The 72089-nt window shown below is 34.4% G+C and overlaps 3 protein-coding genes across 3 annotated transcripts; 1 reads left to right on the forward strand and 2 right to left on the reverse strand.

The window, feature by feature from the left end:
* Nucleotides 1–25329: 25329 nt before the first annotated feature.
* LOC115986540 (nudix hydrolase 16, mitochondrial) lies at nt 25330–31260 on the reverse strand. Its single transcript, XM_031109669.1, has 4 exons — nt 30766–31260; nt 28277–28391; nt 26487–26570; nt 25330–25919 (listed from the first exon to the last, which is right to left on the reverse strand). Exons 1-4 carry the CDS (start codon nt 30834–30836, stop codon nt 25662–25664), a joined length of 528 nt encoding a protein of 175 aa, XP_030965529.1. The 5' UTR covers nt 30837–31260; the 3' UTR covers nt 25330–25661.
* A 6593-nt stretch (nt 31261–37853) lies between these two features.
* Nucleotides 37854–58428, reverse strand: LOC115987430 (E3 ubiquitin-protein ligase KEG). Its single transcript, XM_031110970.1, has 16 exons — nt 57399–58428; nt 54233–54595; nt 53910–54140; nt 53549–53671; nt 53115–53451; nt 52860–53017; nt 50680–50837; nt 48706–48827; nt 48340–48474; nt 43849–43973; nt 43531–43635; nt 43201–43434; nt 40589–40922; nt 40290–40478; nt 39876–40181; nt 37854–39523 (listed from the first exon to the last, which is right to left on the reverse strand). Exons 1-16 carry the CDS (start codon nt 58148–58150, stop codon nt 38285–38287), a joined length of 4911 nt encoding a protein of 1636 aa, XP_030966830.1. The 5' UTR covers nt 58151–58428; the 3' UTR covers nt 37854–38284.
* A 7680-nt stretch (nt 58429–66108) lies between these two features.
* Nucleotides 66109–71057, forward strand: LOC115983254 (protein SCO1 homolog 1, mitochondrial). Its single transcript, XM_031105900.1, has 7 exons — nt 66109–66327; nt 66717–66890; nt 67011–67101; nt 68775–68987; nt 70078–70167; nt 70264–70396; nt 70597–71057. The coding sequence occupies exons 1-7, from the start codon at nt 66205–66207 to the stop codon at nt 70706–70708; spliced, it is 936 nt and encodes a 311-aa protein (XP_030961760.1). The 5' UTR covers nt 66109–66204; the 3' UTR covers nt 70709–71057.
* Nucleotides 71058–72089: the final 1032 nt, after the last annotated feature.

The raw sequence follows: 72089 nt of genomic DNA on the forward strand, positions 1-72089 counted from the left end.
CGAGGAAACATTAATGCATATTTCAAGATTTTCTTCTCACCTTGGTTCACTTTATATGTTGTCTGGATCTTCTTTTCCAACTTTAACCCGTAGGTTAAGGAACCCACGGGTTGGTTCGCTATACCTATCTTAAAACAATTAGTTGTAGTGGGCTTGCTTCCAAAGCCCAGGCCTCAACTCTTGTGCCTTTATGACTATTTTTGGCCCCACATAGTGCTCTCTCTCTCTCTCTCTCTCTCTCTCTCTCTCTCTCTCTCTCTCTCTCTCTCTCTATATATATATATATATATATATATTTTAATTTGACCATGCGGTTCAATCAGTGATTTAATAACCCGGCTAATAGACCGAATCAATGGCCTAATTTAATAACCATGCTCTGTAACTTGTGTTTAGAATGAACTAGATGATTAGAGCACTAGCATTGGGGGGTGTAAACACCCCCCTAGTTGCTATTTTACAACCTAAGCCACCCAAACCCCCTCCATCCGGGTTTGTAAACTTAAAAAAAAATTGTAACATATGAATAGTAAATTTGCAACCTATGAATAGTAAGGTTGCGAATATGCAACCTTACTATTCATAGGTTGCAAAAAAAATATTATTTTAATATGTGATTGTGTGTGAAGAGAAAGGTTGAGTGGGGGAAAAAGAGAGAGAATAATACTTTTTATTATTCTATTAGGTAGTTTATATTATTTTATTGGGTTGTATGTAAAAATAAAGACTAGGATATAGGGTGAATTGTAAAATAGGTTGGTAAAATAGATAAAATAGTGTTTGAAAATATAAAATAGGTTTTTTTGGCCTCGCTAGATGCTAGTGCTCTTACACAAGCAATACCCAGGTATGCTAGAGTCTCCTTCAAATTATATTTATAGAAAGTTCTATAGCCTCACATCTCCGTTGGCAGTTGCAACATTATCAGTTGTGATCACAATCAAGTCAAAGAGTCTAGTGAGAGAGTTTAACTATAGAAGTATACCAACTGACTAAATGGTAAATACAATGCTTTGGAACTTATGTATCTGTTCAATGCCATTAAGAGAGATCTGTTTTTTTTTTTTTTTTTTTCTAAAATTTATATGGAAAATTACATTCTATTACCCTAAATTATACCCATAATTATACTTTTCACCGTAAACTTTTTGAATACATATTTTGCACCCTAAACTATAACAAACTATGACATTTGACACACTTAGCATCCTAACGTTAAGTTTGAGGTTAACTACTTAACTTGGATAAAAAAGTAAAACATCTTGTAAAAAGACGCAATTACCCCCTCTTCTCAATTCCTTAAAAAAATTACACTTTATTATCCTAAACTATACTCTTTATTACACTTTGCAACTAATATATAACATAGTTAGTCAAATTAGATGTCAACTAAAATATTTATAAAAAAAAATTATTTCAAATTTGAAATAAAGTATCATTCTCTCAAATTCCAAATTTCAAAGAAATGAAGTATAATTACATAAAAACCAAAAAAGAAAAAAAAAAAAAAAAAAAAAAAAAAAAAAAAAAAAAATCCAATCCATTTGCATCAAGAAAACAAAACCTACCATTCACACCAAAAATAGAAAAATACAAATCCACTTACACCCAAAAAAAAAAATCTACCAATCAATATTCCCGCACTCTCAAATTCAAATTCTCCTGCACCCATCGAACCTATCAAATTACAAAATATAAGCATTTTTTTAACCTTTTATTCATTTGAATGTGGGCTCTTGAAGGCCCAGCTCCACCCCAATTATCATCTATGGGGGCCCAACTGAGAAATAAGACCCGTAAATACTTTACCCCTACACTAGTTTCTAAGCACACGTTCACACACATGTTCAGAGACTTTTCTATTTATGGGGTAAAATTTAATAATTTGCATCAATTATAATTTTAATATTTGGTACAAACGCATAACACTCATCACACCCTAGGCTTTTTTTGTGATTATAAAATATAGTAATCCCAAATTATAACTGATGCAAATTATTAAATTTTATCCAAAGAAATAGTAATTTTTTAACATGGGTTTCTAAAATAAAAAATAAAAATAAAAATAACTTTTTAATGTGGTTTAAAAAAAAAAAATTTTTTTTTTCGACCAATTAAAAAAATAAAGAAAGAGAAAAGTTTATACTTGAAGTTTGTTTTTGAATAAGTAAATTAGTGGGAGAATAATCATATTTTGTAGACAATGTTTTAGTGGGAGTTAAAAATATATTTTTACTTTGTTGTGTATGGATGGAGGATGCCCCTCCCCACCTTTATTCTGTCCTTTTCGCCGATTCTGGCTAATAATATTAGATGTCTTTTTTCTCCCAAAAAAAAAAACTTAAGAAAATAAAGGTATTTTGAACAAAAAAAAAATCCGGTCCAAACAAGAAAAACTCTTTAAATAATAATATAGATATGAGAAATTGATTTAGGGTTTCACAGCTATTGACAGTCCCTGGAAAAAGACAAATTCAGCACAAAGAGTCTAGAGGGTACGCCAAGATTGCCATCTGCATATTGCCGAAGAACAAGAAGTGTTCTCGGCTTCTAATTTTTCCGGGTATCCTTAGTTTTCTTCATCATATTTATATATAAGTTATAACCTTTATCTATATATATATATATATATATATATATAAGTATTGTATCTTATTATATATTTCTCTTAGTAATAGTTGTGGAGTATTTCTTATAATATATATATATATATATATAAGTATTGTGTCTTATTATATATTTCTCTTAGTAAGAGTTGTGGAGTATTTCTTATAAATAATTATGGGTTCGAATTCAATTCAGAAAGATGTGTGCTTTGTTCCTAAGTTATGCCCAGATGTGTTAGTTCAGATACTATGTAGATTGCCTGAGAAAGATCTAATTCGATAAAAATGTGTATCCAAAGATTGGTACTTTCTTATTTCGGAGACTTGTGTTCCAATTGTCTCTGTAAATACTTCTCTTTGTGGAATTTATTTCCATACCAACTCTTTCCGATGACATGTCTCGGGTTCGGAGTTACTCAAATTCCAATGCAAACCTTCGTTTTTATGCTGAATTGTCAAAATCTGGTGATAGACAAGTTTTAGAATATGTCTCCTTAGAATCCGGCGGGGATGATATTGGTGAAGTCGAGATTGATAAGCATGCTAAGAACCTCCTTGATAGCTGCAATGGCCTTCTTTTATTTAGGAAGCCCTCCACACGCCAGTACGATGTCTTCAATCCTACCACTAAAGAGTCTCTGACAATTCCCTACTCCTGTGATAAAAATTGCTGCAATGTTGCACTGGCTTTTGACCCTTGCAAATCCATTCATTTCAAAGTTATTTGCATTCCTTATTTTCATCTTGATTGATTGGACATGTTTTCTTCGGAAACTGAAAAGTGGGTTCGACACACTCTACATTTTGATCCCGTTCATGTTGATGGGTCCAACATAATTAAGGAGTCTGTTTACTTGGATGGCATGTTATACTCGGTGTTATTCTCAAAAAAGCTTTTTTGCATCGACCTCAATCTATTTATTGCCCATGCCATTGATCTACCAAAGATCAAAAGAGCAAGTTTATCATCAGGTATTGGGGTATCGATGGACATCTTTGTTTTGCTCAGTGTGAATACTCAGATTTCTTAATTTGTTGCTTGAAGACCACAACCAAGCTGATGGGTGGATTTTGAAATACAGCATTAGCTACGATGACTTGTGGGAGTGTCTGGTGGTGGATCAATTTCGATTACAAGATGAAGTTTTCTTGTTTCAACCCTATGCAATTCATCCAAAGTCTGATGTTATCTTTTGATGGAGCCATCTTCAATTTATATTATTCTTCCTACCCATCCCAAAAAAAAAGAAAAAGTGTATGGCTTTAGATATAATAGTATGGAGAAAAAAAAAAAAAAATATATATATATATATATATAGCCGACCCTAATTAATATGTCGGGGATTCATGGCCGATCCCAAAATTTTGGTACTAATGTTTTGTTTGTTGTATTACAAGTAAGAGATGTTTATGTTTTTTGTAATTTTAAATTGGCAGTTTAAGACCCTATAATTAATCGATCTTCTTTGTTTTATATTTTGAGTTTTGTAAGATCTTTTGTGTGTGTGTATATATATATATACATATATATTTCGTTCTAGTTATAGTAGTAATGTTACATACGCTGATAATGTGTCCTCACTCCTCAGGTAATCACATTTGTTCAAAGCTTTACCCTTTTATGAGATCTATTGAAACATCAGAGGATGTTTAAGCCATTTAACTTTTAGTTGGAATAATACTTCCTCCCTTAAAAGAGTGGAGGGTAAATAGGTTTTGGGATTTAGACCTACCTTGTGTAGCTATAAATGAATCAAGTTAATCATAAATAGCTCATGTTTAGTTAGTTCATGTAAGTTATTAGTAATGACCTAAATTAAAGCTTACGTTTGACTCAATTTTTAATAAGCCAAGATCAACATAGTAATGTGTTTATGTTTAAGCTTGCGACTATGGGACTCAATTTAAATATCTATAATATTGTATTTTTTATATAGATTTGATATTGGATTATATAAATTTATAATTTAGTTTATAAGACATCAAAATATTCTTTGTAGTTTATTAATAATATAAATAGTCAATTTCATTGTAAAAGTAATATATAAATTTTATTTTATTTTTTTTTATAACAAAAGGTATATAAAAATTTTAACAATACAAGGTTCTTCTAAAAAAAAAAAAAAAAAAACTATACAAGATTGGCAAGTTTAATTTTTACAAGTTCTAAATAAAAATCATTCAATGCAGCAAACTTAGATAATATAATTTGAATTATTTTAGTTATCATCCCTTGAGGAACAACTGATTGGTGGGGTAAATGGATTTGAGGGACACATTGGAAACTTGGAGGTCCCAAGTTTTGTCCACCATACTATTGGTTTACAGGATTTCCGATATGTCTAATAGGTAGAGAATGCAATAGTTTAGCTAAACATGAGGACGCCACTTCCCTATATGTACTTATTATTTAATAGCAAAGATGTGTGAATAGGTATAAAATTTTAGTTGTGATGTTTGCTATATATGAGAGAAGGATAAATTAATATGCTTGAGCTTGTTTGATAAGAAAATTAACCAATCTTGAAAATGAAATCTAGTTTATTGACAAACTTGAGCTCCGCTTGCGTTTGCAATAAAATTAAATAAACAATCCAAAATATTTAATACTTGAGTGAGCTTGTATACAACCCTAACCAAGTGTGCACTTAATTATCGAAGAAAAGATAATGATAGACTTGTTCTAGCTATGAACAAGTACAACTCTCTTCAGTGTATTGTTCTGTTAAGTTTTAACTTCCTTTCTCAGCTTTCATCTTTGACCTTTGTTTTCTTTTTCGTTTCTGAATTGAATAGTGCAATGACTTCCAAGGGCACTAAAGTTTCAGAGTTTGGAAATGCTGTTTGAAGAATTCGTAAAGCAATTTTAGGTTTTAATAGTCAATGGCTACTAGATAAATGATGGTTGTCTTAAATTCAAGGGGATGGACAAAAAAGAATACATGCAGCTGACCTTGTATGTTAAGGATCTACAGCTAGTCCAAACAAATTTTGGGAGTAAGGCTTGATTTTTGTTGTATATTTGGTATGTAATATAATTGTTTGAATTGACATTTATTTTCAACAAAAAAAGAAAGAGAATTCGCATTTATACAATCTTTTTGAGCTTTCAAGAGTTTTGAATGATCATCGTGTATTCTAACTCTACAGTCTAACTCTACTTAGTAGTTAGTATCATTATGTGCTGAATTCTTCTTAGTAGTTAGCATCATTATGTGCTGAATTTTGTCATTGGGTCATAATCCATCCTAAGAATTTTAATTTTGGGATGGTCTTCAGGCTTCTTTGCGATTATCTTGGAGAAAATGGGCATTTGCCCCTTTCGCCAAATTTTTTTAGCAAAATGTCCTATATCTGAAACTATTTAGGGAAATGCCCCTATTTTGAAACTTGATTTTGTAAAAATCGAGTTTCAATTTAAAACTCAATTTTTGAACAATCAAGTTATAGCGAACTGAAAATTTAAAAAAATAAAATAAAATTTCTTAAACTCGAGTTCCATGTGAAGTACTCGAGTTCATGGAACTCAAGTTCCTTGAAAAAATTCAAGTGGAACTCGAGTTTCATGACCTCGAGTACTTTACATGGAACTCAAGTTCCAAAAAAAAAAAAAAAAAAAAAAATTCTAAGTCCACGTTTGCTATAACTCGATGTTCCAAAAATCGAGTTTTACATTTGAAACTCGATTTTTAGAAAATCGAGTTTCAAAACAGGGGCATTTCCTTAATTAGTTTCAGACATGAGACATTTCCCTAATTAGTTTCAGACATAAGGCATTTTACTTAAAAATTTGTGAGAAAGGGGTAAAAGTTCATTTTGGCCCAATTATCTTTAGCAATAATGTAGATATAGTCATTATGGCTATTGTAAATTTCTTAATAGCTAAATATTGGGAATAAGTTTGTCTAACAATTATCTCTTCGAGATTTTATTGAAATGTGTGAACATGTATACACGAAATATGAAATTGTTGGAATACATCATATTTGACCAAGACTTAATTGTTTGAATGATCATGAATTTAGGGGCAACTTGATGTATTTTGGGGCCTAAGACGAAAATTGATTATCTTATTTTAGTTGCAAAATTACTACTAATTAATATGAACTACGTTAATTTTTTTTTTTTTTTATATAGAAATTTTATAGACAAAAAATTTGACAAAATTTTTCATACTTGTTGATGTGGTAGATTGATAGTGATAAGTTGGTAAGTAAAAGAATGGCATTAGTGGTAAACTTAAATGAAAACTAGTAAAAGTTTGCTAACAAAACTCTTATTATTATTCTTATTTTTTTTAGAAGTACAACATTCACAATATTTTTTACAACAAAACCTAGGTTTTAAATTGCTTTTTGTTTTCTATTTGAAAATATCACTATAATTATTTTTGCCATCAATAATAAGCTGTAACAACTTGTTACTTAGCATTAGCTATAAAAATATTGTAAAAAATATTGTGGACGTTGCATTTTTCTCTATTTTTTATTTGTTTTTCATCTGGTAAAAAAAATATATTATTTTATTTATTGATTATAAATAACCCTATTGTTTAAAATTTGGGGCTTTTTTTTACTTGGGGCCTTAGGCAACCGCATCTCCTGCTCCACCACTCAGCTGGCCTTGCATGAGTTATATAATTTTTTAAAATTTATACAAGTTAATATGGCTCTATATTTTTTTAAAAACATTATCTTATGGACTATGTACAATATTTATGACGTGTAATAATAATTAGGGAATCAATTTCAATTATATTGTATGTCATTAGATTTCCTTTCAATTGTTGTGAAAACAAATAAATTTAAGCAAGAATGTGATATTTCTCTATGCATGGAAAAACTGTGTAAAGGTATAATCCATGTATACATAAAAATAAGTGCATGCTATGTAGAGCATATATCACCATATATTTGATAGGAGATCACAAAAGCTAGAAGAGGGTTGGGGGAAAATCTCAATGGTGCCTTTTACCCTTTGGGCATACTAATAGGTTTATGTTCCTCATAATTTACCTGGCTATGGTAAATCATTACTTGTTGCAAATTTATTAACTATGTATAACATTAAACCTTAAATTTATTTAAACATAAACATGAAACATAAAATGTCATATCCAAGAGAAATGTTCAAACGTTTATATGATAGAGATGCAAATAATTTAAAGAGCTACCTTTCTTCCAATTGTTAAAAGAGTTTTTATAATGAACTTATGTTCTTCCAAACGTGAAATGAATTTTATAAATAGCTACTACTCTTCAGGCAGGATTGGATCAAATTTTGCAAATGGTTATATTTTTGCATAGAGACAATGTAGAAATCAAATTGCAAGTGACACCATATCCCTATCACATCATAGCAAAATAGGATAGGTATAAAACCATTAATGAATCAGTGATAAAAGTTTGAAAGCACTTCCATCTCATTATGGAACCTCAAAGTACATAGGTAGCAAGTGAATACAAAAAAGGAAACAAATTAATTGGGAATTCATTCAAGACTATGTGATACAATATGAATGGAATTCAAGAGTTGCCTCAAGTCATTGTATGATGTCAAAAGATTGCATTATATGAGATTGTAGATGGTTGTGCTTAGGGTAGTATTGCAAGTTAGGGAATGACCATTATGATTATAACTAAAGTCATTCACCTTTTTCCCGATTCAAGAAATGAATTGCAGCTAAATCTTCAATTAGAATTGCTTAGGGCCCGTTTGGTAAGAGTATTGTAGTTTTGGTTTTCAAAATAATATGAAAACTATGATTTAAAAAGTGTACTAAAATACATCTTTTGAGTTCTTATAATGCAAAAAAAAAAAAAAAAAAAAAAAGGGTTTGGTAGCTTATTTTTGTAACATTCTCTTAAAACTGAAAACACAAAATTAGTTGTTTAGTACGGTTTTTTTTTTTTTTCTTTAAAGAAAAAGTGTATATTACTCTCACTTAAATAGTATAAAATAATTAATTTTTTTGAAGAGAGAGAAACTTGTCAACTTGTCATGTCATGTAAAATAGCTTATTTTATTGAAGAGAGTATAAAGAGGGAGAGACAGAGGAGCATTGTCGGTAACAAACGGGCTCTTTCAATAACTTATTTTATTGAAAGTTATGTTATTCTGCAGATGCCAGTTTTTCTATTGTTTCTTTGCTTGACATACAAAATTGCTTTGCACTTTAAAAAGTCTGTTAGTGTGTTCTTTTTAATTTAGTGAAGAAATTGGATTGAGAGGCTCAAACAAAGGCCCATACAACAAATTCCTACTTTCTTGCATTGATGATGATACTTGCAATTTGTTGTTTGGTTGTGAAATTAGTTATAATTAGCATGAGTTGAGAGGCTACTTGATGGATGGAAATTAGAAAATGGTCAAGAAAGAACAATCCATTATGTAGTACAGTCCAGTCACTGCACACTCAGACGCGCCCTCATGCAGGCACACACGCACCCCTCCGCAACAATATACGCACCAACTGTGCACACCCTTACACCTACTTAAAAATATCTACAAATATCAAGCCTACAATTGTCACAATGCCTATTTAAAAATATCTACAAATATCCACCCATGCATACCTTTACAAATATCTGAAAATATCCACATTGTCACACTACAGTGCCTATCATTTAAATGTTTACTCATTTTCTTTATTGTGATTTATCTAATTTATTGCTATAATTTTTTAGGTGATATTCCTATGGATTACAATGATCATATTGATAATAGTGATGAAGATCATTCTTATGATGTGGAAAACGATGAATATGATGATGAGGAATTATATGATCTTGTTGTTGCTGGATGTCATGTTTTAGTGACATATTATATGAAATATATTGATAAACAACCTTGTAGAGATTCTGAACAAACTAGCTATATGTGGTTGATGGATTGTTTGACGGGTAATGAAACGAAATGTTTAGAATGAAGCCACATGTTTTCCTTCAATTGTGTAATGTTTTACAACATACATATGGGCTTCAGCACACAAGGCATATTAGGCTTGGAGAGTCAGTAGGTATATGCTTAATGATACTTGGACAAGGACTTTGCTATAGGATGGTTCAAGAAAGATTCCAACATTCTGGTAAGACTATACATAGACATTTTCATAGAGTTATGAAACACCTTAACATAATTTCAATGGATATCCTCAAGCCTTCTGACCCTACACTTAGTGTAGTTCCAAGACATATACAGAAGAATCCATTGTACATGCCACACTTTCAGGTATTCATTTCATATATTTTAATTTGTTTCTAAACTTTATTTCCTAAGTATCTAAACTTTATATTCTATTTTAGAACTGCATTGGTGCCATTGACGGTACACCTATCCAAGTTGTTGTTAGAGATAACAAGAAAGCTTCATATTATAATAGAAAGGGCGTGACATCTTTTAATGTGATGGTAGCAAGCGATTTTGATTTACTTTTCACATTTGTTATGGCTGGATGGGAGGGTGCAACACATGATATACATATTTCTTAGATGCTATCCGTCGACAATCTGTCAACTTTCCAAAACCACTACCAGGTATATAAAATTTTTATATGTTAAATATGTATGAAGGATATTATTTATGTACATCTTACATTTTTTTTCTTTTACTAGGAAAATATTATTTAGTTGATGTTTTATACCCCTTAAGGAAAGGATTTTTGCCACCTTATAAGGGATAGAGGTATCATCTTTCATATTTTCGATAAGTTGGTCGAGGCAATCACATAGAAGAGAGATTTAATTATGTTCACTCATCACTTAGAAGTGCAATTGAGCGAACTTTTGGAGTGTGGAAGAATAAATGGAAAATTTTGAAGCAAATGCCACCTTATGACATTAAGCACCAAAGAAACATTATAGTTGCTGCTTTTGCATAATTTTATTAGAAAACATGATAGGTAAGATGAGGGATTCAATTGGGATGAACATGGCTTGGACAGACCAAGAAGCAATAGTAGAGGAGAAGGTAGTAGCAGACAAGCAAACGTTGAAAATATACAAGATGAGGAGATGAAATTTGTTCGTGACAAGATAGCTCAATCCATTTGCGAGTTGTAAACAATATTTTTATTATTTCTGTTTTGGTGTTTTGGTTTTTAATTTTTCAGATAAGAACTCTTTTATTATTATAATGGATTGTCTAGTATTGATATTGTTGGCAATTAACATTTTAATATAATTATTTTCCTAATCAGTTTAATATCTTTTTCTTAATGAGTTATTTTTAATATTTTAAATTTGATAAACTTCTCTCCATGAATTTCAACAACGAAAAATCATTATTGTTGTTATTATTAATGTAATTGTTAAGCTTAATTACATATTTTCAATAATAAAAAAACATTGTTCACAGGAAAAATGACAATATAACCTTCAAAAAATAGTTAAGTCCTTTTTTTGGAATTTACACTCAAAACAACTATTTTTAAAACAGTTTGTCCAAACGCTTAATATGGCTTTAAAAATAGAAAATGCATATTTTCACATTTTTACCAAACACTTATCTATGGTTTTTAAAATGGAGTTTTCAAAATGCACATTTTAAAAAACGCTAGTTTTTTAAAACGCACCTTTTGAAACAGTTTATCCAAACAGGACCAAAGAGAAAGAAAGGGAGAGAGAGGGAGAGAGGAGCAGTCAACTTGTCGTGTCAAGTCAGTTTTGGTGGGACCCTTATTTTTCACAATATTTACCACAATGCCATCAAATACTACTACCTGAGTTCTAAAAACTACTTTGAAGAGTTCTCTAAATACATTCTTTAAATCACTTAAGTGAGGGGTGTTATCTAAATATCCTAACAAGAGTTTTCTTACCAAACACAAAACTTAAAAGTGGGGCCCGTAGTTTAAGCATTTAAATTACACAAAACAATCTTTAAGTTCGGTTACTATATGGGCTCTTAATATTTCAATGAGATTCACTAATCAAGAACACGCTGCATTACTACAATTTTTCATTAACATAACATTTTATCATTGGCTCCTTAAAAAGGAAGCAAAACCTTTTCTTAGAAGTTGAATAGGGTCAGCACTAATTGCCATTGAGCAAAAACAGAAGAAGAATGAGGTGGAATTAGGAAAGTGCTAACTGCATATGGCTGCTTGTAGTTGTGATCTCTTTAGGTGTTTAAGATCATTAAGTTCCACCATAAGTGATTTATCTGTACAGAAAAAATTAAAAATAAATAAGAATAAGAAATTAAAGTACTTATTGGAAGCCATTTGTCGAACACCTAGTAGATATATTTATTTGTTCGCACTGACATAGTTCTTATAGAAAACTGAATTTTGCACAATAAATGGAAAGAAGAAAAAACATTCATAAATAACACAGAAGCATTGAACAAATCTTGAATCCAACATGTTAGTGCTCATCTTTTCCTCAATTTTTTTTCTACAAACAAAACTGAGGCGTAGTGTTCTCCAATACAACTCAAATTTGTGAGTAATTCTAAATTATTTCAATTAGCCAAGGAAAGTAGGGAATGAAACAATATTGAACATAAAAATTATTTCCTTAACTCTAAGAAACCAAATAGAGATTTTTTTTTTTTTTTGGTTATAATAGAATTTACGACAAAAATTAACATTCCCTTAGAAATGGAAACCAGGAGATTGAAAAAAAAAATTTATGGGAGAATTTCATAAGCCAAAGGAAACGGATATATATATATATATATATATATATAATAAAATAAAATAAAAAACAAATTGTACAACATGCAAAGCTATCATTTATTGAGAGAAACTCTTCCATTTCAGAAATCAAGGAGCACCGAAATCTTTTAATCTTCTGCCGTTATCACTTCAACCGATCACTAAATTGAGACTGCAAATTGTTGTTTTGGAAGGAGGTGAATAGTTTATGTATGGATTCAAAGACAGCATGTATTAAGAGAGAGAAAGAAAATTTATGTGTAGATTTAAAGATAATGTGCATTATGAGAGAGAACTTCAAAGCCACTAGTGTTATTATCTACACAGTACCTGGGGTTTATTGAAGGAGTTATTATTTACTCCATTTTTTATTAGAGTTTGGTTGGGACTAATGTAAGTTATAAAAATGGGATTGGGCTTGCTATCAACTTTAGTCTTAGACAAAATCTTTTGTTTATTTTACATGTAAGCCCATTATTATTTGCAAAATCACTCTATTAAAATGTTATTTGGCAGAACCCCATATTCTCTTGCACGAGATTTCTACTTATATATATATATATATATAAATTATTTAAAAAAAATGTGAGGCAATTCTAAATTTGGTCCTTTCCAACTACCTTGGATTCAAATCAAAGGAATAAAACTTAAGATGCTTTTCTAGAAGAATCTAGACTTAATTAAACTATTAAAATAACTTTAATTTTCAAATAAAAAACTATTTTAAACTTTGAAAAAACTCATTGCTAGACCTTTAAACTACATAGCTCTCTCTCTCTCTCTCTCTCTCTCTCTCTCTCTCTCTCTCTCTCTCTCTCTCTCTCTCTCTCTCTCTCTCTCTCTCTCTCTCTCTCTCTCGGGCTATATTTTTTGTGTTGTTGTCCATTAGTGGACCCATTTTAGAGTATACTTCAAGCTTTGTGTACTAAGCTACTCTTTATCAAGCTTAGCTATTGTAGTCTTTGAATGCACAAACTTGTTGTTTGCTTTATGCTTGCATTGTACTTTTTACTTTGTGTTTGTATTATTATTATTATTATTATGAGATCTATATTTTTAATTAATTCAAATTTAAAATAGGTACATTCAACTTAAAAAAAAAAAGAATTCCCATTCTTAAATAAACTCACCAAAATGGACTGAAGTAGACCAAATGAACCAAGTGAGTCAAAAGGACCAAATTGGACCAAATAAACCAAAATGGATTGAATGGATCAAAATGGATTGAAATGCTATGGTTATTTGGCTTAACATGAATGTAACAACAATAAATGTTATACTTCAGTTTTTAGATATTATATAGATTATTATCATCATCATTTGTATTTTGAGTTTATATACCTCATTCTTGTTTTATGCATATGGGGCTCATGTCAATTATTGGCAATCGAATTGCTTTGGATCATCCTATTTTTGTAGATGGCAATTGTTTGTCATCTTATGAAATAGAGTGTATGAAAAAGGTGATTTTTTCTCCAATGCTAAATTGAGAGTTAGTCATGATAATGATCTACACTTAATAAGTAGCAATTTTTTTTTTTTTTAAGAAATTTGTAACTTTATTATGATGAAGATAAATTCGGTATATTATAAGTAACAACTTACTTAATCAGCAAATGATTTTTTTCTATCCAAGTTACAAAATTATCAGTATTGACAATATTCTTGGCATGCATTACCAAAATATGCACTGGCTTATTGCCTTGACGCCTCACATGGGATACTTGAGCTACTCTAAAATCCTAGAGTTGTTGAGATACCCCAGCTAAGATATTTGAGATTATCATAGGTGGTGTGCATAAACCCAAAAGAGCATCAGACACAATCTTGGAATCACTTTCAAGAATAACCTCCCTTATACCAACATCCCAAGCAAATGAAACCCCAACCTCCATGGCTTTGGCTTCGATTTCCAAAGGTCCTAGCAGCTGTTGAAATTGTTTGCTTAAAGCTGCTATCACCTTACTTACATGGTCTCGAATTACCACACCCACCCCAGCTTGGAAAGATTGACTAAAAACCACTCCATCCACATTCACCTTATAGCTACGTGCAATCAGAGTTGCCTAGGATTCCTGCATGGTGTCCTTTTTGGCTGGGAGATGGAATGATTCGCAATTTGAAATTCCTCTAGCAACACCTGAGCCTTCTGCACTACCTAAGTTGCAAATTGCCGTGGACTCCCATGTTTAGCTACATTTCTATTATGCCACGTACTCCATGCAATCATAGTGAGCATCTCCAAAATATCATTCCCCACTTGCTGGACAAACATAAGATACCACACCAGATCAAAAAATTCATTGTACCTAAGTCCTTGAGCTTCAAAACTAATGCCTAACTGGACCCAAACTTCACGAGCTGCCTCACACTCCCAAAAAAGATGCCCCCTATTTTCTTTACCCAATCCACATGCTTCACATATATCATCATTAATAACCTGCTGATGACACAAATTCACCTTTATGGGAGTGATATTTCGGCATACCCGCCATGCACAAGACTTTGTTTTACTTGGTAAATTTAAACCCCAGAGCCTCCTCCAAAAAGTTTTGTGATCCTCACCATTCAAAATTCCCTCCGTGCATGTCTTCATAGATTCAGCCTCCTCCAGTGAAGTTTCCCTTTAGAGTGAAGGCCCACACTAATCTACCTCATGGCCTGTGAACACTCAAAGAAATGCTCAGGATGGATTGAACATCGGCAGGGATGAAAAGTTGTCTCACAAGCTGATCACACCATCCCCTAGTCTCCGAGTCAATAAGTAAGCTAATCGATGATTGATCTGGTAATGTATTCGGCCTAGTAAGCATGCTAAAAGTAACCGGTCCATTTAGCCATTTATCTGCCTAAATATCAATTGATGCTCCATTACCCACTTGCCATTTACACCCTTTCCTAACAATATTTTGTGCCAACAAAATACTTCTCCACACACAAGATATACAAATCCCAATTCTGCCCCAAGAAAATCGCTATCTAGAAAGTATTTGGCTTTTAACACCCTATAAACCAAAGATGACGTATTGGTTTGAAGCCTCCATCCTTGTTTGGCTAAAAGTGCAAGATTATATGCTTTAAGGTCACCAAAGCCTAAGCCACCCTCCTACTTTGGGGTACAAACTTTATCCCAACTAAGCCAAGCCATCTAAGTTTTTTCACTTGTTTGTCCCCACCAAAATTTTTGAACCATACTAGTCATCTCATCGCATAGGGTATTTGGAAATTTAAAAACACTCATAGTATATGTAGGAATTGCTTGAGCTACTACTTTAATAAGAATCTCCTTTCCAGCCTGTGACAACATTTTTTCCTTCCACCCTGATAGTTTATTATCCAACCTCTCTTTTAGTTGCCGGAAGATGTTACACTTGGACTTACCTACTAAGGATGCTAAACCTAAGTAAGTCTCATGTTGATGGATCACCTCTGCTCCAAACTTGTGCTTGATATTGTCTTCAATATCCTGTGGTGTGTTACTACTGAAGAATAAGGTTGTATTCTCTCGGTTCAATTGTTGGCCTAATGCAATCTCATATGTTTCCAAAGTTTTCTCAAGACTAGAGCAATCCTTGCTTGTGGCCTAGCAAAAAATAAGGCTATCATAAGCAAATAATAAATGTGAAATTTTCGATCCCCTTGAACAAGCTGCTACTCCTTTCATTTAGCCATTTGCCATATCTTTCTTTAACATTGCAGAGACACCTTCTGCATAGATCAAAAATAAATAGGGCAAGAGAGGGTCTCCTTGGTGCAAAACCCGGGTAGGAGTAATGTACCCTCGAGGCCTTCCATTAATTTTGATAGAATAAGAGACAGAGCACACACACCTCATCATAATATCGACCCATTTAACATGAAAAACCCATCTCGAGTATAATTTTCTCTAAACAACCTCATTCCATCCAATCATAAGCCATACTTATATCAAGCTTGACGACCATCTCGCCCACCTTCCCCATTATTTTTGGTTAATATGATGCATTGTTTCAAAAGTAACCAACACATTATCAATAATAAGGTGCTCAGACATAAACACACTATGATTTTCACTAATGATATTTGGAAATAAAAGCTTTAATCTATTGGCTAGAACTTGGGATGCAATCTGAGAGATAACATTACTAAGACTAATGGGCCGAAACAAGGTGGTCTTTGTGGGATTTTTAATTTTCGAGATGAGCATTACGTGTGTTTCGTTAAATTTTGGAGGAATAATACCATGATTAAGAAAATAGAAAACAATGCTAGTAACACAATTACCAACTAAAGACCAATAATGTTGATAAAACAAAAGGGGCATACTATCGGGTCCAAGAGCCTTTTTGGGATACATCTGCTTCAACGCTTTGATGTAGTGGAGATGATTAAGTGTCATTAAGCAAAGACTTGGTGCTTGTTTAGGAACAACTTATTTAGCTGAAACTAATTACTGAAAGTATTATAAATAAAGCTAAAAAGTAGCTGAAATAGTATAGTGAGACCCATGAATAATACTAAAAAGTACAATAGGACCCATGAATAGTAGCAAAAATAAGTTGAATAGTAAAAAAAAATAGGTTTTTTAAGCCAATACCAAACACAGACTTATATTTCAATTTATATTGTTGGAGGTAGACCATCTTCACAAGGCCTATTGTTACCTTAACTCTTGAAATCTAACAAATTAACTCTTGAAAGCTAACACATAAACTACTAGAAAAAACTAGACTTAATTAAACTACTAAAACACCCTTAATTTTCAAATAAAAAAACTATTTTTAACTAAATAAAAAATGAATAACTCATTCCTAAACCTTTAAAACATTAAAACTACATAGCTTTTTCTTCAATTCAGAATTTACTAATAGACCCATAAAGTAATTCTTGTCTTGGTAAATTTACAAAGTAATTCTATAATAAATTAATCATTCATGGTTGCATCATCAAGATAGTGTTGCTTTGGTAATCTCTCTCTCTCTCTCTCTCTCTCTCTCTCTCTCTCTCTCTCTCTCTCTCCTTCAACTATACTTCAATCTCTCTAGCTATATGCTTTGTGTTATTGTCCATTAGTGCAACCTTTTATTTATTTATTTATATTTTATATATATAGAGTCTCAACCTATGATGTTCGTTTTTGATGATTGTGCTCTTTATCATCAAACCAAGACAACAATTGGTTTTTGGTTTAGGTGGGAATTGAATCTCATATTTCTTATTCAAGCATAAAAAAAAATTACTAATTAAGTTAACTAGAACTCACTTGGTAGACCCATTTTATAGTATTCTTTAACTTGATGTTATTTGTATACTAAGCTACTCCTTATCAAGCTTTGTGGTGCCTATTGTAGTCTTTGAATGCACAAACCTTGTTGTTAGCTTTAAACTTACATTTTACTTTGTACTTTGTGTTTGTTTTTATTATTATTATTATTATTACATTTTCAGATTTATATTAAAATAAATTCATATTTAGAACAAGTACTCTCAACCCAATCCTGTCTTTTCCCATTCTTAAATAAGTACACTAAAATGGACTGAAGTGAACTATATGGATCAAATGGACTGAATGGACCAAGTGGACATGGACCAAATGGATTGAATGGACCGAAGAGGACCAAAATGATACATGCTAATGAGGCTCAATAAGAATGTAGCAACAATAAATTTGTGCTTCAGTTTTTAGATATTATATATTATTATCATTACTTGTACTTTTTGTATTTTTGTATTATATAGATTATTATTATCATCATTTGTACTTAGAGTTTATATACCTTGTTCTTGTTTCATGCATATGTGGCTCATATAAGTTATTGGCAATCGAACTGCTTTGCATTATCCTATTTCTTTTTCTTTTTTTGAAACTGAATTTTCATTCAAACAAAAAACAGAACAGGAACAGAGCAGAAAGCATTATCCTATTTCTGTAGATGGCGATTGTCTACCATCTTATGAAATAGTGTATATTAGAGGAGTATGCATAAAAAAAGTGATTTTTTCTCCAATGCTAAACTGAGAGGTAGTCGAGATAATATGCTTAACAAGTAGCGATGCTGATGTTATGGAGATGATTAGGCGTCATTAAGGGAAGACCTATATTTCAATTTATATTGTCAGAGTTATACCATCTCCACAAGGACCATTGACGCATGAGGCAACTGAGAGAAACACTAATGAGGGCGGTCCTAACCATGATGATGAGAATGACTGGGATAAAGGGCATGATTCTAGTGATGGGGATGAGTTAGGTGGTGTGGGGTTTGGTGTTTGATGAAATAAATACCTATAGGAATGAGATTGTTAATACTGGATATTAAGTGTATAAGGACTGGTCATTAACTCATTATAACAGAACCAATCCTTTAGGGCAAGTCAAAGGCAAAGGAGGAGGAGAAATAGAAATATTACTATTATGCTTTTCGTTATGCAATGTAATGATATACATATGTCTGCAAGTGCACCTAACCATGTATTACCGTGATATTCACCCCCTTTTTTTTGTGCTTGTGTACGGTGCATGGTGAAATGCAAATTTTGAAGCTGCAAGTGCACCTAACCTCTAACAAGTAGTCCTACTCTCTATAACCATGAATTATATCCTGTAGACATGTTTATTTATGCTCTTGGTTTTGCAAAGTGGTGGAATCACCTGCCAGATCTATTCAAAACATACAAATTTCATTTTTCCATAAGTGTATCTTTGTATGAGGTTGGTGGGAGGATTTTAACGTTGCAACATTGAAAAATTTAAGACATTTCTCAAGTCTCATCTAATGGCTATTTTCCTGAGCTGAAGTTATCTCACATACATATGAGCATCATTAGTGTATAGAAACGGAAGATTCTACTGCTAAAAATGTAATATCCAAACATTTCAAACCACTCCAGACTTTGGAGAGTACACCTGTAGCAGATGAATAGAGAATCCATAAAGTGCATACAACAGTCATTGGCTAACCAAGTACTATGACTACACATAGTAAAACTCTCTCTGGCTGCCAAATCATATGTATAGGAATGAAAGATTCTGACGCTAAAAAGTAACATCCAAATGTTTGAAACCAATCCAGACATTAGAGAGTACAATTGTAGCATATGAAAATATAGTGCAACTAAAAACAGTCATCGGCTGAACAAGTATTATAACCTATTAAAAACAATATCTTTGGCTGCCAAATCCAGAATATCAGCACAAGAAACAACTCTAGGGCATAATTCTTCAAAGCTCTGACTTGATAATGTTGATTACACCAGATATGATCTTGAAAGCAGCACCATCATTGAACATTTACCTTGTATGATTTATCAGGCTAACAAACAATTTTTTCAGTCCTGGCCAGCAAGTAAAGATCATAATTCATGATGCAAAACATAAACATAGCAACTTCCTCAGAGACCAACTCAATTTTTTGATAATTCAGAAATTCTATTAGCAAAAAACAATTGATACTACCGGAGATGCTTATCCCAAATACAGAGCAGTAAGCAGACAACAGATATGCAACGCATGTTCCATACAGATATAATATAATAGATAAAGCAAATCACCAATAGAACAAGCCACACAAATTTGATAAAACTAATCTACTTACAGCACAAATGAAAAAGAAAAATTGCTGAACCAGCATCAGAGACTCAACCAGCAACTAACAACCAACCTAAGCTAGCAGCATGAAGCTACAGTACCAGTATCCCAGACAAAGCTTCCAGCAAACATAACATAACTACAGAACCAACTTCTAAGGATTCACTAAGACAACCATATAAGCTTGCTAACACAACTAAAGAAAAGTGAGTTACAATTGAACCTCAGAGGTCGTTAATGCTGTTTCCTCCCAAGAAAACTATGAAAAGCAAGAGCCATACAACCCAAAAAACTCAATACAACTGCCACAAAGAAAGCATGAAAAATTAAAAAGCAAATACGAAACACAACAGAAGTAGAGCCAACAGCGTGAGCAAGACAAATAAAAAAAGAGTACGATTTTACCATTCAAAAAGAGTAGGGCCTTTTGGGAAAGCGTGTTTCTCTCACATCCATATTCGTGTCAACCTAGAAGAAGATGAAAAATAAATAATTTTTAGTATTTTTCTTTTTTTCACCTAAAATTATCAAGTTTAATACCTCTACCCGTCGTAATTTTTCTTTAAGTTGCAGATTCTCTTCCTTAAGCTGTTGAACTTAAACATCATCTGCTTACACTAGAGTCAATATGTCTGCTGTAAATGGACTACTGCCCAAAGACACTGAAAACAGTATTCAGAGAGGGAATTAGTGAGAGATTGCTTGGAGATATTTTCGACAAATTGTTGAAGGATTGGACTATATTCATAGTCAAGGTTTAATCCATCAAGACATATGCTCTCAGAATCAATTTTTAGATTCTAAGAAGCAAATCAAGATTGGAGAGTTTGGACTAGGTATGGATTATTATTTGAATTTATTTTCTAAGAATAAATCTTAGGCAAATATTTATATATCACCAATTTTTTTATTTCATGGTTCTAACTTGTTTGTATTATGCAGCAAAATTCATGGAGGTCAAAGATGGAGAATTTGGGGTACATAGTTCAAATGATTACGGACACCACTTCTATAAAAGTCCAGAGGTGATGAAAAATTCTTGGATTACTCAAAAGTCGGATATCTACAGCCTGGGAGTTTTGCTGTTTGGACTATTTTATCCCAGTGAAACGGAAGCGAGAAGGATAGAAAAGCTGAATGAATTGCACAAAAGTCTTACCTTTCCAGATGATTGGAAATATCCTAATCTTTTGACATCAAGTGAGATAAGATCAGGATATTTCCAATCATCAGGAAAGGTAAGACTTTTGTGCAACTCATTCAGCTTTTCTATCCTTCTCGCTTCTGTTTTACTGGGATATAATAGTCCAAACAGCAAAACTCCAAGGCTGTAGATATCCGACACTCGAGTAATCCAGGAATTTTTCATCACTTCTGGACTTTTATAAAAGTGGTGTCCGTAATCATTTGAACTATGTACCCCAAATTCTCCATCTTTGACCTCCATGAATTTTGCTGCATAATACAAACTAGTTAGAACCATGAAATAAAAAAATTGGTGATATATAAATATTTGCCTAAGATTTATTCTTAAAAAATAAATTAAAATAACAATCCACACCTAATCTGAATCTCCAATCTTGATTTGCTTCTCAGAATCGAAAAATAGATTTTGAGAGCATATGTCTCGATGGATTAAACCTTGACTATGAATATAGTCCAATCCTTCGACAATTTGTCGAAAATATCTCAAAGCAATCTCCTCACTAATTCCCTCTCTGAATACTGTTTCTAGCGTCTTTGGACAGTATTCCATCAAAATATAAATGCAAGACCTGGAAGGATCTCTCTTCCCACTTGAGTCATCACTCGAACTATCAAATTCCCCAGCAAATTTCTCAAAATTGTAACTGTTATCACCTCGCCAAACCTGTACAAGCAAAGCATGTGTTAGTAATTTTTTATAAGTACTTAATCTCTATTAAAGTAGAACAACTATCCCATGTATCTCAACAGAGCCTAGAAAATGAGACCATTCAAACAATTACATTATAAAAACTGATTTCAGCTAAACAACAGAGACTTCCACACTGTCAAATGTACAATGATTCCGTTCCCTCCATAGGGTCCACAATTGGCAAAAAAGAGCTAGATTCCAAACAAAGGAAGAAGTTTACCAAACTAATTCCTCTAACCTGAAAGTAGTTCAAAAAAGCTATTTTCTCTTTAAATTTAAGCCACAGCCAGTACTCATCTTAAACATTTACCAAGCCTCAAAACACATGAAGCAAATATTATAAACCCCTAACATAGCCAAAACAAATTAACAAGACAAACCCCCCAATAAAGATATTTGCCACACATAACACTCTTCAGACAGAAACACCATGAGAAAACTAATTACACAATTTAGGGCATTAAAAACACCAAAATCAGTTAGGCAAATTTATTTTTATTTTTTGATAAGTAATAAAATCTTATTAGCAAAGTCATCAATTACACTGGGAGTATACTAGCTGAAAGTTAAATTATAGTTCTAAAATTACAAAGATCAATAAGCTCAGAGAAGTTTGAAATGAAAAAAATCCCCGAAGCTTTCATCCACTCTATCGAAGTCTTAAAAAATCAGTTAGGCACATTAGCAATCGTTTTGGTTGTAATGCTAAGGGCCTGTTTGGATAAATTGTTTTTAAAACGTGCATTTTGAAAACACAATTTTAAAAACCACAATTAAACGTTTGTTAAAACTTGTAAAAATTGCAGTTTGAAAACTATAAATTTTTTGTTGTGGGAGCAAATCACCAAAAAGTACTTAATTTTGATGGTAAGGATATACTATTATTTTAAATGTAGTCCATGCTAAGCATGTTAACACAGTTATCCAGTACCGTCACTTCCCCTGTGCGACTGTGCCCCACTACAAAGCTCTTTATTATTATTTTTTTTATATTATCGCCATTACAGAGTTGATGACAACTAAATAGAGTAATAGTATCATATATGTTGCTAATCTAATATCAACCACAAAAGAGGGAAGTAAAAATTCTAAAAAGTGAAGAGACCAAATAAAGGGAGAGAGAAAGAGCAGTGGGTCTCTTCTCAACCAAATAATTTGCAGAGTTCACCATTGGACTCATTCTCGCAGCTTCTAGTGTGTGTCGCATGATATTCATTCCAGCAAAACAACTTGTGCCAAGAAGTTGCAAGCGCTGGAGAGTCAGATCAGACACAGGTGAGAATTTTACGGGTTGATAAATTTGTTATTAAGCAAATATTTGAGGGTATTTAAGGTACTGAGACCCCTAAAACATTTGTGCTGCTTTTGAGTGATGAGATTGAGTATTTGGATTCAGCGTTTTTCGCTGAATCCAGCGGTGCATTTTCTGAAATTTTTTTTTTCTTTTAGCCGCATTCTTTGACTAAATCAACTGTAAACAGTGCATTTGTACATTATTTATGGACCCACAAATTTCATTTTTTAGTAATTTTTTTATTAAAAATAAATCTCACGATACTATTCACACATTTAAAAATTATTTTGTTACAGTGTTTTCAGTTTCAGCAAAAATAAGCTCAATCCAAACGGACCCTGAAACTAGCGTTTTCATAAAAAGCTAGTTAGAGGCACGGTTCTTAAACGTGATTTCTTGGCGTCTTGGAAATCATATTTTGCTGAAAACGTGGAACCAAACGCATATTGTTTTGCGTTTTCTTCCAAAAACGCGCGTTTGTTCCGCACAAACGCCTATCCAAACGGACTCTAAATCAGAACTTTTAAACAAATGAGTAATCCAATAAAGATCATGGAAGGAGAGAGCAAACAAATTGTAGAGAGAGCAAAGAGAACTCACATCTGATCGGTGCGATCGGAGAGGAAAAAATGATGTCAATGAGATAGCAATATAGGGAGAGAGAGAACGAGCAAAAGAGAGAGGAGAGAAACTCAAATGGAAGAGTGAAAAATGGTCCGGGGGAATGTATTATGTATAGGAATTATAAATAGTGGAAAAAAAATTAAAATTAAGGTTGTTCAAAAAGAAAGGAAAAAGAATTTGGATCGGTTATGGGCTATGTCATGGGCCTTATTTTTCTATTCGGGCTTAAAGTTAATTTATTGGGAAAGTGGGCAAAAATGGCCCATTACCATCAATTTTTGAAATAATTTGCTCAGAAACACTGTTTCCGAACTATATAGCAATCTACCACTTTTTCGGGCCTATAGCGGCGTTTTCCTGAAAATTTTTTTTATAAGTCCCATAACAGGTTCAAGGGGCCCTATAGTGGCGTTTTTAAGCCCTATAGTGACGTTTTTGGGCCCTATAGCGGCGTTTTCCTGCAAATTTTTTTGTAAGTCCCATAACAGTTTCAAGGGGCCCTATAGCGTTTTTAAGCCCTATAGTGACGTTTTTGGGCCCTATAGCGGCGTTTTCCTGCAAAATTTTTTTTATAAGTCCCCATAACAGGTTCAAGGGGCCCTATAGTGGCGTTTTTTAAGCCCTATAGTGACGTTTTCGGGCCCTATAGCGGCGTTTTCGGAAAAAGTGGTATTTCCCTAATTATTTCCGAAACAGTGCTCTTTTGCTAAATATTTCAAAAATTAATGCTAATGGGCCATTTTTGCCGGGAAAGTGGCTATTTTCGTGCGTGTGTGTCAAGTGTCGATGAGATAGGCTAGGGTTTGTGAGAAATAGGTAAAAAAAATTATTTATACCAAGGATTAAAAATTAAAATTTCAATATCTATACTATATACTAGTATAAATAAGAGGGTTTTCCTATTTCAACTTAACTTTTATATCTTATCCAAAAAAAAAAAACTTAACTTTTATATGAAAAGTAATTTTATTTAAAATGAATGAATAGTTAATATAACATATTTGAGCATGTACATTGTGTTTATTTCCCCAACATTCAAATAGAATGAAAAAATAAAAATAAAAAGGTAAAATAACCACCAGCTATAAAAAGTGTGACACTACTTGATTTTTTTTTTAATTAAGATATTGATTTCATTGGGTTTTTTAATTAAAATATTGATTTTAGTAGTAGGTTTAGATAAGAATCAATAAAACTTAGTCAAAAATTTTAATGTTAGTACTTAACAATATTTCTTTATTATATATATTGACTTGTGTTATGTGAGCAAGACCTGTTGGGATAATGACATATGATCGAAAGTGAACATGTGTCACCATGCCAACAGGTTAATACGTCATGTAATCTTCTAGCTCATTTCAACAGCTCTATTAGATTTTAATTGATTTTCTTATTTTATACTTGGACCATATCAAATGGAAGATTGTAATTTTGAACTACTTGATAAATTATTTGATACTTTGGGTAGACTAAGGCAATTATGTCCAATGGTCTATCCACCCAAAATGAATTCCTCATGTCTTGTTGGTTTCGTCAAATCTTAATCACATAATACTAAGAGAACTAGAGATTTAGCTTGGGGGAACGTATGAAACATAGAAGTTTAGAATTCAATAATTAAAAATATGCTAAAATTGAAGACTAAATATACTATGAAAAATAAAACTAGTATCCCTTTAATGTTAACAAGATATTAATAAATAAATAAATAATACACAACTGCAGATGCTCGACAAGTCAATCAGTAGAAAAAGAGCTTAGTAGTTCTTTCTTTCTTTCTTAACTTTCTAATTATGTGGTCATGGAGAATGAGGCACATTAATGGCTAAACTTTTCAAGTTATACATTAGTGAACATCTTGTAGGGGACTTAAAACTTGAGCTAAAGTCACATGAGTACTCTCTGAATTAAAATGTCAGAGAGGCACTCATAAGAATAGAAGATTAAACTTGAGAAAACAGTAACAATGTAATCCTTAACTTTTTGCATTTACTTCATGTGCACCCAGCAAGTCAATGGTGTTCAGAGATGTCCTTGCCTGCGTGCCACTTAGAGAAGCCATTCTCTAGGGCATCCCTCATCCATGGATGCCGGCACCTATCCAGTGCCTGTGGTACAGTCAACCAAGTTCGGTTTCGGGTGCTCTGCTCTGGCCATGACTCAAGCTCCTCCTTGACTAACAAAGCAAACATTGCAGCTTTACATGAACCTTCTGGGCAGAACTCATCTTGGTGGGTTTTACTCTTAAAGGGATAATAACCCAAGAAATCCTGAAACCAAGAAATAGAAACAAACTTAATGTATAACTTGAATATGCCATAATCAAAACAAGTGCAGCAATATCTTTCGGTATTTTCTTAAAACCTTTCCGCTAAACTGTAACAAATGTCAACAACAACATGAATGGAAACTGCCCAGCATTTTGCTAAATCTAGGACTAGGATGCCAAATATTGTATTTTAAAAAATTCAGTAAACAAACAAATAATAATTGCAACAGCAATCAAAGTTTTATCTGTATTGAAATGTAGGCATCTAAAGCGACAATCACAACTAACAAGGCAGATATATACAAACAAAAAACAGAATATTATTGCTTCCCCAAAAGCAGTCCAAGATAAACATGGGAGAATTAAGCAAACTGATAATGCAACAATTGAAACATAAAAATCATATCAACTTCAAGACCTTCAATAGATTAAGTGACTGTTTTTCTTTTTTCTTTTTTGAGTGACCGTAAAATAATTAAAAGGGTTTATAACAATATCATACAAGTTCAATGGAAAAAGAAAAAGAAAAAAACAAGGACAACATCAAATTTATTAAAATCAAAATCACCATTAGTTCCCCTCGAACTCCAGCCTCTTCAATAGCTTCCCTTACTGCTGCCTCCTGAACAGTTTCATCATTCTCCCAACCACCCTATAAAAGGAAAAGAACAATTCATGAAAACATTTGTATGATTATCACCTCCCACTTTCTAAATGATGGTAGGGAAAGCAAATAACAGATATTTATAAAAACCACACCAAATAGAATTTCCCAAGTAATCATAAACTAGCTAATTTGCACTACATTTGAAAAAGACATACCAATAAAAACTGCAAATAATGTCTCATGTTGCTTCCCACAAAAGAATCCAAGCTTTTGAATTCAATGAAGGAATACCCAAATTCTTATTACTTGTCAAAAACACACGTCATCAGTTAGGGACCATCAATGATCAATCAGATATGCACCGGCATAAATCTTGATATTGGTTTAAATTTAAATTGCATGGCTACATATTGAGATTTGGTTCAAGATCAGTTAGTTTCCTTAGAATAAAAGCTTCCTGCCCAATACCTTCCAAAATATAGTTCTACAGCACACTATGACAGAAGCTAGAGTGTTGACATATCAACTGCCAAAGCCCTCCATGCATTTCTCCAATAGTTAAGTTGGCCTGGCAACTGTGAACCATCTACAAAACTCCCACAATTTCCATTCTTCTACTCATGTACTTGGGTGTCATCGCCTGAATACCTTCTAATATGGTTTATTTATTATTAAATAGAACTTGCATATTTGCCAAGCATAATAGAATCCATGCATGGCTGATCATAAATCTCCACATCCTTCTCCTGTTTAACTGACATTGATTACTTCCAGTATACCATCTTCATGAAGGCAATGGACTGTGACCTAATCCTGGTAAGGTCCTTTGCCTCATACAAAACTGACTGGAATATTCCTTAAAATTTTTCATAGGCAATTCACCCAGTCAGAACAAACCAGAATATTTGCTAAACTGAAATGTACAAGTACCCAATAGAATATACCTTTTTCAGTTCTAGTCCACCTCTATACCCTAAAATTCTAAGGTCATAAGATTGTTCCCAAGAGGTTAGTGATAACTAAGGGGTAATTGTACTCTTAAAAATTGATATAGTGCCAAACAAACAATCTTATCAACCGCAAAGTAAATATTACACTATCAACCATCCCTATTAACTTTTGGTCCTAAAATAACTTCAAAGCATCACAAAATTCAACTTGACACATGATTTTGGGAGTGAATAGTAAAATTTAGGTGTCACCAATAAGCTATGGATGGAACAAATGAAATTGATGCCTTCCTGCAAATGGAACAACCTTCTATAATATTAAAGCTTCAGCTTATAGGGACTGCAAGTGTAAGCTAATAATGCATGAAAGCTAAATATGCAGGGACTCCACTCATACTCCCAAGAAACACATAATATTATCCATGTAATTTTTCCAGCAAATAGAACTGCCATAAGCCATACAGAATAAAGTTTTGACAGGGGACATATAATCAAGAACTGGACTAGCCAAGCAGCTAAAAAAACATAAGGAAAATGGAAAGCAAGAAGTTGGCATGACAACTTCTGCAAAGAATTTGGAGACTGTAAATTGATTTGAAAGCATGTTCATTTCCTATTGAAAAATCCAACTTGTACTGCACTTGGCCTAAATATTAATCTCCAGTGTGTGTGTGTGTGTGTGTGACAGAGAGAGAGACCATAACATTTTAATGAGCAAGCTAGCAGAGAAGTGAACCAAAATTAGATAACAATTCTCATCAAAGTAAATTTTCAGGAAAAAAAAAAAAAACTACTTATTACCTTTGGAAACAGGAGACCTGGCCCACTAGTTGAGTTAATCATAAGCACCTCAACAATCTTCTCAAAATTCGAATTGCCACTCACATCTGAATCTCTATACCTAAATGGAATACACCTGTAAAAAATCTGCTCAGTTAGCTTCAGTGCACCAAACATAATAGGAATCTTTTGCCGATACCCCTAATGTTACAACCAATGATATAAGTCCCAACTGAAAAAATATATACATTATGATAAAACTTTCTTCTTCTTTTTTATATTGTTACAAATTTTATTTTTTAAGAAGAAGAAAACTATTTTATTAGAAAGAGGAAATCAATAATTACAACCAGTATGCATTGAATACCTAAAATAAGTTACACTTTAAAGTTTTAATACTCAACGAAATCAACAAAAGGAAGTGAAATAAACACTGCCAAAACTGCAACCCGCTGATACAAAGATTGCCATATGACTCCACATCAATGAATATGTGATTAAACCTGTTTCCATATGGTCCACATAAGGCATAAGTTTGATCATGAATGGCCTACAAACAGATGCATGCAAGTGCAACCAAGCTCAACCCCAGAAAAGATGGCACACACAGGCATCTCACATCAACCGTGTTTGGTGCATTCCAATGTCTGTCTATTCCATGTTCATTAGAGCTAATTCACAGAAACTACTGTAGATATCAAGGACACACTAGGCACTTGTTTAAGCAGATATCAAGGATTATCAACTAAACAAATCAGGCTAATTATCAAGAGCAACCTCAACCTCCCTCTTGAAAGAAGCTTTTGAAGAATTGTCACAGATCGATTCTCTTTTCCTCAATTATATTCCTTCAGGCCCTAGCCCTTCATCAATAAGTGCTAATTACAGTGGTAGACCATTGGCAAGTGATATCAAAGGGTCAAGCAGGCACTGTGCGGACATGTGATTAAGTTGCCCTTCTGATGCAGGAGCATAGAGACAGATTAAGTGGCAGCCATGTGGGTGACACGTCATTTTCTTCATGTGTCCACATGACTTTTATTTGTCACTAAATTTGGTCAAAATTATTATGGAGTCTTGTTGGAAAATGTTAGAGCCTAGTATGTGTTTATAGGAGGTTGTCTACCTAGGAAGTAGGAAATTGCCTATTGCGTTGGAAGTAGTCCAACCATTATCATATGAATATCATGCATTGTATTTGCCTATAAATTCAATGAGAAATGAGAAGGGTAGAGAGTGTTTTAATTCAGAAAATTATTTCTTAATTATAAAAATTAAAAAAAATTCAGAAAATTTTTTGCAAGTGTTTTGCCTTGGACATAACACATTGTATTCATTCCTCAATCAAATAATCTACTAAGAATCTCATCTACACTATAATGTCGCCCAAATTCACTACAAAGCTTCTCAAAGGTTATATCACGCTTAACAGTGGTGAGGATCTTACCTTTACCAAATGCACCTTGTTTATGAAGTTGAATAACCATTAGGGTAACCTACTACTTCAAATTCAATAGTTTTATTTCATAAAATGCTATCAACCAAGTCATTGCCACTTCTCATGGTGCCAAAGATTCTAATAACACAGACAACAAAAGACAGAACAGCTGATACGCAAACACGAACAATGAAACAATTCATTGCTAAATAATTGCCTAAATGTGTTCTCCGGCTTTTTTTTTTTTTTTGTTGAGAAGTCATCCACCCACCATTATCAGCTCTTCAATCGCATTCTAAAATTCGCTTCACACAACCCCTCCTAACAAAACCTATTCTATCACACCACAACCTCACATTATTGAGAAAATGACTTCACAAGGCTATCCTATCCTTACACTTGCATGGTCCTTCTCAAATATAATCCATCCCTTTCCCAATTCTAAATCGCATCCCATAATAACTTTATCCATTGTACCACAGACCAACAAATTCCTTATCCTCATCCTCCTCCTCCTCCTATCCCTTTCAGCAAGCATCCCCACAAAGCCAATATCTAAATTCCCTAATCCAACTTCTACCACCACCCCAACACAACTCATAAAACTAAAATACCAAATCAAAAAAGCAGGAATTTACTAATCCAAACAACACCTAAGCTCAACAACCTCATTTACAACCAAACCACATATTCTTCCAAAACCCACTTCTAAAACATCACCACAGATCTCTTTTCTACTTTTTTTTTTTTCCTTTAATTTAAAAAAAAAAAAAAAAAAAATAGCCATCTAGACTTGCTTTCTACGCGCAACTGGTAATCCAAATAATAAAATAAAAAGAAAAAAAAGGTACAAAATCAATTTTGAACACATTGCCCCCAGCTGAAAACGACTCCAATATTCTAAAAACTTAAACAGCAACAAAACCAAAAGCCACATCACATCATATCAATCAACATTAACACATACATATATACAAATAGTTGAGCATTCATACAAACACCACACATGCATGCATATATAAGAGAGAGAAAGTAAAAGTAAAAAAAAAAAAAAAAAAACCGATGCGTATACCCGGCAACAAGGCGACAACCAGCATCGTAGCGCTGCTGATGCCGACCCGTGCGGGCCACCAAATCACACATAACTACACACTTTCTCTCTCTCTCTCTCTCTCACTAGATTTCTTTGTCAATGAAAATCAATCTTTCCCTTTCTCTCTTCTCCTCTCTCTCTGTACCAACAACATTTACCAATTTCTCCGCTTCTACCACCATCCACGGCGGCGATAATGGCGATTCACAATGCGACGTCGCATCAGAAATCTCGGATCCGACGGTGCGGGCTTGTTTCAAAAACTCAAAAAATCAAAAAAATCACGTGATGGGTTGATATTATTGTGATATTTTGAGGGGTGTCGTTTTGGTGGTGCTTGGAGCAGTGTATAATGGTGACGGAATTGAATCAGAGAAGGACGTGTGGAATTTTATTTTGGATATGAAGGATTTGATTGGAGGGTACACTTGGAGGCTTGTGGTTTTGGTTGTAGGTGATTGGGAAAGTGGTGAGACGAAGTCAAACTCATGGGGGGTTTATATAACAAACTTTAAAAAGGCATGCTGTGTTTGGATTTGCGTTTTGAACGGGACGGTGGGATTAAACGGTAAAGATTTATAGTGGGGCCACTTGTCCCTTCGATCTGATTTGAACATTTTTTTTTTTTTTTTAAATTCTACTATTTTACTTTGTTTTATGTTTTATCTCTCACCCCAAAAAATAATTTTACAAAATTTTTTTTATTTAACAAACATTTTTATACGAAAATAATATTTTAGGTTTTGTGTTAGTAGTTGGTAGTAACGGTACTTCATGACTGGATAGATATATGCTGTTTGGGTGATAATGTTTTTTAGAAAATAAATAATTTAAAAAAAAATTCTATAAAATTATCTCATTTTCTTATGTTTGATAGCAATCTTAAATGAGTTAAAAAATAATTTTATAACTTCTCTTATTTAACTTAATGTAAGATAGAGTTAGTTTCTAATTAAAAAAAATTAATAAAAAACAATATCTAAAAATTAGTCATACTTTTTCTTTTAACCTAATATAGTTTTCTTTTAACTTATTTTTCTAATGCTACCAAACACTAGAGAATACGAAAAATTATCTATACACAAAGTTCCATTGAAACAAACAGAGCGATAGCTAAACTAAGATTTTTTTTTTTTTTCCCTTCTCTTTTCCTTTCAAAAAATAACAACAAAGTATAAATAAGACCCTTTAATAAAGAATAAATAAATAAATTAGACCTCCAATAAACCATAAACAATATATATATATATATATATATATATATTTATATGATTTTGATTATTTGGGTCATCTAAATAATTTTTTTAGATGGTTTCAGCCTATAACATCTGATCTTGATAGTTGATCTTTGATCATCATTAGATCAAGATACTAATTGATTTTTTATGTAAACACAGATTGAACCCAAGATCTATTATTCAACAACAAGAAATTTGCCAGTTGAGTTAACTGGAACCCACTCTATATAAAGAATATATATAAATACTAGTCAACAACTTGTGCATTGCATGAAAATTTTTAATAAAATATAAAAAATTTCTTTAAAAATGGTTTGTTTCTCTCTTTTTTCTATATTTAAATATAAAATTTGATATTATGATAGTTATTAATAGTCATTTATTATAATTGTATTTGTATATTAAATATCATTAAATTTGAAATTGATCATCATGATAGTTATTAATGGATATTATAATGATCTTTTTTCACATGGAACTATGAAATATTAATTATGGTCATTATTGATATGTATTTATTATAGTTGTTTTTGTATATGAAATTATCTATTTTATTTTTTTTTTTTATGCAAGATAGAAATTCTACTCTAATTTAATCTAAGTGTATATATGTGTGAAGCTCACTCCTGGAGACTTAAACCCTGTCCCTTGCCCCCCTCCCCGCCCCATAAGAACTTTGTACTTGTGGAATGACCATCACACCAATGGTGTGCGATGGTTATTCTATTATTTAATGAATATATGATATGTAATTATAATTAGGTGTTTAAATATCGAATAGAATTTAAACTCAATTAAGTGTATATAGGTAATCATGGTGATTATTAATAGGTATTGATTATGGTTATGTTTGTATATGAAAATATTTAAAAAAAAAAATTTAGAGATGAGCTATCTAATTTATTATTTAAAGAAAATAAGATATGTTATTCTAATTAAGTTTTTAAATATAGAATATAATTTAAACTTAATTATGTGTGTGTGTGTGTAAAATTGTGAGGTTTCAAAACTTATGTGGCAAAAAACCATGAGGTTAACCAAAAAAATGTTTTCAGTTTTATATTATTATAGACTATAGAATATATATTATAGATAGGTAAAAATTAGTAATAGAAAGAAATAAATACATTACTATTTATAAATAAAAAAAATTAAAAAATCATGCCTTGTAATTATAAAAAATTTAAAATAAGTAAAAAAATAATAATAACTGAAAGGCAAAAAAAAAATATTACAAAATTTTATTGTATGTTAACACATTAAAATATTACTTAACAAAAACAAAATCAATTAATTAGTGAGCATAGAAGAAAAGAGCAAAACTTAGGTACAGTACTTAGGTGTTGTTCCTTAAGTTCTCTTCTTAAGATTCTACCATGTGAATTTTTTCTTCATGGGATGGAAGTGTATTCATTAGTTAAGTAGCCACATAACTAAATCTTAAGAAAGAAACCTAAGGAACAGCACTTAAAGTACTGTATCTAAGTTTTGTCAAAAAAAAAAAAAAAAGACAATCTTTTCTTTTATTTTAAAAGTTTTTTTTTTTTGGGCCTAACGATGCTAAACATATAAGAAAGTCTAAGGATATAACAAATTCTCACAACACTAATTTTGAGTTATGAATAGATCCCAATATAATTTTATTTCACTCTATTTTAACCTATAGTGAGTTAACACTTCAACTTATTATAAAAATGTTGTGAGATTTGTTTTTTATAGGCCAAGAAAGTATTGACCCATTGTGATCAATTAATTGATTAATTAACTAAATTTATTAATTAATCAAATTAACATGCAAAATGCATGGCAGCACAAACAAATCACCAATTAAACTAAATGTAGTGGAAATTAAATTGACACGGTGATTTGTTTACGAATGGGGAAAACCTACACGGCAAAAACTCCACTTGGTGATTTTAAGATCACCACTCCCAAAAATCCACTATTATCAAAACAAGCAGTTACAAATAAAGGAATCTCAGTACCTTATACCAACCTACAGTTGAACCCTTACCCCAATATCCTATTAGACTTGTTCTGTAATGACAATCTCTCATTTTCAATGCACGACTCCCAGTACGTGACTAATCAATAAATGTACAAATTCAGTACATGACTTAATCACCAACTTGAGAAGGATGTTGGCTGCAAAGTTCTTCAATTCATCACACAATGAAGATCAAGAAGCTCTTTGGTCACAAAACCCTATGGTGTACAAACACAACAACTTCTTCAAGAAACATATGAACTAGTGCAAATTCTGTCTCCAGTCACAATTTGCATGAACAAGACTTTGCTTCACACTTGTGCAACTTGTGTAACCTTTGACGGCCTTTAAAATAATTCTTATATATGTTTAGGGTTGTGAAAAAAGAAAGCACAAACATATACTTACGGGTTGGAGGAAAAACAGTTCTGAAAAACTGAGTTTCATAAACCTCGATAAATAGCCATCTATCGAGCTAGCTGTCGAGCCATGAACTTTAGCAGCTTTTAAATCTTGATAGATGCTAACTGTCAAGCTTTAAAATCCAACACTTTCTCAATTGATTCTTGGACAAACTTACATGGATTTAATACTTGAACTTGAAACTTTGTTCCTTGAAGTATTAAACACATCTTAGATCTACCCAACTACAAGTAAAGTGGGTTTTGTTAAAAGATTAGCCAATTACATAAAATAATGACATATGTTTTTAACATTGAATCACATATGTCCTAACAGTTTTTGTCCATAAAAGAAGTGTAAACATATATTACTACAAATTTATAGACAGAAGTTATATGTAACCAAAGTTCTCAAATTAGTCTACCCTAAGCAAGTCTAACAACTAATAAGTACCAGGCTTATACCAAAAAAAAAAACTAATAAGTGCGCAAAAAAAAATTGTGGAAGTGTATGAGGACACTTATTTGCTTCTCAGCATGTGTAAACCAAATGTGCTATTATGATTGTCTAACCATTAAGCTCAAAATTCATTGGTGCCTTTTTTGTAAGAGGGTATATGCACAATTGGTTCCCGAATTAGGATCTTGTGCAATACACTGGGTATTGCACAAGGTGCAGTTACTCTCATTCCTCTTACAAAAACTTTTTCATTTTTTTATTCAAGGATTGGAATTAAAAGTTCCTTTTTTAACTTTCAATCTTAGCCATTAAGAGCAATTGCACACGGTGCAATTCATATCGCAATCCCTAGTTCTCCTATTTCACAGGATTTGATTTCAATAGATAGGATGCCCTTGGACCCATTGGTGGAGGGGGGGCCAAGGCCCCCCTAGGTTTTAAAAAAACACCTATTCCTCCTTACAATTTTTCTTAAAAATGAAAAACATATATATATATATATATATATATATATGGTTAAAAGGGAACTTCATTAAACTAAAGAGCCAAAATGGCTAAGTTAGCGACTGAAAGCCTATAATAGTTCACCCCACTAGCATCCAAGCACACCAAGGATGTTATAACATCAGAGGGGGGTACATCAAAAATAACAAATTCTTCCTGCTAAGTACATCATTTCCTAGCAAGTGCATTAGCACATCTATTTGCTTCCCAATACACATGCTTCACCCTAGTTAGAGGAATCCTATCTAGAAATTACCTGCAATTAGCCAATAAAGAAGAATATGATGCATTAGGGCAATTTCCAAATTCAATTAAATCTACAATAATTTTTGTGTCAAGCTCAATTTCAAGATTCTGCATACCGAGTTGGGTGGCTAGCAGAAGGCCATCCCTAAGGGCCTAGAATTCTGCTGTGATGCTTGTTGTAATCCCAATGGATCTCGAGAATCCCTTTATCCAATTACCCACACTATCCCTTATAATCCCTCCTCTAGACTTCCCCGGGTTTCCAAGGGAGGCACCATCTGTATTTAACTTGCACCAAGCAGGGGGAGGTTTATTCCATCTTATGGGAATAATCACCATGTTTCTCTGATTCTTGGCTTTTCCCACACAGAAATAATACTCCAGAGCTTGACTGATGCACTGCCCATGTAAGTTGGGGTTAAGAGTAGTATTATCAAATACCACTCTATTTCTATGTTTCCATGGCTCCCAAATAGCAAAAGAAAATACATAACTCCATGGGATAGATGAAGAATGAAAAGCCTTACTTTGGCAGTTGTCCCTAAGCCAGATAATTACATCATTATTAAAGGAATTAACAAGAGCAGGGGGAACACAGATCTTGTGCCAAAAATCTCGGGCACATATACAATCCTTTAGCGGATGCCAATATTTTCAGAGTGAGTTTTACACAAGGGGCAGGTGCTGTCATTGGTGATACCCCTCGAGGCCAAAGTATGTTTCACTGGGGCACTGTTATGTATGCACAACCATAAGAAATTTACAATTTTTGGCAGCACATCAAGTTTCCAAATCCATTGTCCCTGGAAGGGAGGATTTGGTTCATGGGGGGTATTTGCAATAGCATATGCTGATTTTGTGGAAAATTCACCGTCTTTCGAATACTTCCACATAATGTGTCCTCCCCCCTTCCAAATAAGTTTCACTCATTGGCTTCCCTTGATAAAAAAGTTCTTACTTCGCCACTCACCTATCACCTATGTGCAACACATCAGAGATAAACCTCACCCCACCTAGAAAAGTGAAACCTATTATCAGTGTTTTTCTACCACAATAATCTCGACCTCAACCATACTAACACCACCTCGGCACTACCTAGTCTACTACCATCAACTTTTTTTACTTATTGCCATTACAATCACCATATCACCATTCCCCACCATTTTCATTATCATATTGATTACCATCACAACCAGCATACCATTACTCCGAGCATTAAGTTTACTTTTACCCTCTTCTTTTTGTGGAGAAAAAGCATTACGTTTACTTTTGCTAGTCATACTGCCACTATTATCTTCACCATATATCACTATCACCACCACAATACAATTACTATCACTTCATAGTTCATACCACCACAACAACCTTCATACCACAACTAATGTCACTGTATAACAACGTTATCTTCATGTTATCATCAGCAGTCTGTTACCTTAACAATTAGCAAAACTATCATAGTTGTGTCACCATCACCACTGCCTTTGCCCATTCCTTATCATCTATATTTTGATACTGTTATCATTTCTTGTATCATCACCTTCATTATTCCCATTATCATATATTTCCAATACAAGCAGTACTGAGTACTAACATTATTGTTACCATCATCTCCATCCGTCTCCAGCACCACTTTTATTTTCGCCTCCTCCGACTTGATCAAAATAATCGTATTCCACACCCCGCCCTGCTATCATCTCTGATTGCCGATGTTTTTAAACAGCCAATCTTCTAAGACAACCATGTTACTCCTATCACCGATAGCAGCATCATGTTTTCACCGCCACCTCTACCAAGATCATATTTTAACTTTCAAATATATTCCTAATTTTCAATTATAGAAATGAAATGAAGATAATTACTTCTCTTTTGTTTTTCAAAACACAAATATAGAAGCAGCCAAATATAATCTAGTGTCATACTTCATATAGTGTCACACTTCATATTGTGTCACATCAACCATAACCTTTTTCATAATGGTCCTATGGAAGTGGAAGACAATCCTCCCCGATTAAAGGGTTTCCATGAATTAATTCAAGAATCCATTAAAGTGGGCTTTGTCTAGGGCTTGTTGAAATACAAGGCACTTGCATTTGGTGGGTCGTTTATGAACGCACTGAATATTGAACACCACGTTTCCCTAATGGCTTTTAAGTTAAAATGTGTCTCAATATGACTTGGTCGGTTTTGCTTAAGGAAAATAAAGAACATCTGATCTGTAAGGCCCAAAGAAAGAGAGTGGAAGGTTGCGGAGAGACAAAAATGTAATAACTCACAAGATCAAAGGGTTCAATTTGTACAATGATATAAATAATCATATATATACCTCAAAGCTTGTCAACTACAAACATCTATGAAATACAAATAGCCTAATGCACCTTTTCTCTTGGCTGCCCTTGTATTCCCTATAATTAACAGTAAGGCAACCCAATTTCTCCCCCTTCTTTTGTCCACTGTCCATCCCTTGTACTCTTTTGTTTATTAACAATACGTAAATCCGGCCATCATAGCGCCCATTGCAACAAAGGTATGGATCCAATGTAGGTCTCTGGTTGCACGGCGGAATAGCAATGGCTTCCAGCCTTCCACTTCTCTAAATGAGTTGAGAGGCCAAAAACCAATAGGGCTTAGGACACAACTGGAAGGAACATAGGTTGGAGGGTTGTCATGAATTGCCCATTATGCCAACCAAGCTCTCATCAAGAGCAATATCAGCAGGATCTCCAATCCATGGCCTCCCTTCTCTCCATCGGAACTTGATCCTTAACTTCCCATTTGCGTCTACCCCCACTACTTGTCCCTTACTCGCATGTGTCTCCATTCCCCATCCCCAACGTGGGGTCACCAGCCCTTCTCTAATCCTCACCTTGTCCCCTACTTTAAATGGCCTAACCCGTTCCATCTCCAAAGCCTTGCAAAGCCACAGCCTGTCCAGGAAGCAAAATGCCACCCATAGCTCTCCATCTTCCATACGGTGCACCACCCCAAGGCTTGAATGTCTCACCTCTCCCCATTGGTGGATTGGGGTTGAAACTGACGCCTTAACCCTAACCCAGTCTCCAATGCGAAGCTCCTCTTCTTCTACTAGGTTGACTTCTGATGGATCCAGCATCCAAGCTTTTGACCCAGCTGGAGTATATATTCTCAGCTTTCCATCAGCATCAATTGCAGATATAGTTCCAACACTTGCATGGCTGTGGCCTGACCACCCAAATCTTGGCTGCTTCACAGAGAGTTTGACACTTACCTTTTGGCCAACCATGAGCCTTTCCACTCTTTGAAGATGGGAAGTAGGCCCAACCCACCTTTCTTGCTCCCCACAAAACCCAACATAAGTGGTTCCATTCCATTCATCTCCTTCATACGCAATACCTTGCACAACACCAACGCTACCTGGCCCAATGGATTTCCAATTACTTGCATTATCTATCAATCTCACCCATTCTCCCACTTCAAACATTTGCTCTATCTCAAGATCCGCAGGATCTCCTTTCCACAACCCTGACAAACCAAAGAAAGCGACCCTCACTTCACCATCAGCATGGACACTAGTTATAATTCCTCGAGAATTAGGCTGAGCCCCTCTCCAGCCCCACCTTGGGTCAACCAATCCAGACCGGAACCGAACATACTGCCCAACTTTAAAGCATGGAACCTTCTCAACATCAGTGTAATGAGTAATCCACTTCCCTTTACGGAAGCAGCAAGCCAACTCTAGATAACCAGTCTCTTGTACACTATGCACAATAGCTACACTTTCTTTACCAATACTGTTCCAGTCATAACTTGGTCTAGTTCCCAGGCTTGGTTTTGAACGTACCCAATCACCAACTTCAAATCCAGAAAGTCGTTCTGCATCTCCAGGAGAAACTCTCCACAAGCTTTGTCGGCCAGTCACTCTCACCTACATAAAAATTACCAAAACTATTTATGATCCATAGCAATTTATTTGAAGAAAGAGTTCCTTATTAACATTATTATTGCATGCATACAAACAAGACGTGCTTCTACATTAAGTCACCAATCACTGTGCATTAGGTGAAAGTGATGAATGGTTCCACTACAGCTTATAAGAAATAAAGCTTATGATAATGAAAAACACCATCATGAATTGCTTATTTTTTCAGGATATTGCCAGCATACTGAAAATTGATTGGTGTGGATGATCAGCAAGGAGTTATGAACAGAGAACGGTATTGGATATGAATCACTCAGTCAAGACATCAAGTGCAAAGGTATGAAATAAGAATGCTTACATTCAAAGCCCCATCCATGTCAATTCTCGCAATTTTCCCAACGGTAGCAGCAGTTTCATTTGACCATCCAAGTCGTGGCTGAGTAACAGATGGCATCATGTGAATCTCTAGTCCTACTTCAAAAGGAGGCACCTTCTCCACATCTGTCACAGAGCAAGAAAAAGGCTTGCTTCTGAAGCAGAAGGCAACTCCCATATCACCATCCTCCTCCAAGCTATGAATTATCCCAATGCTGTTCCTTGTAATGTCCTCCCACCCATATTTTGGAGATGGTACTGAAGCTTTTACTCTAACCCAATCCCCAACCTGCTCTTGGAATCAATATTAAGACTTACATTGGGTAGGAAATCAACTAACATCTACCATGGATATTTAAGATCATACATATAATAAGAATGAGCAGTCAGATATTACCTTAAAAGCTTCCACTTTTTCCATGTCAGAAGGATCAGCCTGCCATGGTATTGGTCGATCTGGTATTTCAATTATTAAGAGACCATCATTCTCTATCTCGCTTATTCTTCCAACACTGTGATGTGTCTCACCCCCCCAAGCATATCTAGGTTCTGCAACAGATCGCTTGACACATACCCAGTCACCAATCTGTAAAATCATAATGAATTAAGTGTTGAAAATAAAAAATAAATCTCATTATGGGGAAAAGAATTACAGACTGTTTCTATGCAACAGAAAAACCAATCTATCTCACTAACCCTGAAAGGGGAGACAGGCTCAACCTCCTCTGGTTCACAATGCCATGGATTTGGAAGATAGCACAATTCCAACAACAAACTACTATCTGGTCTGATACAATAAACAATACCAATGCTCCCTGGTGTTACAGATCCTAAACCATGCTTTGCCGTTGTAAGAGTGGGGCGGATGCGAACCCAATCCCCAACCTTGAATTCTTCAACTCTTTCCATTTCTGCAGGATCAGCTTTCCATCCTCTTGATGCTCCAGGAAACCCAACACGCAGGATCCCATCATCATCTACACATAGTACAGTTCCAATACTGTCACGTGACTGCCCACGCCAACCAAACCTGATAATGACAAAATCAGCATCAGTTATTATTATGTGTTGTTAATTAAAAATCCATACAGAGAATGATAGAGGAACATCAATCATATTAAATGATTATGCTTCAAAGGATGCATAACACAAAGGATTATAATGGATAGTGACTTGAAGTTGATGAGACAAAGCCCTAAGAAAAATCTCCATGATTTATATCATGTTATTAAGATTGATACTGAAATTCAGTGATGACATCTTTGAAACAATAAACCAAAGGTTTCAATAATATTAGAAAATCAATTTTTTTTTTAGTAAATAATTCATTAAAGGGAATAAAGGGGCACAATGCATGTACACAGGAAGTAGAAGTGGGTATCTTTGTTGTGGAAGCATGATCCTAATTTTTTTTTTTTTTGATAAGTAAATGATCCTAAAATTCAAGACACAAAAGTTGTATTGAGGAGCACATATCTATTAATGTATATATGTACATACACACACTCAAGACAACAAAGAGACACTAGCCTGTGGTGCAAATACAATGTCTATACAAAATCAAAAAGTGACAAACTTCATTAATAATTAACATTAGTTACATATGAAGGGAGAAAGAGAGAGCAAAAGAGGAAGTAATACCTGTTGGTAGTTATTTTCTAGAGGGAGAAAAAGACAATTGCTAAAAGGGCAGAGACATAGTAGGTGAGCTAGATGCCAAGAAATTAATATTTTTTATTATACTATCATATCACTATAATATCTTTTGAGTCTTAGTTATCAAATTCAGAGAGCTAACTCAGAAGGAGATTGTTCTATTTTTAATATTTCATTGGTAGTAAGTTATATATATATATATAGAGAGAGAGAGAGAGAGTATGTGTGTGTGTTGGCATCCTTTTTTTTTTTTTTTTTTTTTTTTTGGGGGGGGTGGGGTGGGGTTGTGGGATATTAAAGGAAAGTTGAATCATATAGATTAGTCATCTTAGTTTCTTCTCAGTGCATCTCAAATTTTGCTTCTTTAAACTAACCATCTCATCTTTTCTAGTCTGCCTAATCCCTCACAGGGTTCTTAAATCCTTGATTATTTTCTTTTTCAGTCATCTCTCTCTCAATCCTATTACAAGCTTTGGTCTACTAGTTTTAGGAAATTAAAAGCGTCTATAACATGCTGTCATATTTTTTTTTTTGTTAAGTTAAACACATGCACCAAATGAATTTGAACCCACATCCTCACCTTGCTTCAATATCTGTAAGAGGAGAAAGTTCCATTTGAGCCAGCACCTTTTGCTTTATTATATGTTGTTAATTCAATCAGTAAATGTAATGAATTTTGTTTATCTTCAAGCAATCAACTTGTCAAATAACTGAAACACAAAGAATTCACAGCCAAAGTGAACTTCTCAAGTCACCGGAGCTCATTATCTGAAAACAATTGCTTTCAACTTACCAGGGAACTTCCACAAAGGTGGCTGATAAATAACACACACACATATTCAAGTCTTAGTCATCAAATTCAGAGACCTAACTCAGAAGGAAATTGTTTCTATTTTTATTTTAGAGCCAGCAGTGTTCTTTTCACTGTTAGTCAGTTTTGTATATATATAGAGAGAGAGAGAGAGTTTGTGTGTGTGTTGGGGATCCCTTAGGGGGTAATACAAAGCTCCCTACAATCTTTATTAAAACAGCAAAAACTTCCAAGTATACGGGGGTATACAAAGAAAAACCAACATAAACATTTCCAAGAGCATAGCTCTAACAAATCAAAGAAAGAATAACAAGAGAAAGCTGAAACAGTTCTAACCCCATTCCAGCAAACAAAAAAAAGAAAAAGGATTTAAGCTCAACAATAGACCAATTACAACCCTCAAAACATCAAGCATTTCTCTCCCTCCAAATGCATCACATTAAGCAATGTGGCACAATCTTCTAAATTGCAGCATAGCAACTTGAAATTTATATTTGATAGGTGAAAAGTTTAACTTGCAATTAATGGTGCATTAGACTTAAAGAGAAAACTATTAATCTAGGCTCCACAGATGAATATCATCTGATGATAAGCTCTTGAATTTTGACCCTACAAGTATCATTTTTCCATTCTGATTACATGTTGCGCACATGGTAAATTCAAACTGTTAAGGAAGCAAAATGATTTGACATTCTGATGATAGAATAGCCTAATCTAAGAAATTAGATATTGTTACTAAACAAATAATTTCCAGCCCAAGCATGAGGAAAATACAATATCAACCTAAACCATTTACTAAGTAACTCAAAAGCTATAAATTAGCAATTGTGCAAGATCAAACCTGGGTTCTTTGACATCTGGTTTCAGCATGACGTGTTGTCCCCTGTCTAATGGAATCACTTTTATAACTTCATTTGCTAAAACACGAGCCTCTCCAGAGCAAAAGGAAACAATGAGATTGTCTTTGTCTGGGACATTTTGCACAAAGCCCACACTTTTGTGCTTTGCACCTTGCCACCCATATGTTGGAGTTGTGATGCTTCTTCTAAATTTAACCCAGTCTCCCACTTCAAATCTAAAGACATTAGAAAATAAAATTATCTTAGTAGCAGAAACCAGTTTGAGTTGCAACAATTTCAAAACAGAACTATATGCTTGAATTTCTTCTCACATTGTACGAGACAGATGAAGTCCCCTATTTATGAGTGGCTCCATCAGATCTTCAGAAATCCATTCACGGGGAAGAGCCTCCAAAAAGTCTCTTAGTGTCTTACCACTGTCACCAAACATACGCACAAATCTCAGTAATGTTGTAGAGTTCAACTCTGTGTACTATCACATCGTAAAGCTCCCAATAAGCATTAAAAAACCATAGAACCGTAAGTTTTAAGGCTAAATAAGTACATAACTTTGAAAGATAAGAAAGCTTTGAGAATGTAAGTAAATCCCCGTGAAGAAGCAAATCCACGTGAAGTAAACAGCTACTTGCCTGTGGTTTCTAACTTCAACAGCAGCATTTGGATTTCTGAGCATATCAATGAGCCATTCAAGATTTTCACGTATCATTCTCGCTGCATCTGCTGCTATGTGGAATGCATTGTCACCTTCATCATCCTGATAAATGATGAGCAAAGAAACTCTACATTAGTGGACCACAAACGAAAATTTCACTTCGAAGCACCAGCAAAAGGATGGGATGAAATCATGATGCATTTCATAGTAACCTACAGTGAGTAAGAATAAATATGTCCCAATTATGAAGATGACCGTTGAAGCTTTTTTATTTTTCATAATAAGTATCATACCTTATTGAAGAGAGAAAAGGCTTTATAAACATGTACACAGGATGCATACATAAAACTCTCTTAAAGAATTACAATCTAAAAGAAAGAGCAGCTATAACTCTACAGGTGAATGCATATTGCTAGTGCCAAGGATAAGAGACACTCAAACAAAAATCTCAAGAGCAAAGATTTCTGCCCAATGACGGAGAGCTCTACACCATTGAAAGTGCAATTGTTCCTCTACCTCCATATTTTTTTTTTTTTTGATAAGTAATAAAAATTCAGTGATATCAAAAAGAGAAAGACACCCAAGTACACCGGGGATATACAGGGGAGAACAAATCAAAAACGAATATTACAAAAATCAAGAAAATCCAAAATAGAAGAAAACTGATGGTTTCTCCACACAGAGAACCAATCAAGTAAGGTTCTAAAGAAAAGAAGCTTGAGATCGGGCATGGAACGCTCCTTGTCTTCAAAACACCTACTATTTCTCTCCTTCCAAATACACCACATCAAACAGTGAGGAACAACCATCCAAATATCTCCATTACGATGGCGGCCAAAACGACCTTGCCAGCAAGCCAAAAGCCCAACAACAGAAAATGGCATAACCCAGCAAACTCCAAATAACCCAAAAACCATATCCCACAACTCCAAAGCAACCGGGCAATGAAGGAAAAGATGGTCAATAGTTTCACTATTACACTTGCACATATAACACCAATCCACAATGCAAACCTTTCTTTTCCTTAAGTTATCAATTGTCAGGCATTTCCCCAAGGCTGCGGTCCATATAAAGAAAGCCACTCTAGAGGGAATCTTTTGCTTCCAAATGCTTTTCCAAGGGAAAAACTGCTCACTATGGCCAACTAGAAGATGGTAATAAGCACTGACCGTGAACCCCTTACTCTTACAAGGCAGCCAACATCTCTTATCTTCCCCGTTCCCCCTTACAGGAGTGCAATAAATGGAATTGATGAAGCTTCTGAAAGCTTCCAATTCACGATTATGCCCCTCCCTACAAAACTGAAAATCCCAATGGAGGACTCCATTGGTGAACCTCTACCTCCATATTACCCACATTAGATATCAGGGGAGCAATATTCCAAACAAAGGAGCTACCATGATTGTTGGAACTTCTAAAAACTAATAATAATAACTGCACAAAAAAGAACATAAAAAGAAACCGGTAGGGTGGAATTGAGAGATACAAAGGAATCATTTCCTAAATCTGCTGAATTCACTAAGAAAGTTGCAGAATTTATGTTTTCCTATTGCATTTGAATAACCACATGTTAGTACATATAATGCAACCACTTATAAAGAGTCTTACAATATTAAAATATGCCCTGTGATATATTTTCTGCCTAGTTATTACACATCAAGATTATTTCAAACTTTCTTCTCTCAACTTCCTAATACTTTTGAGTCTTTAAGAAAGTTCTCTTGTGAATTGACATGATCACAATTACAACTAAATAATTTGATTTATCTGAATTTCTTCCCCTTTCTGAGCTGTTAGAGTGCTAAGATTGTATGAGTAGTACCATCGGATTATACTCTTTCTAGAAGAGTTTAGAATATCCTAGTGTTGAGGTGTCATTGGTGAGGCATCCCCGATTGTCAAGAATATACTCTATTCCTTGTAACCAACTCTCCCATATATATATATAATATAGCGGCTGAGGGGCTATATCAGATTTTCAGCTCCTCTTTTGAATCATCCTACTTGAATTCTCTTCTCTATAGTCTTCAATAACATGGTAATGTTGAACCAAAAAAAAATATGAAGAGAAGGACTTGAGAGATTAGAAAAGGATGAACCAAAGTGTTCAATCCTGCTATGATACCATGCTAGTGAAGAGAATATAAAAGAAAATTCAAAATGGTGAGGTAAACGAGCTTTCCCACCAGTCAACAGTATCAAATAGAATCTAAAAACAGGTCTCCTTCATTTCACTAGAGTTTGTAATTTGGATCCAGAGAAGTGTCAACAGGGAGAGAGCCCAACATTCTAGTGTCCTCAAGGATATCAAGTACATACTTTCTCTAAGAAATTGATACCTTGCTTGGATCTTACCACTCCAATTCCCAAAAGTACTAAATTTGCCGAGATCTTTAGTTTGGAAGTGTTGTTTCAATTTGACAATGCCTTCAGAGTTGTTTCTGATAATCACTATATCATCCAAAAAAACAAGTAGGATGTATCCAGCATCAGTGTGCAAGTGGAAACTGAATGAACTGTTTGACAGCAATAGAGACCAAAACCCAAGACAACCTCAGAAAACTCACCAAACCAAGCTCTTGGTAACTGCTTTCCATATAATGCTTTCTTTAGCTTGCAAACCTTACCTCGATACCCCCCCAGTGAAACAAACCCAAGTGGTTGCTCCATACATTATTCCTCAAGGAGATCACCACGAAGAAATACAAATTTGGCATCCAATTGATGTAGAGGCCAGTCAAGATTGGTGGCAAGGAATATCAAGACTTATATAGAACAGGTCTTGGTCATGGGAGAGAATGTCTCATCATAATCAATACCATAAGTCTGAGTACAACCCTTGGCAACTAATCTAACTCTGAGTCTATCAACAGACCCATCAAGATGGAATTTAATAGTATATACCCATTTAAATCCAACAGTATGTTTTCAGGTAATAAAGGAATATGATCCTAAGAGTCATTCTGATGTACACCACTATACCATTACATCCAACCTTTGCTCCATGAAAGGACCAAGCATCTTGAAGTAGACTTTCATTTTGTACGAGATATGTAACTCAGTAGAGAAATCACTATACCAATTGCAAAGTATGAAGATCAACTTTCCAATAGCTTTACAAAGACATTATGTAGTAGTCGATTAGAGTCTATACGTTCAAAATTGGGATAATATGATATATATATATATATATAACTATCTTTAGTGGGGAGTGTTAGAGAGCTAGTATTGTCTAAGTAATACCATTGAATTGTACTCTTCCAGAAGAATTTAGAATATCCTAGTGATGAGATACCCCCAGTAGCTCTCATTGTCAAGAATATTCTCTATTTCTTGTAACCAACTCTCCATATATAGTCGTTGAGGGCTATCTCAGACATTCAACTGCTCTCTTTGAATCTTTCTTCTTGAATTCCCTTCTAAATATACTCCTCACTTATAGTTAGACTACACATTAAAGTTCTTATTACTGATCACAAAACCCCAAAGAACCTTGACCTCAACCTCTAATATTTCATCCTATAAAAGATCAATGGGAACACTTACCAAGACACCAACACCTAGTTCTACTCAAGAATGGCTCTTACAAAATGGTTACCACTAAAGAACACCACCCTCCATCCCACAAAATAAGATAAGTATATTTTATTTTTTTAAAGAAAAAGACCCACATATAACATGCCATTGGCTGCATTTCGTTTTGTGCAATATGAAACAAATCAGACAAACCATCAGGATTAGAACTGTCACCTAATCAGAAGTAGTTAGGATGGTAGCGAATTCTGGTAACTGTAATTTGAGGAAAGTTCCAACTATAATCTCCCATGTCCTGGCCAAACTTTCTGATTTCCATTCTCACAAGAATGACTATTCCAAACCAGCAGCCATACTCTTTTAAGTAAGAACCGTGTCTCTAAATTGAAGGGAAGGAATGGTCTATTTCAGATCTTAGATCTCTCCTTCTTTACACCTTGCTGGAGTGGAGTTCTTCCTTTAATCTTTTTCCTTGTTTTAATTTTTTAGAAATGCTTGATCTTTGTAATTTACGTTTTTCATGTACTGTTTTTCATGTACACCCGTGGTGTACCCGGTTTCTTATCTAATACAATTCTGTTATTTATCAACAAAAAAGTAAAGAACTGTATCTCTGAATTTCTGAGCAAGTCATGTTAGTTTTTCATGAAAAGGCTGGCACCTCTTAGGAATGAAAGTAGCTCACTAAAGTAAAGTTCATTAATTAGACCAATTTCGGATCACTAATAAAAACCTCAAGTACAACGAAATCAGAGCTGGATGGGAGAGCATCGTCTTGATTGATGCAAGCAAAACAATATAAAGATTAGTCTAGTATGTTGCAGTGATAGTCTGATAGATACCAAATCTCTTGAAGCAAAATATTGACTCAGATATGATTTTGAGTTAGACATCCACAATGTACCAATAAAACTTCATAAGTTTGAAGAAAGACCTGCAAATTACAGTTTGCCCCTGCAGATAACAGCAATCCAACACATGACTTTGCCCCTCTGGCCAATGCTACATGAAGAGGAATTGTATTGTGCACATTTCGGATGTTCACATCAACTCCAGCCTCAAGAATGATCTATTCAACATTTCAAAAACAAAAGTAGGTTAGTTAAACGTTAGAAAAAACAAACAAGAACTTCCAAGGTTCATACGCACAATTGCACAAAAACCATATGACTTACCAACAATAACAACAAAGCCTTAGTCCCAAAACCTTGGGGTTGGCTATATGACTTACCAACAATGTAAAAATAAATAAAAATGGTTAGCTACCTGTATAAAGTATTAGGGGAGCTACTTTGCTTACCTTGACCAACTCAACGTCATTAGCCATTGCAGCTGTATGCAAAGCTGTCCGTCCATGTTGAGCATCTTGGGCTGTTGGATCTGCTCCAGCAGCAAGCAATATTTGCACCAGTTCTCTTCCCTCTAAAAGCAGCAAAATGAGCAATTAGAAGAAACAATAATATGAAGTCAAATACTAAAAGTTTAAGAAATCAATAACAAGGAAAAGAAATAGTTCAGTGAAATCAATTTCCAATTAATACTCCGGGAAAAAAGGGCAAGGGGGGGGGGGGGGGGGGGGGGGGGGGAGGATAGGAGAGCAAACATGCAAGCAGATAAACAAATTTTTAGGTCATTGTTCTCTAATATGATCCCATTGAGAAATGCTGATATATCAAGAAATTCACAGGAAAAATTTGTATTAATATATGCAAGCCATCTAAGCTTTGATAAGACTATGATTGGCTTCGAAGTGCTTAAATTTTTTTTGATTGGTAAGTTTACACGGATAAGCAATAGGCAAAGCTAAACCCTTTTTTTTTTTAAATCTGGTTTACATCAATGGTAAATAGCATGACTTCTTGAGAATCTCTTCTAATAATGAACAAAAGATCCAGTAGGAGAGGGAGATATAAGCTTAATGATAGCCAGATTTTTTTTAATCATCAATTTAGACTTACACCTTTTAAACTTTTAATTATTCTTATCCCTTGTAAAATTAATTAACATAAAACTATCCATTGGTTAGTTCTCTCCTTTGTATGAGTATTATCTCACATGGGCCACAGCTATGATAGAGTTGAAAAACGACTTCATAACCATGTTTGCTTCCAAAATAGTCACAATAATTCTTTTGGGTGGATTTCACTGCAACACAAATAACATGGCCACTTCCATCTTTGGATTTTATTGGTTGCTCAGATGATCAGATTGTCTCTGTTGCCATGATGACTTTGCCCCCAACATAAGACGAGTCCCCCATGGATTTTCTCAGTTGCCATGGGGACTTTGCCAGACCCAATATAAAATAAGGTCCACTTGGATTTTCTCAGTTTCCCAGCACTGATGATCAGAGGTAAGGTGAGGAGTTGCGTCTCTGTTGCAATAGTGACTTTGCTTGGTTCCCCCAACATATAATATACCATCCCCCCTTCCCACCAGCCACCCCCCTGATTGTCTTAGGTTGGAGAGACATAAAGTAATTAATAGTAACTAGGCTGGAGATACTGAGAAGTGTTGGTTCAGAGTTCCATCATAAAAATAGAAGTGTGGGCATGGAGATACAGAGAAGTGCTAGTTCGAAGTTCAATCAAAGAAATCATCAAAGTTTAGTCTATACTTCTTCATTTATTGTCATTAATTATTGCTACAGGCCAACATGGTCGTTCCAAAAAAATCCTGTTTTGTTTGCCCCTCTTCTCTTCTCCCTATTATAGTAGTAGTACTTTAGTTTTTTGGGGAGAGAGAGAAAAGGTTTTTTTGGTTGAGTGGGCGGGTGGGGGGGCTCAAACAAGAACCATTCTACTCTTCCTTCTTTTGGTCCTGGCCCATCCATTTCTAAAGTCCAATGCTCTAGTGCCATAAATAATTTACAATCTATAATGTTTACACAATTAGGATATACATTATATCTGACTTTTACAAGAAAAATACAGTAGTCAAATTATCAGCACTCAACAAATGTTGCAGGCTGCATTTCAACATAATTAACCTTCAAATGTTCTTGAGGGGGAAAAATCACATATTTAAATGCCACAAATTGTGCTCCAAATCGTCCCTAAGCCATTTTTTAATCCTGGTTGATAAAAGTTCTTAGAAATAAAACATAAAATTTCTTAGAAATAAAACAAACTACATTTATACCCACATTTTACTTTCAAGAACTTATTATTTTCTTTTTCAAGCTATTTAATCACTTAAAAAGTACTTGATTTCATCACTTAAAAAGTGCTTTCATATCTACATCAAGCAGGCATTTCTAAGATTCTAGCATTACCAAATTCATGATCTTTCTTTACAGCAGCTGCCATACAGAGTGCAGTGCCAACTGGGCTTGGTATATCAATTGCATCAGCGATCTCTTCCACGGTTGCAACTTCCACCCACCTTTTGACGACTGTCACATTCCATGTTGCGACACACAAATGCAATGGTCTGTAGCATTCGGAGCATATTAATGCACAATCATAACTTTTAGGAAAAAAATACTCAGCATTAACATAACAGCATTAAATATATCAAAAGGCAAAGAGGCCACACAAAAAAAAAAAAAAAATTTATTGAAAAATAGAGAATTAAATTAAATTAAATAAACCCTCCTAGAATTACTGATAAGAATTCCACATTATTGCTAAAACTGAAAGCAAATGCTACTAAGCACATAATCTGACATCCAACCTACGGAAATACAGCCTTGGTTTGATTCATAAGAGGCAAGATAAACTAATCAAAGATTCCCCAAGCAGAAGCTTCCAGTTTAAAAGAAAGTGGGAACAAATGAATTTTATACAACTCCGGTTATTAAAACCAAGTAAAAACCAGCACCGGCTTACTTGGGTAAGGGCCTCCTAATGAGCACTGAAATAGTAAATCCATCTAATTTCAGTGATTCAATTACAAGTGAGACACAGAATGTGATTTCCAAAACAGCTGCTGCAGTCAGCTATCAGCAAACAGAGCAAGAAGGCTACAAATTATTTTGCTTGTGATTCCAATCCAAAATTTAAGCTACCGAACTCTAGCTCAAATGGCACATCTTTCCCTTGTAAGTGCATGGTGGAGGGTGAGGTTGTGGGTTCAAGACCGAACATGTGCATCTAATTACCAAAAAAATTGGGAGGAATAGAATTTTTACAAAGTGTACAGAACAAATGGAGTATATCTGCTAAATATCCAAAAGTTAACCAACAGGATGAAGAAAACTAGAGGTAAAATTGAAGTTGCCCATTAGTAAGATGTGGATTAGCTGAAATCTAACTCCACTATTGTGGGGTTTATCTTCCAATGGCCCTTGCGTCCAAAATATGGAATGATGAAACTTAAAAGTTAGCTAAGGAACTGGATGACTTCCACTATGTCAAAGTATCATTCTCCCAGGTGACATAAAGTCCATGGCAACCATAATGAGTAGAATGGATATTCTCAAAGATAGCAGTTCTCCCTATCAATTCTCCAGGTTTAAAATAACCCAATTGTCCCCCTTGAGGCCAGCTATTGAAGGTTTTGAGTCTGCTCCCCCCATTATAAAACCGGTCCCTTTTCTCTCCTAACCTAACATGGCAGCTCCCCACCTTGGGGCTTTCTATCAGCTTCACAGTGATTCTGTAAAGCTTCCACATAATTTCCTACGGATTTAATGTCTACAGGACTTAAATATTCTTTCTTTGAAATAGAGGAAATAAGGAAATTATCAGTCAAATGTATGCGAAAATGTATGCAGCTGTGTTATGTGCATGCACAAACATTTTTCATCCTAGTCTTTTTGTCTGTGTATCTAGTCTGAGCAAAGTAACAAGCCACCTCCAACATAAAGCTAAACAGAGTCATTACCAGGGAAAAGAACAGCAACGTGCACCAAAATACCCTTAGCAACTACAATCCCCTAGAATCAAATATGACCACCCATGGCAAAAAGAATAAAGCATAATACAAAAAATAATGTGTGGTTATTCATAGATCATAGTACACAAAACACTCTACAAAAACATCAAAACCAATAAATGAGACGCACACACAGATATAAGCAAACCTATGGAAAATATTAATTAAACATAATAGATCTGAAACCCGTTTAAGGCTTTTAATCTGATCTCTTCTTTAGGCATGACAAGATGCTATTTATTCTCTTTTATACGAGAATTAATATCATGATGAGTTCATATCTGTCCATATATATACTTATAAAAATATATATATATATATATTTGTCCATATATATATATATATATATATATATATATATGCAAATCCAATAATTCCATTATACAGAACAAGTTGGTCATGATTTTGAAAGTAAATCAAATATCAGCTAATTTGCCATTTCCAAAAAAATTTAAATAATTTGTGTTTTCATTCCCATACCTTTTTCCCCTACATATAAAAGAAAAGGAAAGCTGACTTTTTAATCTTCCTTTTCAACCATTTGAAGTAAAAGAAAAGATAATAATTTGTACTTACGTCAAATTTTTTGAATTCAAAACAGCCATTGATCTACAGCCTCCATTTTCCAATATGACCAGAGCACAGTCAGAATATTTCTTGGCAACAGCTCTGTGCAGCACAGATTCACCTTCATCATCCACTGCATTAGGATCGGCTCCAGCCAAAAGTAACTCCTGTAATTAATTGACATGTGAAACAGTAGAAACTTAAAGATCAGGAAGAAGCAAAAATGAATAACAATAATATGTATCCCATAAATTGAAGGCCTACACGCATGCAGTCAGGTTGACCATGGTAGGCACAAACATGAGCAACAGATGGACCAAAGCCTTCCCTCAACCTAGATCTCACATTAGCACCTCTTTTAATGAGAGCACGAACACATTCTGGCGATCCAGCTGCTAAGGCAAAAACAAGTGGAGGATCCCCATCTTTATCCAAAACATCCACATTTGCCTCTCTGTACTCTAAAATAGCCTCGACAAGTTCTGCACTACCACGTCTACAAGCCAAGTGGAGAGCAGTTTGACCCTCAGCATTTTGAGCTTCTAATAGTGAATAGATTGAGCTGCTGATTTTTCCTGACGCAGCCTTTATAAGTAAGTCTCTGCATAGGAAAAAAGGGCATAAAGAGAATAACATACAAAGGCTAAGGTTATTCTAGAGGAGCTAGCTAAGGCAGGTTGGCACCAAAGTGAACTAACCTAACACCACTCACATCACCTGCAGACATAAGTTGATGCAAATGGTTGGAGTAATCTTGAGAACCTTCTGGATCTGATACAGGAGATGGTTCTGCCGGAAGTCCAGAGATTTTAGCAAAGTCGCTGCACTCAGTTACAAAATGTAAATTAACATAAGACAATTAACACAAAATAAAATTCAGGCTAATCATATCAATCTCTCTCAAACACATGCCCAAATGCACATTGCAGGAAACCAATATCCAAGCATTAGCTTTTATCTCAGTTCTTATCCAATGGCACAATCAAGTTCAATTATCCACTAACAATTAAACAGACACGAGATAAGAAAATGTCACAATCAATATTTCAAATTCCTTACTTATCAGGGCTTGCAGGGGGGCTGCGTGGTATCTCTTTCAAATGACGGAGGAAAGTCGCTAACATTGCATTAAAAGTTGGTCTTTTTGATGCCTTGAACTGCAGGCATTCACCAATCATTTTCCACAATTCTCCTGGTATACCAACACCTACTACACTTGCATACTGTGGGGGCAGTTTTCGAGCTTTGACCACAGCCCGATAGATTTCCTCTGCACTTAAACCAGCCCACCTGCAGAAAGAATAGCAACTTGTAAGCAAAAACATCATGCATAGGAGAAGAAAAGAAGAAATTTAAAGTAAAGAAAATGTTGTTTCACATACGGGATGGAACCAGTGCACATTTCTACCAATGTACAACCAAAACTCCACGCATCTGACTCTGCAGATATACCTATTGCATCATCCCAGAACAGATTCAATGACTTTTTTACCGGTTCCCATGCCTCTGGAGCTGCATAATTTGGGCTGAGCATTGTGCACTCCATACATGAATGAATTTTTAAGGAATCACCCTCTGATCGAGCTTTCCGACAGGAAGGTTTCTTCAGAATGCCAACAAGTCCATAGTCAGAAACCACTGCACGACCACTTGCATCCAAAAGAAGATTGGATGGTTTTAGATTCATACAAACAACGCCTGCCGCATGTAGTTCAGCCACCCCTCGTGCAATGTCAGCCCCATATCTACAGTTGGCAACCACTCACTATGTCACGATAAGAGATGTAGACAGATAATAATTACCAATCTTAACTTAAAGAATCAAAATGTTCTGGCAAAACAGCTGGAACACAATTAAGTCTTTAATAATTTTTTTTTTTTTTGATAAGTAAAGTCTTTAATAATATCATGAACACTATTTAAATAGTTACCCCAATCAAATATCAACTGGTAAAAATGGAATGGATAAACATATGGTTTAAGTATAATCATTTCATAAATTAAATTTTGTAGAAATAGCAAAAATGCCAAATACATTGAAAAACTATTTTTGGCAGCTAGTGACAAACCCAGTAGATATCTTGCAATTGCCAATGAAAGTATATATATTCAAGTCTTCTATACCATTTCTAGTAGTCTAAAATTTAGCGACTGACATCAGCATTTGCACAATGAGTTCCAAAAAATGACAATACTTCCCTCCCAAATATGGGATTGAAGTAAGCTGCCACTTTGCATAAAAAAGAACTTTATAGTAGAAGATGTCCCATGAATATCTTTAACAAAAGAAACCCACATTAACTGGAAGTTTTTCTATTAATATCTAGTGATTTGCGGGATTGGAGATCTTTCTAGAACTAAAACTCCTAATAATCATTAACACATTCTAACCGTTTGATTTCTGGCTGCTTGTTTGCTAATTTAGGCAGTAAAAATATCTGCAAATTTCACCAAATTAAATTCATATAACAGGTACTACTGCAAACCAAAGCCTACTTAACACCATAAAGTTGGTCTTAAATGGTATTGGATTGATGTTCGCAAAGAAGGGGGAAAAACTGAAATTTAAAATTTTTTTATTCATAGGAATAATCAAATTCAGGTGTCTGATATGCTTTATTTACAAGCACATTCAAATTTTATCTCTGGTGACAATAATCAAGTATTATAGCCAGCTGATAGCTATAAACAAAAAGGTAATACAAACTTGAACATGATGAGCATCACCTTGTGAAACACATGGAACTTGAACAGATCTTAAGCATTCCATTAGTTTTTTTTTTTTTTTTTTATAAATTAACACAATCAGAAATTTAGCATGCAAGGAAGGAAAGTAGTATATCTCTTGACAGCTATGCCAGACCATAAACTCTATCAGTCTTGCTAATGGAGAAATTTGAAGTATGTTTTCTTAGAAAAGTGCTTCTAAACTGTTTAGGCACCCAATGAAATCTAAGGTTCCCAAAAGATCTTTTTACTTTTCTCAGTAAAAATATGAACTTTTCCAATGCTGCAGTCAATAAGGTTGGGACTTGCAAAATGAATTCAGGGATATACATTCACAACATCGCTCTCTATCTCCACACCTCCACTTTTTTTAATGAAAATATGTACTTTTCCAATGCTTCAACCAATTAAATTTGGGACTTGCAAAATGAATTCAGGGACATATATTAACAACATTGCTCTGTCTCAACCTCCATTTTCCTTTCCCTCTCAAATATGAGATTAAGGCAAGCCTCACTCTACACCAAAAAGGGAATGAAAAGAAAAAAAGTTTCTGCCTTACAATTCTTCTCAAGCAGCTATCCTATGAAACTTAAAGGGTTTAAAGAGAATTTGAATCCTGAAAGTTTACAATTTCAATCAGTTTAATTTCCATGCTTAGGTTGATTTTTGTTACACTAGAAAAAAAAATTTTAATATCACTGACATGCCCTATTGAATGTCCCCTGGCATTTTTATTTGTCCAACAATGCTCATCCAAACTAGAAAAGTAATTTAGTACCCTCACATTCTACAATAAGCCTTAGTGACAATACCAACATTCTTAGAACACTTCTATCCCCACATTTTAGTGTAAAAGTAGGAGATCACGCTTTTTTTGTGGGGGGGGGCGGCGGGGGTGGTGTGGGTTTGGCAGATGAAGAAACTGGACAAAATTGGAAGACTGAAACAGATGATATATGAAGTGAAGTGTTAAACTTTCTTAAAGGCTTTTAAAGAGGGGAGCTTTTTTTTTATTTTTCAAAAATGGTGTCTTCTAAATTTGGTGGGTTGGGACCTTGTTTCCTAATTGGTCACAGCATTTGCATTGAGCAGCAACTAAGACTAATAGAGAGAGTTTGCTGTAGTGTTGAGGTCAAATTCTCTATTTGATACATCACAATTCACACTTTGTACATTGATGCATGCATCATTCGACTCAGTATCTTTACATTACACATATTCATAAAATACTCCAACATACACCATATAATTTAGCAATATCTATAAGAAAAACTTTGTAACCCACACTTGTCACAGATCCCAATCAAACACTAGATAAGTGTTTTACACAGTCAAACAAACACACACTGAATCATGTTGTCAGCAAACACAGAAATCCTTTTTCCTTTTGGTGTTCATACTCACTTTTGCAATTACAAGCTTTTTTTTTTTATAGATAACAAAAAAAAAAAATATATATATATATATATTAAAAAAGAAGCCAACCCGATATCAAACACAACCACACCCATCTGGATTAACTCGTGTATACACATTACACTAATTGCAATATAACTACACAATTTTCTGTACCCATAAAAGCAAATGCACTGAAATTTCCAATGTGCAATCACTTGCCTGACTAATCCAACATCAAAATTCAATCTTTTAGTCCCTAAATCCAAATTGTTCACTAACCCACAAGAATTCAATCCACCAATTCACCATTTTGAGCCAAATTTTTTTTCATAAAACCCCACTAAGCAAATTATACAAAACCTTTTTTTTTCTCTAACAAAAACTTAAAACAACCAACCAAAAAAAACAGAAACACAAAACCTTAGGATTTGCTCCAATGTAAGCCTTCCCTCGTTCCGCTGCATCTCGGACTGAACCGAACCGCAACACTTGTCCATCACAAGACACAAGCTCCTTTCCATCCTCATTGCCCCATGAAAAGTGCACACATTTCTACACCACATGGAGGCGCGCCGCAGGTTCTCCAGCTGCCCCAGCACCCAATCCACATCCGTCTCCTCCGGCACCACCACCTTCTTCGCCGCCACGCGGTGCCGACACCGCCCTCCCCCGCTGCCAATCACCGCCGCCCACATTTCCACCCCGGCCCGCCTACTCTCTCCTATCCGCCGCACCAATCTCAAGTCCTGGTGCACCCCGACCTCAATCACCGGCCCACACCCGCCGCCAGCAGCCGCCGCCGACGAGCTCGACGCCAGCGACCCCCGGCTACACCGTCGGTGGTACTCCACGTCATCGCCGTCGTCGTCGCCGTCGCCGTCCTCGTCCTCGTCGTCGGTGTAGTCGCAGTCCAAATTCGCCGCCGAAGACGGAATCGGACCGGAGGAGCTGAGGAGAGCCAAGACGGCGAAGTTCTTCTTTAGTGCCTGAACGGAGTTTCCAACGACGGACACGTGTCGACACCGCGGACACGGGAGCGTCGTGTCAGGACACGCCAGGAACATCTTGGACAGACACTCCTTGCAGAAGCCGTGTCCGCATTGGAGCAATAGCGGGACTCTCTCCTCCTCGTTGTACCGCGTTTGGCACACCGAGCAGCACGGTACCTTCATTTCTATCAATTGAAAAAAAAATGGAGCTACAATAAACGAGAGAGAGAGAGAGAGAGAGCTTGTATATATATATGTGTGTGTGTGTGTGTAAATTATTTGAGCTTAGAAGATCTTAAGAGAGAGGTAGAAGTGGTAGATCCATAAATGAAATAAGGAGAGAAATGAAAGGGGAGTTGGATCAGTTGAGCTGATAAAGAAATAAATCTAGAGAGAGAAAGTGAAGAGGGTTTTAGAGAGAGAAATGAGGGTAGATTGTAGAATAAAAGAAGTAAGAGTAGAGATCAGTAGATAGATTGTAAGGTGATTTGTTTTTGTTTTTTCTACTTTTGTTGTCTTGGGTTTTTTTTTTTTTGGTTGGGTTTTCTTTCTTACTTTCTTTGCCTTTTCTTTCGGTTTCTAAAAAGTGGGCTATAGTTTAGTTCGGCTTCGTAATGGGTTTCCACATTGTTTTACAACTCACAAACCCGTTTCTTTAGGCTCAAGTGCTTCTTTTTTTTTTTTTTTTAAACAAAAAAAACACTTTTTAGTTTGTGTTTTGTAATGGGTTTTCGGTTTTGGAAGTGTTAAAGGGGTTAGGTGTTGTGTATGGGCTATATTTGGCAAGAGGAAAGAGGGCCTTTTTTTCAATCTAAGCCGTCCATATGGACTAACTTCAATGGGGTGTTGTGTAAAAAGATTCTATTCTAAAGTCATGTTTCTTTTTGACATGAATTACGAGTAACTTCTTGATTGGATGATTGTCAACTTTTTTGTAATATTGTAAAAGGAGATTAGACAATGTTGTTGCCTTGGAAACTTCTTTTGATTGAATGTTCTATTATTGTTGTTTAGAGTCATCCTAAATAATCATAGAGTATAAATTAGACCATATATATCACTAAACTTTTATATAAGATTTTTGGCAATCTCTTTCAAATTTAACAAAATTATTATTATTCTATTGAATTGAATGTTTTATTATTTGTTTAAGGTCATCCTAGACAATCAAAAAGGAAAGAGTATTCTCTAATGTTGTTTCTTACTCATCCAAACCCTCTTCTTTTTTTAATTGGATTCAGTGCATGTTTGGTACAGTTTGATTTTTAGCTTCACAATTGGGTTGTTAAAAAAAAATATAAGTAGAAAAAATAATTTAGAAAGATGTACTTTGTAAAAATGTAGTTTCTAACTGTTAAAACAAGTTTTTTGCCTAATGAATACATTCTGTTTGATTTATTAATTTGTAGATGTTTTTATTAATTTTGATGCACTTGTATCCTTTTCTTATAACAAATATAATAATAATAAAATCATCCATTGAAATTGTTTTTGATAATGATTATTATTGGGTTTTTTTTTTTCACCTTGGCGTTGCATGGTCACCTCATTCATGATGTCCAAAGTTTACTACACTCTTTTGATTTCTTTAGTTTTACTCATGTACATTATCAAGGGAATAATGTCGTTCATGCATTGGCAAGATGGGCTATTAAGAAACTTAGTTTAACTGTCTGAATGGAAGATGTATCACCAGACATTCACCAAATTATACTGGCTGATTCAGTCACTTTTGATTAATGATATTTGAAAATTTTATTCTAAAAATTAAAAAATAAAAAAAAATAGTTCACTACTCACATCAACACTAATAGTTAGTTATTGCTAGAAGTCATAGTAGAAGTTTACACAAAAACAATAAGCCCGCCAATAAAGAATTTACGCAAAACTCATCAATAATCACATCTTAATCTACAACTCACAACAAAATGGGTACGTTTGAATCAATGTTATGAGAGTGGGAGAGAGAACAACGCTATACTCATCTACCAAACACAAGTGCTCCAAGCCCAAAGGTGTTGCAAGTGTTCTAAGCCCACGTTGCAACTTTTCTCTTGGGCCATTGTTGAAGTTAGAAACCATCTTTTGTCTTCCATATCATGCTCCTATAAATATTTCAAATGGATTTTCTATGTGCGCTTTATAGCTAGATCCTACCTGAAGAAAAAAAGACGTTAAAAGAGCCCATATGGTGGAAATAACTAAATTGCATCTTTTTGCAAATTATATTGCAATTTATCATTATTTCGAAAATATAAAAGGATCTACCACTTTTTGGGTACTCAAATTTAGCAAAATCGAATTTTTTATAGTACTCAAGTTCCATAAAGCATATTTTTTCAAAGAACTCGAGTTTTTAAGACTCGAGTTTCACGACAAACTCGAGTTTCACGACAAACTCAAGTTTCACAAACTCGAGTTTCAAAAAGGTGGTAGATCCCTACATATTTCTAAAGTAGTGGTAGATTGCTAATTTTTTTGCTAAATAGTGGTAGTAGGCCATTTTCGCCCATATAATTGCTTCACAAGAAGCAGTAAATACTTTAAGTAGAGAAAGATTTGCTTTATCTTCTCTCTGTGCTCCAAACAAATATAAGTACAAGTATCTGACAAGGCGTATAAAATCAGAAGGGAATAAAATGAAGAAATTTAAGTTTACAAACTATGGCCAATATTTTTTAAAAGTAACAGCTTAATGTAATTGGGTTGCAAATTTTTTGTATAAATAACAATCTTGGTATTGCTTGTGTGGTGGTTTGATGGTTTAAAATAGCAATTTAGGGGTTTACACCCTAATGTTAATGCTCTAACAACATAGAAATGAAATAATGATGAGGATAGACAAAAATGCTCTTTTGTAATCAAACCCAAAGAATTGCCAAGCCAGGTATTAATATTAGATTTTTTTTTTATTTAAAAAATAAAAAAGTTAGGCATAGGGCGTGGCTGAGTCCAAAACCATAGTGAGCCCAACTTCAGGTCCACAACCCAGGGCCTAGAATCCAAATCCAGATCTAGATCCGTCTTTTGTCTTCCATATCATAGTCCTCTAAGTACGCGTTTGGATTGCTTCTACAGAGGAGCGGCTTGCGTCTAGCATTTGTATATCTGTGGGACCCACACAAACAGTAGCTTCCAAAAATGCCAAGATTAGAACTGAAATGTGTAGCTTATTTTTCTTTCAACACATCGTTTCAATTAAAAAATCCTCCACGCATGTACACATCTCCCACGTCTGTTGGAGACAACTATTAGCTGAACGGTGCGTTTTGTGGTATTACTCATCACCCATGAAACAATGGCAAAGGATCACAAATGTTGGTGCATTGGATTCTCCTCTTCTCCAACGGCTAATTCCTCTTCTGAGCTCATTCTGATTTTGAGAAGACTTATGTGCCAGAGATGGAATCAATGCACATGAATGCAAAGTACTCTTCTAAAATGAATTTCACCTACCCACCACACTCCAAACAACCATCAAAACAGAGGAGTAAGCGGAAAAAACAAACCCAACCTCTGTTCTTCCTTCACTCGAGCTCACCTTCTCTCCACTTGAGGTGTCGTTGCCGCCATTGTGGGACTCTGCATTCACAGGTAAGTTGTGTTTAACTTCTCATACTCTCTGATCTGTTGGTGTATGGTTATATTGTTTTCTATGAGGCTTCAATCTATGGTTTTGTGCTCAATGTTTGTGTGTGGTTTTTGTGTTTAATGTTTGTGTGTGGTTGTTTGTGTGAGAGAGAGAGACACCATCACAAACCAACAACCTCTGCAACTGAAACCAACAGCCCTGCCATAGAAACACAAACACAAACACACAATTTAATAACTAAACATATTCAGTTAAATATCAAACACCATCACAATTCACAAACTTAAAAACCCATTTACCCCAAAATTAAACAAATGGGTTAGCAAGTGAAATTGGAAGAGGCGTGAAATGGGTTTATGGGAAGAGAGGTGTTAGGCTGGGAGAGGAGTGAAATTGGAAGAGGGTGAAATGGGTTTATGAGAAGAGAGGTGTCATGGGTGAGAGAGGAGTGAAATTGGGGAAGAGGGTGAAATGGGTTTATGGAAGGAAGAGTACACCAGAGGGAAACCGATCTTCGCCGACGTTGGACTGGGTTGTCTTCCTCGTGAATTTCTCTCCTGAGCTCTTTGCCGGCGTTGGACCGATGTAGGTCTCCCTCGTGGATTTCTATAGTGGGCATGGAACTCTCTTCTCAAAGACACAGGTGTTAGCTAGGGTGGATGAGGAGTGAAAAAAAAAAAAAAAAGAAGTAAAAATGCGATCCTTAAATTCTTTCAACTAAGCTACAGTACTCGAACCCAAAAAATAATCAGTTAGCGCTTTTCACTTATTTACTACAATACTTTCAGTTTTCATCAAAATTAGCGGTATCTAAACGGACCCTAAATATTTCCAATGGATTTTCTATATGGGCTTGAACTACATCCTACATGAAGAAAAAGAGACAAATGGTCCGTTTGGATACCGCTGATTTTGTTCAAAACTGAAAACATTATAACAAATAAGTGAAAAATGCCAATTGATTATTTTTGGATCCGAGTACTGTAGCTCAACTGAAAGTATTTAAGGGTCGCATTTTTACTCTTTTTTTTTTTCTTCTATTCACTCCTCACCCACCCTAGCTAACGCCTGTGTCTTTGAGAAGAGAGTTTCACGCCCACCAGAGAAATCCACGAGGAAGACCTACATCGATCCAACGCTAGCAAAAAGCTCAGAAGAGAAATCCATGAGGAAGACAACCCAGTCCAACACTAGCGAAGATCAGGTTCCCTCTAGTGTACTCTTCCTTCCATAAACTCATTTCACCCTTTTTCCCAATTTCACCCCTCCCACCCATGACACCTCTCTTCCCATAAACCCATTTCACCCTTTTCCAATTTCACTCCTCTCCCAGCCTAACACCTCTCTTCCCATAAAGCCATTTCACGCCTCTTCCAATTTCACTTGCTAACCCATTTGTTTAATTTCTGGGTAAATGAGTTTTTGAGTTTATGAATTGTGATGGTGTTTGATATTTAACTGAATATATTTAGTTATTAAACTGTGTGTTTGTGTTTCTATGGCAGGGCCGTTGGTTTCACCTGTGGAGGCCGTTGGTTTGTGATTGTGTCTTTCTCTCTCACACAAACAACCACACACAATCGTTGAACACAAAAACCACACATAAACATTGAACGCAAAACCACAGATTAAAACCTCATGGAAAACAATATAACCACACACCAATAGATCAAAGAGTATGAGAAGTTAAACACAACTTACCCGTGAATGCAGAGACCCACAGTGGCAGCAACGACGTCCAAGCGGAGAAAAGGTGAGCTCGAGTGAAGGAAGAACAGAGGTTGGGTTTGTTTTTTCTGCTTACTCCTCTGTTTTGATGGTTGTTTGGAGTGTGGTGGGTAGGTGAAATTCATTTCAAAAGAGTATTTTGCATTCACATGCATTGATTCCATCTCTGGCATATCAGTCTTCTCAAAATCAGAATCAGCCGTTGGAGAAGAGGATAATCCAACGCACCAGCATTTGTGATCCTCTGCCATTGTTTTGTGGGTGATAAGTAATACCACAAAACACATTGTTCAACTAATAGCAATAGGTGTCTCCAAGAAATGTGGGAGAAGTGTACATTCGTGGAGGATTTTTTAATTGAAACGGTGTGTTGAAGGAAAAATAAGCTATGCATTTCAGTTCAGTCTTGGCATTTTTGGAAGCTACTGTTTGCGTGGATCCCACGGATATACAAATGCCAAATGCAAGACGCTCCTCTGTAGATGCAATCCAAACGTGTTCAAAGAATAAAGGGCCCGACACTATTTGGTTTTACAATTTATGTTGTGCCACCTGAACTGGGCCTGGAAAAACGGGTCTTAGCAATAGTTAATGAAAAGTATTTATTTAAATTGAATACTATGTTTTTTATTTGTTTATATAGACAAAATGGCTAATACTGTAGAAAACAGTTTCAAGTTAATGTTGCCTTACATTCAGACAAAATAAAATAATAATAAAAAGTAAATGTTACTTTACCTGCTTGTGCAATTTTGAAAGGGTTTTTTATTTTTTATTTATTTTTTATCCTTTTGGCAATATCGTAAATTGATAAAACATACAACCCAAAAGCACTTTATCCCATTTAAATATTTAAGGGATTATTGCCTAAGGAGTAAGGGCATCATATCCATGATTGTAAATTTGTAATGAAAGACCTTGTGGTATTACACTTAAATACTAATCATGATAGGTCCGTCATCAGGGACGGAGCCAGAACTTTGAGTTAGGAGAGACGATTTTACAATTGGCTGTATTCAGTAATTTCAACCTTTAATTATGCTATTTAGCTGTTGAGATTTTTTTTTTTTTTTTAAGGTAAGAACAAAATTATTTTTGTTTAGAATTTTTTTTAAGGGCAAGGTTATTTATTTTGGATAAAATTAATTAATTGAGCTTAATTTTGTTTTTAGTTTTATTGGTAATTTTTGTTGTTGAGCTATTTTTTTTTGGCTTGTATATTTTATTTTAGATCTATAAATTTTTTTATGGTCACTAAAATGAGGAAAATACTAGAGCTACAAGTTTTTTTAATAAATTATTTATGTAATAAGTGGTTACTGGTAAGTAAAAAAATGATGTAAATGGTGTGCTCATATATGAACTAATAAGAATTTGCTACCAAAAATGTTTGTAAAAATGTTATAAAAAAGTTTGTGAGTATAGCATTACTCTTAAAAGAATCAATGATATTGTTAAAGGAAAATAAAATGTAATTTTATAGAACAAAATTGCTAAAATTAATACACATATATATAATAATAATTTAAAAAAAAAAAAATTTAGTGGGGGCCATTGCCCTCTGTCTGCTATAAGTAATGCGGGCTGTGAAGGTGAGTGGCCTTTAGTAGAGGCCCTAATCTAGGTGGAGGAGTATGGTTTCTAATCTTTATGCTGATCTACCTATTGTTTTGGTATAGATTGTTGTAAATCAGGGATTTGGTCATTAATGGTATAAGCTCAACGTAACCAATGAGCTATATTTGGGCCACTGATTAGGTGAGCCGCATTTAGCTCGACATAATGCTTGATGATCAATTCATAGTCTTGGGCTCGGTTCATTGGGCTAGGGTGCCCCATCTTGGGCTTGCATGATTTCCCCCTCTAACAACAAAAAAATGAAATGATAATGAGGATATTGTCAAATATTAATCAAGACAAAAATTAAATAATATTTATTTATTTATTTAGTAAATTCTATTAAATTTGGGCTAATGCCTATCAAGTCCAATATATTTCAAAATTGATAAATTTGGTTCTTAAAACCAATTTAAATCTTAAACACTATTTAGCCTATTAGTCTTTTTTTCTTTTCTATTTTAGGAACCAAGTTCGTTTAAAGACCAAATTAGTCAGTTTTGAATATCTTAGACCTGGTTAGTGGTTAGCATTAGCTCAAATAAGTTAATGGAATTTATCATCTTTTTTTTTTTTTGGATCTTTTTTTTTTTCTTTTTTAAAGGCCTCTTAAGAGTGTGTTTTGGATTTGCTTATTTGCTTCAGTTTATTTAAGTTTTTCGCTTCTTTTTTATATTATTAATAAATCTCATTACATTTTTTGATATTATTCATAGATCCTATTGTACTATTTAGAGAGCGTTTGGATTCGGCTGAAAAAAAACTGCATTTGCGTTTTGTCTGCTTTTTTTTTTCACGCGTTTTGGGTGTTGCGGCTACTGTTTATGCACTGTTCAATGAACAGTAGCCGCAAACTTTGACTTTTCAAATTTTTTTGGACCAATCACAGCACATCGTGTACTGTTCACGGACCCACAAATTTCACTTTTCAGCAACTTTTTCATTAAAAATGGGTCCCACGATACTATTCACACATTTAAAAATTATTTTGCTACAGTGTTTTTCAGTTTTCAGTTTCAATTTTCAGTTTTCAGCTGTATCCAAACGGACCCTTAATTAACTTTGTAAAAAAATTTCAGTTTCAGTTTATTTAAAAAAAAAAAAAAAAAAGGGTGGCTGAGTCCAAAGCCACAGTGAGCCCAAAATCAGGCCCATAGCGCATGGCCTAGAATCGAGATCCATCAGATCATATCGGGTCTCATCATCGACCAATCCCCAAGCGAGAACCCCTAACAAGAAAAACAAAGGAAGGGTTTTTTGTGGGTTTTTGACTGTTTGGAACTTCTTCAAGCTATCATCCATGGCGTCCATCATCTCCAGAAACGTCAATAAACTCCGCTTCCTCAATAGCCGTCTCGCTCAATGCCGATCGCCGATGCCTTCGCCACCTATCCCCGACCGAACTCTTCCTCTTCTTCAACCGGTTCGTTTTCTTCTCAAATTTCTCTGAGTTCATCGTTTCCGTTTAACAATCACCGTTGATTCTCCGCTTCGCCTTCTGCGAAAAACATCGAAACATGCTTTTCCTGTAGTTTCTCAGCATCCAAACACAAAACATGAGATTTTACACATTTTCCACTTTATTTCATTAGTATTTTAATGAATCTAACTGTTAGATTGCATTATTTACTATCTCATTATCAAATAGTTACATTTCATTTTTCATTTTTGTTTGAATAAACACGAGTTTGTGGATCAAATAGTAAATAACATCCGATTAATGCAAAACTTTGACGCTCGTGTTAAGAGCAATGAAGATGTACAGTCCAATTGTCAGATTTTTAAAATATTATATGTAACTTTGTATTTCAGGCTTTGCCTCTAGGAATTGGAATTCAGTCATTTGCAATGTATCAGAGATGTCTGTTTAGTACTTCTACAGCTACTGTTAATCCTGAAAATCAAGGAGATGCTAATTCGGGCGAGGGGGAAAAGTCTGGGGAATCAAATAAGAGCAGTGATGGTGGAAGAGCCGTTCGTGGAGGGGTATTATATTTTTCATTGCTCCATATAATGCCATTTTGTTTTTTGTTTTTCGAATTGATGTTAATATTAGTGAAATCAATTTTAGTTTGAGATGATTGATGATCAAATCTCCTTCTACAGCCCATTTCGTGGTTGAGTTTTCTTTTGCTCGTTGCTACGGGAGCAGGAGTGCTTTTCTACTATGACAGGGAGAAGAAACAACATATTGAAGGTAGATTACTATGGTGAGTTGGGTATATATTAGTTGTGAGGGTAGAATTATCTCGTGAGTGGGGATATATGGTTGTTAGTTTTGCCTTTGGAATTGGTCTTGTGAGTTGGCATCTCGTTCGTTACTGTTCTTGATTCTTTGTTTGAGATCCTATGCTTGATTCTTTCAAGTCACGTTCCACTGTGACTTGAAAGGCTTACATGGTAACTCACGATAGTCATCAGGATGTGTGTCAAAATGGTTTATGAGGCTAATTATTTGTCTCCCTCTTTCAAGCAAATATGTTATGTGATCCATCATGCATAATGTAGCACAATCATAAGTATTCTTTGACTGGCATTTAATGGAGGACGGTGTTAATTGGGGGAATACAAAGTATTCTAGGAATTGATTTTGAAGCTGTGAGTTTTTATTAATTGCATAGTCATCAATTTTCAAGGCTAATTGAGCCAATGAGCTCTAGCTCATATAACACTTCCTCCCCTATAAGTATGGGGTAAAAAGTGGCGCTATAAGCTCAATACTTACTAGGAATGTTTGTAAATGACCAATGAAAAGAAAGTGTTGTTTAATTAACATTCACTCTTGGATCATTGTGTGTTTTGTATGCTTTTTATGATTGCTATCACTTGGAGCATAGACTTCGGTAATATTTTGTCTTTAAGATGGATTACTAGAGTTTGTTAATTCAACCAAAATGCACTCAAGGGCAACCAATTTTCTGGTTGTGCTTGGTATGCTCAAGTTTTAGTGTTTGACACATTTGAGAGGGGCAGGGATGATTGCTGGGTGGGGTCCACTACATTGATGCAAAAGTAAGGACCTGAGTCCAGGGTTCAAGATATAAAAGACTAATTTTTGTCAATATTCTTTGCATTTTTTTTTGTACATTAAAGTGTTTACAATTGAAAACTGACACTTATGCCCATATACAAATGCTGGTGAAACTATATTTATATGCCATTATATATATATTTGGTGTATAGGGTTTTTGCGGTGTGTTTATTTGGTGTGTCTCTTGATGCATGGAAAATGATATAGTTTGAGTTCTAAATGTAAAGTAATACATATGATGAAGTGTACACTACTCAGAAATTTATTTTGGAGCATGACCTAGTGGCTTTTGGCTGCAATTTTAGATGGCCAGGTCAATTGCTTGTGATCAAGCTTATATGCCATTTAATATCTCAGGTACTATGTACATGTATGCCCATTGAATTCCTGAAAAAAGCCAAAACAAAAATAAAGGCCTGAAAACTTCACCCAGTCATGCCAAGCCCTTTGGACCTCATGTCCTAGCCAGTTTATATAGTTGGGGCATTTGAATTGTGATGCAGTTTTGCTCAACTTATTGAATATTTTATATATCTATATACATGTTTTAATGTTTATATGACTTTTATCTCTTGTTCCTTTTCAATAATATGTTCACTCTTAGTAGAGGGAGAAGAAAGAATGTAAACCACCTAATATTAATTGTAATTTTAATTACATTAGCTGATTGTACAGAGTTATTTGGATTCATGAACAGCCTGTTTGGTGGTCTGGTTCTTGATTTACAGCACTGTAAATGCTTGTCCTCTTATGTATAATATGCTAACATTTTCTTTTCTTTTCTCTCTCTCTCTTTTTTTTTTTTTTTTAATGAATTTGTTGAATTCATATTGCTGCAGAAATTAACAATGCTTCAAAGGCTGTGAAACAGGGACCTTCTGCTGGAAAAGCAGCGATTGGAGGTCCATTCAATCTTATCAACCATGATGGGAAGAAGGTAACTGATAGAGACTTTTTGGGGAAATGGACGTTGATATATTTTGGTTTCACTCACTGCCCTGATATCTGTCCAGACGAGCTGCAGAAGTTAGCTACTGCAGTGGATAAAATAAGTAAGTTGCTGGTGTTCATTCGATGGACAGCAGGTGGATCTATAGTTTGCTAGTGAAAAATTTTCTTTATACCATCTGATCCTGCAACACGTGTCATGTTGACATTCTCTTAGTTGCTCTGATTCTGATATAACACAATAAGAACAATTCTTGCATTTGAATATATTATGATATATCTGAAGTTAATTTTCTTGGTGATTGGTAGCATTTTTTCTCTGCGTATGGACTTATTCTACGATGTTGTCTGGTGTCCATAACCTTATAGAAGTCCTTACTTTCTAACATAATACTAGTGGACATTTGTAACACCGTGACTTTGAGATGGCAATCAGGTTTAGAATGGGGGTGAAGTGAAGGTCTTGTTTGATATGTGATTTGTATAACACACACACACACAAAAACCAACAACAACAACAACAAATACTCTTTCCATAATTTTTGTCTTTGATGTTTTTGGTATGAGGTTATTATAGGATTCATTTTGAATGGAACAAAAGCTGGTACTCAGAAATTTACCCTGATTCCGTTTGCGGACTATGCATTGTCTCAATGATGGTAACCACACCATCACTGGCCAGGCCAGTCAGATTGTTGAATTGATGCCTGGCCTAGGCTGATCCAGTGCATGCAATGGACCATACTAGTATTTGCCATTATGCTTATAAATTGAATTCTTGTAAATTGGGGGGGAGGGGGGGGGATTTGACATTGGGCTGAATATATTTCATGGGAAGATTCCAATCGTGCATTACATGCCTTTTTGGGTGAGCCATGTGCAATATTAATTCTTATGGCACCAATGAATACAATCAATACATTGGGCTGACTCTAACGAATTTGTTGAGGATCCATAGCCAAACTCAAAAAATTTAGGACTAACCTTTGGTTTTTGTTTTTGTTTAGTATTATGTTGTACTAGATATTATGTATAATTTAGTCTTCCTACTGGTCAAGAACAGTGATTAGGTCACCTGGAATCTTGACCATGTCAATATCTGGTCTAGGATTAATAATTATGGCAAAAGCTGTGGTTGCATGGTGGTGGATTGATGATCATTGTATTCTAAGTTTCTTACTTTAATGCTTGCAGAGGAAAAAGCAGGGATTGAAATTGTACCTGTTTTCATCTCTGTTGATCCAGAGAGAGATACTGTTGAGCAAGTACGCGAATATGTCAAAGGTGATTCTTAAGATGTAGTACACTGCTTAAATGCACTATGTAGATCTAGTTGCTTATTTTTACTATGAAGTTTAATTCTGCAATTTACCTATCCAGAGTTCCATCCAAAGTTAATTGGGTTAACTGGTACCTCGGATGAGGTACGGAGTGTTGCTCGTGCATATCGAGTTTATTATATGAAGACAGCAGAGGAAGATTCTGATTATCTTGTCGATCACTCTATAGTCATGTATGTATAATCTTTTTTTGCTCTCTTATGCCATACCTCTTTTTTTTATACCTAATCAACTTCATCATTATCAGCATATTAATTAATCTATGATATTGGCTTATATTACTGTTAATGTACTTAATGTCTGTTAATAAATGTTCCTGTTAAACAATCCTCATTGAATCAAATATGATGATATCTATGGAAATCTTGTGCAGGTACTTGATGAGCCCAAACATGCAATTTGTAAAATTCTTTGGGAAAAACAATGATGTTGATGCACTGGCAGATGGCATAGTGAAAGAGATCAAGCAGTACAAGAAGCAGTAGTATTATCATATATATTCCCCCCTAAAAGCACTTTTGTATGGTTAATTTTTAAGCCTATCTTCTTTCAGACACTACCTTTTTCATTTTTTGAATTCCTGGAGTGTTGCAGTTTCGATAATGAATTTTGTGCCCAGAAGCCAGAAGGTAATTGTCCTACTTGCGATTGGAAAGTTTAGATTGTTGTTACATTGCCAAGTTCATTGTTGTAAGCCAAGGTGTTCTCTTGGTAGATAAATTTAAAGCTGAATTATTTTTCATGACTGAATCAAAACTTCAATCAGTTGCATGTGATGATGGAAACAGCAGATTGGCTGACTGAGATATTCATTATTGTCAGTTTTGCAAAGTAGTGACACAATAAATGCCCTAACTTTAGAATTTCCATACAAATTGTTCTAAAAAAATCAATTTCTGTACAAATTCAGCACAATTTGTTAATTGGCGGTCTATTTTTTTTAAGGGAAATGTTATTAACCAATTTTAGGAACTATTTTTAGAAACATTTGATTAAAAGAATGATAAAAAAATAAATATTATTGATAACTTTTTATATTTCTTATGAAAGTGATGTCAAATTTTTTTTATTATGGTTTATTAACAATTATCCTAAGGGTATTCGTAATATCCAACCATTATATGAGAGCACTTGAACTACCTAATCCTAACTCAAATAACACTTCTTTCTCCATTTTATGTATATATTCACTCACAATTTTCACGCTAAACTATAATTATTTGCACTTTATATAATTTTCAAGATTAACATGTAATGTCCACGTCACCAATATATACTTATGTTGACTTCTACCATAAGTCCTCTTTTGTTATCTCTATTGCAAAATGTAGAAGCTTTATCCTATTCATTCACCATGCGATTTATCCATAGATTAACTCTATCATATCTATATATATATATATATATATATATATATATAAAAGTTGTGATTTGTAACTTATTTTCATAACTTATTCTATGAAATCACAACTTATTTTTATAACTTTATGCATTTACAGAGATGAAAAATCATGATTTGAAAATACTAAATTTTACATTATTTTCACATAAGTCACAACCACGATTTTTATTTCCACTAATTACAACTCATAAACTCAATAATTTATGAAAAAGTTTGACCCTAAAATTTTGTCAGCTCCATTATCAAGAATTCAAGATATCTGACTCTTTAACTAGTGAAGAGTAGGTTAGCTACTTAGCTTAGAGCACTCACAGCAGTGGTGCTAAATAGCTATCACAAAATTCACGCTGCAACAATAGAGGCATAAGTAAAAAATTTAGATGTTCAGCTACAGTGCACATCTATCTATAGATGTGCACTGTAACACAAAACTATATAAATATATATATATATATATATATATA

The sequence above is a fragment of the Quercus lobata genome, chromosome 4 (assembly GCF_001633185.2).
Source record: "Quercus lobata isolate SW786 chromosome 4, ValleyOak3.0 Primary Assembly, whole genome shotgun sequence".
Lineage (NCBI taxonomy): Eukaryota > Viridiplantae > Streptophyta > Magnoliopsida > Fagales > Fagaceae > Quercus > Quercus lobata.

Coding starts and splice junctions, on each gene's coding strand:
- LOC115983254 (XM_031105900.1), top strand. CDS start 66,205: ATGGCGTCCATCATCTCCAGAAACGTCAATAAACTCCGCTTCCTCAAT. Junction 66,891..67,010: donor GAAGAGCCGTTCGTGGAGGG/GTATTATATTTT, acceptor CTCCTTCTACAG/CCCATTTCGTGGTTGAGTTT. Junction 68,988..70,077: donor TACTGCAGTGGATAAAATAA/GTAAGTTGCTGG, acceptor TAATGCTTGCAG/AGGAAAAAGCAGGGATTGAA.
- LOC115987430 (XM_031110970.1), bottom strand. CDS start 58,150: ATGAAGGTACCGTGCTGCTCGGTGTGCCAAACGCGGTACAACGAGGAG. Junction 48,828..50,679: donor AAAGAAAGATCATGAATTTG/GTAATGCTAGAA, acceptor TGCTGCTTTTAG/AGGGAAGAGAACTGGTGCAA. Junction 43,435..43,530: donor CTTCATCTGTCTCGTACAAT/GTGAGAAGAAAT, acceptor TAATGTCTTTAG/ATTTGAAGTGGGAGACTGGG.
- LOC115986540 (XM_031109669.1), bottom strand. CDS start 30,836: ATGTGTGATTTGGTGGCCCGCACGGGTCGGCATCAGCAGCGCTACGAT. Junction 28,392..30,765: donor GGTTGTCGCCTTGTTGCCGG/GTATACGCATCG, acceptor GATTTTTTACAG/GTGTATTCCATTTAGGTATA. Junction 26,571..28,276: donor CAGGTCTCCTGTTTCCAAAG/GTAATAAGTAGT, acceptor TTCCTTTTATAG/GGTGGTTGGGAGAATGATGA.